General features: G+C 46.8%; 2 protein-coding genes across 2 annotated transcripts; both read right to left on the reverse strand.

The window, feature by feature from the left end:
* Positions 1–3,899: 3,899 nt before the first annotated feature.
* Positions 3,900–5,143, reverse strand: LOC123440532 (transcription factor PCL1-like). The gene has a single exon (XM_045117097.1). The coding sequence runs from the start codon at positions 5,046–5,048 to the stop codon at positions 4,362–4,364; it is 687 nt and encodes a 228-aa protein (XP_044973032.1). The 5' UTR covers positions 5,049–5,143; the 3' UTR covers positions 3,900–4,361.
* Positions 5,144–14,483: 9,340 nt separating this feature from the next.
* On the reverse strand, positions 14,484–29,505 carry LOC123444911 (pumilio homolog 1-like). Its single transcript, XM_045121797.1, has 10 exons — positions 29,117–29,505; positions 28,369–29,035; positions 25,904–27,444; positions 24,166–24,307; positions 23,923–24,030; positions 23,625–23,837; positions 23,265–23,375; positions 21,684–21,878; positions 15,106–15,280; positions 14,484–14,989 (listed from the first exon to the last, which is right to left on the reverse strand). Exons 2-10 carry the CDS (start codon positions 29,023–29,025, stop codon positions 14,949–14,951), a joined length of 3,183 nt encoding a protein of 1,060 aa, XP_044977732.1. The 5' UTR covers positions 29,026–29,035; positions 29,117–29,505; the 3' UTR covers positions 14,484–14,948.
* Positions 29,506–72,089: the final 42,584 nt, after the last annotated feature.

Genomic DNA, 72,089 nt, shown 5'->3' on the forward strand with positions numbered 1-72,089 from the left:
CACACGTGTACACTTACACACATGCAGCACACACACGTACACATGCAGCACACATACGTACACACACGTACACATGCAGCACACACGCGTACACGTACACAAAAAACACGTACATGTACGCACGTGTACACACAGCGTATGTGCAGCACACACACTAGTACACAGACCCACCTGTCATTGAGACAAAGTGAGGCTTTAGGGGGCTTGCTAAAAATTTACAAAGTGACCTTTGGCTTGGCAAATATGCAAAGTGTGGATGCAAATATAGCAAGATTTGTACAAAATTGATGGGGGGCACTTATACAAAGGCTATTGGAGATGATTTTTTGGCCAAAATTTATAAAATAGCAAGTGAATGCAAATATACAAAGGTTGTTGAAGATGCTCTAAGAGAGTATCTGGAAGCACGATGTTAATCAATCTGATGGTAGGCCACAACATGGTGTTAATTTAGTTCGGTTGAATTGATTTTGCTTACCTTGAGAAAAATAACACAACCAAACACACCACAGAAGTGAAGCAGGGTACATGTATATGTCACATTTATTTGCCTCGTGTATATGGATCCACTGCGCCCGATGCGGCCCCCTCGGAAGGTGGCCCCTACCACGCTCGCGGTTTGTCTGGCTCTACGCAAGCGAAGCACTCCGGTAGGGAGTGAGGCCACTAACATGATATCCCGGCTGGTGTGTCGCGCGCGGGGTAGCGTGCGAGTGGTCACACACGGGTGCGACTGAACACATGACGGTGGCCCTCGAGGCAAGTCGTCTTAGCATGAGGCTAACGCACAAATCGAGGGCCCAGAGATAGGAGTTGTCCGCACATGGCTTGCGAGAAACAGACGATGCAATTATATTTGGTAGGCCTTTTTTGAATATCATTAATGTTAAGATTAATTGTGTTAAAGAAAAGGTTAGAGTCGATTTTAGTGATGTATCTCATGAGTTTAATTTCTCTAAGTTTCTTAGACAACCACATGAGGTAGAATTATCTAGTAAATATGAAGTTATTGGTCTTGCTTCTATTGTCATTACTCCTACTAATTCACTAAAACAATATTTATTAGATCATGGATATGATGTGCATATAAAAGAAAGAAATAAAATAGATCGGATGTTCGTTAAACAAGCACCTATACTTGAACACAATTTGCATATTGAGATTCTAGGAGATCCTCCCCCACCTAAGGGTGGTCCCGTGTTTTAATTAAAAAAATTGTCTGAATAAATTGTCTGATACATTGAAAAATGCTTATCTTAATAAAAAGAAGATATATCCTGTTATTATTAGTCCTAACCTTTCAGAACATGAAGATAAGACATTACTCAAAACTCTGAAGAAACATCGAGCTGCTATGAGATATACTCTCGGAGATCTTAAGGGCATTAGTCCCACTTTATCCAGCATAAGATTAATATGAAGTCAGATGCTAAACCCGTCGTTGATCATCAACTCCATGCGAATCCTAAAATGAAGGAAGTGGTAATGACTGAAAATATTAAAGCTTGTGGAGGCATGTATAATTTATTCCATAGCTTATAGTAGATGGGGTAAGTCATGTTCATTCTGTTCCTAAGAAAGGAGGTATACCGTTGTTCCTCATGATAAAAATGAACTTATCCCACAAACAATTTTAACCGATTATAGGATGGCAATTGATTTCAGGAAATTAAACAAAGCTATTGGAAAAGATCATTACCCCTTTGTAACAGCTCAGACCGACGCTCCTCAAGATTTTCCTTTAATTTCGTTGTTGCCGTGTGATTTATCTGGTTGTCGTATTCATCATCGCATCATGCACACCATCCGCATTGCATCGGCACTCCGTTGCCGTCATTTTTAAAAACAGGCATTCGTTATTAGTTGCAGGTTCTGCCCGTTTTTGTCGTTGACCGTTTGAGGACCAACCACACATGCACGCGCCCGCGACATTGTTTAATATTGTTTTTAAAAGTGTGTATAAAACTTTCTTGGGTTTGGGTTAAAAGTTGGTGTGCGGTCTTATTATCGGGTAGGTAGACTGTTTGTCAAAATTCCATTATTTGAGATGCTGATCCGGGGTGGGGTCCGGGGTGAAAAAAGAAAAGAAAAAGATGGTCCGGGGTGGGGCCGCGTCCTATGTGACGGACTGACCGGGCGCGTCCGCAAGCCCTTATATCCTCTCCATATTTGAGATAGATATAAGGGTTCGCGGACAACCCGGGCGTATACGGATGATATGAGGGGTCCGATTGGGTCATTTTTTCTCTTTCTCTCCTGTTCGGTCATTGACCGGGCTCGTGCGCGGGTGTATGAGGGGTCATTTGAAGAGTCCAAATGTATATGCTCTTACTTACTTTACATTTACTTCTTCTAAGTAATTGCAGTTAACATCGGGGCAAAAGTTTAGTACTCCCTCCGTAAACTAATGTAAGAGCGTTTAGATCACTAAAGTAATGATCTAAACACTCTTATATTAGTTTACAGAGGAAGTACTACCTTCGTTACGGCTTTGAAGGCACGGTTAAATTTACATACGTTTTCATAATAGATAAAGTTTACGGAATTGCTTCACATACGACGTTTTACATCCGATAACTGTCCGACGCTCTCCATCGTAAAGCAGCAGCCCAACCCCGTGCAAAGCAAACGCAGTGGCAACAGCTGGCGAGGCCAGAAGAAACAAGGCCAGGCTCTGGACATGGCTCCGCTCGCGCCGGCGCAGCCACAGCAACACCGGCAGGAGGAAGCGCGAGAACTCGCTCGAGCTCCCGGGGGAAGACGCGTCCACAAGGACGACGAGCACGGCGCTGCGGCTGCCGACAGCCCCACCCAGAAAATGTGCGTCCTCAAGGAGCCCGACGCTCGAAGCCAACTCCCTGGACGAGGAGCACAGGATGTCGCCACCGCCCTGGCCGAAAGGGGCGAGCTTGGCACGCTTGTGCTTCCTGATGAACACCAGCCCGAACCTCCTGTCGCTGCCGTCGTCGCCGTTGCCGAGGTCCTCCGGCTCGGGCGACAGCCTCTGGCGGCGCTTCCGTCTGTACACGGCTCCGAAGGACCTCGACGGCTCACGCTGCAGCGTGCGCGGCTTGGGGCCCTCATCGTCGCTGATGCTGGCGGGGCGCTGCTCCCAGCCGAGCTAGTGGGAGTGGTTTGAGGAGATGGCGAGACCAGATCGGGAGACGGACCAGGACCCTCGCGTGCGGAACAGCACCAGCCACGTAGGATCAGACGAAGATCGCATTTCGTCGTACGTATAGCAACGCCGTAAAGTTTAAGGCGTATTGCATTTACTCCTAACAGCTAATTAGTACTCTGTTGTACTACTTCTGTATGCATGCATAGTGTGAATGTTATTTTTTTTACCCCATCTCACAGCCAATCAATAACCACCTAGGTTGCAGAGAATTTCCAAACACGTCTTCTAAACCGTGACGGAGGGAGCAATAAATGTACTTCGAGAGCAAAAGAAAACAAGGAAGGCCAGATGTTCTGCACTGGCTTCCTCCATGAATCTGGAAGACTACTAGTTTCAGATATATGGTTCTAAACTTCAAACCACAGAATCGACAGGGTACAGCCTTGTATTGTATGCTTGTTGATTCTGTAAAAGTACATGTATGCTTGTAAAGAGAAATCGATTTTGTCCAGCCTGGACAAAAATTGACATAATAGAAAAGCATCAGTTCCTCGTGAAAACAACAAATGGATCTCGAGATAAAATTGGTGCCAAGGTGGCAATTGTCAAGTACCCAACCATGCATCCAAATGTACTTCAGCAAAGCAAAATGTGGAGAACTCCAACAGCCATTCAGAACTAGTGTTATTCGAACTAGGCAGCTGAAGTTGCCTCGATGAACTGAAGAGAAGCTGGTGTAGTCATAAAGTTGCATCAACCACATTACTGAAAATAGGCATTGCAAAATTTCGCCATGTACTGATAAACTCTTGACTGTAGCAACAAGGAATCACACGTCTGTCCGACATAAAAGTTGCTTTATAAACAATCAAAGAACGAAGCAAAAGACATGCTACGCGTTACAATAATCTAGCAAAGAAATTGACAAAAGAGGTGCAATACAAGTGCAAACTAATCACTACTGTACGTAGCAAGCTTAGCCTGGCAGCTTTCTGTTCTGGGTTCAGTTGGTGTATGGAAATGGATTGCACCTGTGCCTGAAATGTTTGCCACCTGGGTTCCTTTGATGGCAGCACACGTATTGGAAAATTCCGTTTTTCAAACGACAGGGTGGATTCAAAAGTCTGAATCTCATACACTGTCCGTGTTTGCCATTTGTTTTCTTTGGAAGACAAAATTCAAAACGATTTCCAGTGCGGGGAAACCGCGGGGCGATGGCATTGATCGAGCTTACTGCTTTTTAATCGCATCCGAGCTTCTGGTAGGAAACATACGGATACCCGCAGTAGCCGCCCCGGTTGGCGGATTGTTGACGCGGCCGCTGGACGTCGAAACGGGGGAAGTAGGGCGGCGGCGGCGGCGATGGCGCGGCGGCGGCGGGGGTGGAGCGCTTGAGGTAGAGGCGGTACTTCTGGAGGTGGCTGGCGACGTTCTCCCGCGTGAGGCCGTCGACGTTCATGAGGCGCACGATGGCCTTGGGCACGGCGCCCTTCTCGCCGAGGTGCTCGACGGCCTCGACGAACCGGTGGTGCAGCTCCGGCGTCCAGACCATCCTCGCCTTCTTCCCAAAGCCGCCTCTCCGGCCCCCGGCGGCGGAGGCGGCGGCGGCGGCGGGGTCGTCGGTCTCGCCCTCCCCCTCCTCCTCCTCGTCCTCCTCGTCGTACTCGTCGAACCTGGGGGGCAGGTGGGAGGTGGGCGAGTCGTGGAGGAAGCCGGCGTCGACGGGGGCGTCGGCGGGGCCGATCCCGAAGGCCGCGGCGAGAGCCGGCGGGATGAGCGGCTGCGAGACGGGCGTCAGCTCGGCGGGCGAGGGCAGGCCGAGCTCCCACTCGGGCACGCGGTCCACCATGTGGCGCCGCGACGAGGAGGAGCCGGCGGAGGCCGCGCCGTCGTGGGGCTGGGGCCGGACGACGCGAGGGGATAACATGGCATATGCTGCTGCTCTTCTCTTCTCTTCTCTTTCCCGGCGGGGTCAGGTTCGGTGAGCCAGGACGGGGTGGGGCCACTGGGACTGGGGTGGCTGAAAAAGGAGGAAGGGATTGGATATTTTCTCTGGGATCGGATTTGTGGCCGACGTGGGCGATGCCCCGCTGATCCGTGGGCGCGGGCCGCGGGGAGCACGTAGGTGGAGGTGGAGCGAGTCCGTCGGCCCCGTGCATGCTTTCCACGACAAGTGGCGCGGGTGCTTCTCCCAGGCTAATTTTACACTGCCAAGATATGTATGCATGGACTCTCGCTTTTATACATACTACTCCCTTCATTCCTAAATATAAGTCTTTTTACAGATTCCATTAGTAGACTATATACGGATACGTAGATTCACTCATTTTGCTTCGTACGTAGACTTCTAGTGAAATCGTATAAAAGACTTATATTTAAGAACGGAGGGAGTACTTGTTGTGCTAGCTTTTTGGTCAAACAAAACTCCATGCACAAGCAGCTCATGCTTTTTTACATCTTTGAATATACTTATACATGCTGCAACAGTTCCAAACTTTTAAATCTAAAAATTGTGTATTGAATTCATTTTTCAATCGATTGCTTCAAAAGTTTAAACTCATATTGGCGCTCATATGATATTAAACTAATGAAAAGGGATTGACAATTTAACATTGCGAATATCATGTATAAAAAATCAATTGTTGGGCCCACACATGATAGCTATGTTGAGCCATAGAGGACACCATCGCATATGGACAGGAGCAACTATAGATATCCTCTTTTATAGGCAAAATTGACAAAAATGACCCCTGGGACGAAAGAACTCACGGATTGACCTCGCGGAGGAAATAATTCACCGTCCTGACCCTTTTGTGTGGCGCCCGACACCTAGGCGCCACACTGTACTGTGTGACGCCTAGGTGTTCGGCGTCACACCCCCGACCACGTGGCAGGGAGGGGGCCACCCCCCAGGCAGTGTGACGCCTAAGTCTCAGGCGTCACACATTGTAATGTGTGGCGCCTGACGCTTAGGCGCCACACATGGACTTATACAGCCACGGCCCAGCCCCCTCCCCACCCCTCTCCCCCAGTCTATTTCACATGTGTGGCGCCTAAGCCTAAGGCGCCACACCTCACATGTGTGGCGCCTAAGGCTTAGGCGCCACACATGTGAAAACCTGCTAGAATCTGAATTTAGACATCAAAACAGCATTTTTGACAGCAATAAAGATCTTTTGACAGCAATAAAGCAATTTAAACAGCAATAAAGCAATTTTGACAACAATCATATATGTGAAAGCCAAGGAATCATCAAGTGCAACAATCATATATGTGAAAGCCAAGGAATCATCAAGCGCAACAATCATAGGCAACAACTAAATGGTTCACAACAAGTGCAACAGCAACTAAATGGTTCACAACTCGAAATAGTTCACAACTAAAGTAAATAGTTCAGCTCGACAAGTGCAACACCAACTCCAAATCACTTGGGGCCTCGTCCCCTCTTGGATGCTAGCTTCTTCCTTCTCGCAACCACAAATTGCTCCGGGTCATCCGACTCATCGTCATCGTCATCCTCAACCTCATCGTCCATGCTTCTCATCCTTGACAAACGAGAGCCCCCGGCCACCGGATTCTTTCCTTTCGCATAATCATCCGGTGAGTAGCGCTGAAATTCCTTCCTGGGCTTCAACATGTAAGCGGAGCGTTGGAAAGCCTTCAACGTCATGTCGTCCGCAGCCTAATACATATGAAGGTTGAAAGTTCAAATTTGAAGGTTCAAGGCTGAAGGTTGAAAGTGCAAATTGTATGGCTATGTCATACCTGAGGAGTGTCAACATCATCCTCCTGAGTATTTCTTTGGGTATTAGCCGCCGAGGTAATGTCACCATCATCCATATGAGCGCCCGAAGAAGCTGAATCGTCAAGAGTATTTCTTTCGGATGAACCGGATCTCGAAGGTGAAACATATTCAGGGTCACGGCAACCTAAAATGTTGGATAGGCGCCGTAACTTCTTGCCCTGTTCATGTTAGATTCAAATATAAATGACATATATTAGGTAACCTATAATGTTGCATTCGTGGGCAAAATAATAATAATGACACAACACCTTTATGAATAGACGAAGTGCAGATTCTCCCTTTTTTTCTTCACGTGTGTTATCTAGAATATCTTCGGACTCGTCAGCTTGTTTCTTGACCTCTTTGCGCTATGATCACAAGACAATGACAACAAATAAGTGCAAGTGAATAGGTCCACTAGAATTCATAATTTACATAGGGGAGCACACTTACCACAAAGTTCAGGACAGGGGCGAAGGAAGTTTGGTACCCTTCGCGAATCAACTTGTTGTAACCGCCTTGGGCAAGTTCATCGTACTCAGTGGGTTCTTCCAATATGTCCTCCTCGTAAGCCGGCGGACAAATCTCGACATGAGTACTCTCCTGAAACCATCTTAGGTAGTTGCTGAACGCAAGAGCACAATGCTGGCGGTACTGGGTTCGTTGTATGCTCGAAGTTGCCTGCACACTTTGCTCGAACATAAGGACATAGCTCTTATGATGCTTCTACCAATCCTTGATTTTTTGCTGCCTCCTCCTATCCAACCTGCTTTGAACAAAACACATCAGTAGCTCTCTCAACACTAAGAACAAAACTAATCACTAATTATTTTTTGTTACCTGTGAAGCTGTGTGTCCGTGTCCACCCACTCCGGCAGGTGTGGCTGAAAGTAACCAAATTGACGCAGCACACGATGCGGGAGATGAAACTCAACCACCCAATTGCATATTAGGGGACAACGCATTAGCCAAAGATGTCTTTCCTGCACGCATAGTGGATTCAGCTCGAACGTGTGTGCATCACCAAAGTTTGTCCCGACACCATATGGCTCCCATTCAACCTACAACACAAGATGAATACCACAATTCATTTCACTCACAACATAGAAGCTGGAAGTCAACTCTGAAACCATCTTACCTGCTCGGGGGTAAGAGAATCCATCTCGTTGGTGTATTGCTTGTACAATAGGTTCACTTCGCTTGCCACCTCCGATACCAAGTCCCACTTGTAAGCCCATGTAGGTTGCCGTACAGGGTTGCCGTAGTCATCCCAGGTATTCCACTGTGAGCTTTTAGGGCGTCCAACAGGTAGGCGTTCCCAGCTCCATACTGAAAGTAGGAGCATACAACCACCAACTCCACCGTCCTTTGTCGTCCTGCGACAAGCATCGTCCAACTACAAGTAACAACAAACATGCATCAGTTTAGCAGAAAAAGATAACAGAGAGTACTTAGTACTAACAATTTATTACCTGCCGATACAAGTAAGCCAGTGCGGCCGAGCCCCAGCTGAACTTGTTGTCCAAAACAGTCAACGCCTTCAGCCACATCCATGGAGCATTCTTGCCTGTGCCGTCCGCAAAGATAGTCCTAGAGATGACGTACCACATGTAGACGCGAGCATACCTCTGGATCACCTCGTCATCTGCGTCCTCAGGACAATGAGCAAAGTTGGCGGCAATCCAAGTGAAAGTGGCGCCGGCAGGGACTCTATCTTTCTTCCCTCCATCTTCCACCTCCGGCTCCTGCGGCGACATACCAATAAGAGCCTCCATTTGATGCCGCCATCCCTCAGAATCAGTGCTCATACATAGTGGCTTCCCCTCGATCGGAAGAGCGGTGATCATGGAAACATCTTGAAGAGTAACCGTCATCTCTCCGGTCCGGAGGTGAAAACTATGTGTCTCCGGCCTCCAACGATCAATGAGTGTTGTGACTGCCGCAGCGTTCAGATTGGGAGTTGACCGACTCACAAGCTGCACGAATGGAAGGAGTCCCGTCATCTCGATGTACGGGGTGTACCGCTCATCGTAATGCATTACAGAGGATGCCCCATGAGACCGGATCTTCAAGGGCGTAAGCTCCTGCAAACATATAGGAGAAGAAGATATCAAGTGCTTATTACATTTTCAAAAAATTACTAATATACTAATCATTTTCTACTTACCATCTTCTTCTCCGACATGAAATAGGCCCGGTGTTCAACGTCATAAACATCATTGAGAAGCCACACCATCCTACAAATCACAAAAAATTACTCATATACTCATATTCAAATAAGACTCATATACTCATATGAACTACTACTAATACTAACTATTACTACTAACTACAAACCAAAACCTAATGCAATTCCTATACCTACTACTACTACTAACTACTACTACTACTAACTACTAACTAGTCATATACTCAACCAAATCCTAACTCATATACTAACTAGTCAAATCCTAACTCATATCCTAACTAGTCAAAACCTAATACAATTCCTATACCTACTACTACTACTAACTACTACTAATACTAAGTACTACTACTAACTACTACTACTACTCACTATTCATATACTCAACCAAAACCAAAACCTAATGCAATTCCTATACCTACTACTACTACTAACTACTACTACTACTAACTACTACTACTACTACTAACTACTAACTACTCATATACTCAATCAAATCCTAACTAGTCAAATCCTAAGAACCTACTCAAATCAATCTACTAAAATCAATCTACTCAACCAAAACATAATAAAATTGGATAGAAGGATGGGAAAGGGAAGGGATGGGGGAGGACATTACCTTGGGGGATCAATCCAAGGAAGAAATCCTCAGATCTGAAGGAGATGGGGGAGGGGATTAGGGAGGGGATGAGAGCTAGCCGCCGCCGCAATGGAAGTTTCTATTTGAATGAGGAAGGGGGTGGGGAGGGGGCTGGGCCGTGGCTGTATAAGCCCATGTGTGGCGCCTAAGCGTCAGGCGCCACACATTATAATGTGTGACGCCTGAGGCTTAGGCGTCACACTGCCGGGGGGGGTGGCCCCCTCCCTGCCACGTGGTCGAGGGCGTGGCGCCGAACACCTAGGCGTCACACAGTACAGTGTGGCGCCTAGATGTCGGGCGCCACACAAAAGGGTCAGGGCGGTGAATTGTTTCCCCCGCGGGGTCAATCCGTGAGTTCTTTCGCCCAGGGGTCATTTTTGTCAATTTTGCCTCTTTTATATTAGAAGAAAGGGGTTGTATGTACTCATGTATTCAACTATACATGTAGTACTCCCTTTGTTCCTAAATATAAAATCTTTTAATGATTTCATTATAAACTATATATAAATATGTATAGAAATATTTTAAACTATAGATTCACTAATTTTGTTTTGTATGTAGTCCATGATATAATCTGTAAGAGCATCTACGGTCGAACCCCTCAAACCCTCCTCAAATGTCCGGGCATGCGCTCGGTCACTACCCGGACATAAAAAATCGATCCAGACGGGCCTCTCAAACCGGCCTCAAACGTCTGGCCTAACCGGCACGCCCCATTTCCAATCCAAGTATGGGACGGATATGGGGAAGCCCTGGCACGCCCACGTGGCCCGCATCTACCCCACATATATTCGTCCCCATCTGCTTGTCGGACCAAACCCTAGCCACTTCACTCCACTCCCCTTCACTCCCATCCTCCACCCAAGCTCATATCCGGCATGGCTGGCAGCGGATCTGAGTCCTTCACCTCCAGATCCGTCGACCACGAGCTCGTCCCACACAGCCCCGAGGAGGAGATGGCCGTCCAGCTTGCGCTTCGCCGCTCCCGGGAGGCGGCCCACGACGGCAGCACTCGAACTAGCAACGCCGGGAATCCATTGCGTCCGCGCAATCAATGGTTCGATCCGACGTTGTTGCCTCACCGAAGACGGTGTGGTCCATCTGGCGTCCGAAAGTAATGGCAAAAGCGCAACCCCTTCATTGTCGCGCCGAGCACGAAGCATGGCCGACCTCGAACGATGTCATGGCGCGGCGTTCCCTCCGGGCGAGGCAGTGGGCACGGGATGCGGCGGAGGCCCTCGCGGCGGCGGATGTTGGAGAGGCGGAGTCCGTAAGGTGCAGCACTACGGTAGATGCAACCGCGTCATGGTGGACGTCGGTTCCTTCGAGGAAGGATCCGTCATCGACTGTCATCGTCCGGATTACGGGCTCCGTCGAGGAAGAGTAGAGCATGGGAGACGGCGGGAGCTCGACTGTGCCGTCTAGTATCCCATGTCCTACTCTACCTCATCACCGACCGGACCGACACTATGAGGGGCGCAGCAAGCCGTCGTACATGGGCACGGCGGAGCCGTACGTGCTCCGCTTAGTATTAGGTTTACGTTGAATGTAATAGTATGGATTTGAGGTTTTCAATTTGAGGTATCTAGATGTAGACTACATTATTTAAGACGATCATCGGACAGTGACCGCGGACGCATTCGGACACGTGCGCGGCCGTTTGAGGTGTCAGATTTGAGGGGTCCGGTTATAGATGCTTTAAAAGATCTTATACTTAAAAACGAAGGGAGTACTCTCTCCGGTCATTTTTAGTCTGCATATAAGTTTTGTCCGAAGCCAAAGTATCTTTACTTTGACCAAACTTGTAAAAAAAATTATCAACATTCATAATGCCAAATAAATATTGTTAGATTCTTTACGAAATGTAGTTTTATAGTATATATATTTAATATTATAGATATTGATATCTTTTAATATAAATTTGATTAAACTTTATAAAGTTTGACTTGACCAAAATCTAATACGCGAAGTAAAAATGAACGGAGGGAGTACTAAGAAACAGAATGCATGCATGCCAATTCGTTCATGGTGCTAACCCAAAAATCATGCAAGGAGCAGGTCCAAGCGATATACTCACATGACTGCATATATGGCTCTTCCCTAGTTCCCTTTGAATCATACAAAATGGATCCGAGGCATTAAATTTAGCAGAGAAGGGAACTCACGCATCCTTGAAGAATGTGTGACACGGTCAAACACGTGAGACCCAACCAAATTGCATATTATAGTGCATCACTCAATTCCTAACACTTGTGTGAAAGCTTGGAAGTACCATCGAGGTCCAGAGTCACTTCAGTTCGCTCTAGCCGCAAGTCGAGAGCGTGACCGAAGGGCGAAATGCTCACAATGCTCTATTCCTAGCAAACCAACTAGAGGTTGAGACCCGCAAAAAAAATTACTAAAGATTGAGATGTGTATTTTTATCTACGGGTTTATTTTTCGCCTGAGATTTGTCCATGAGGCATCAGACATATATCAAACCCTACCTCACTTAGTATATCATAACATAAGAACATTCCCCTAGAGTCATTAAGTGAATAAAAGAATTTTTGTTCTTTTAATATGAATAAAAGGTGTATGAGTACGATATTAAACTTATTACTTTTAGGTGTTATTATCCGATGTGAGAGCATCTCTAACAGACCCTGTATAATGCCCCGACCCGCAAAATAACCCTCAAAATACAGATTCACGTGAAAAAAGTTACCCGGTCACATCCCGCAAACGGGTCGGACACGTAAATATTTTTACGAGGCGCGGCAAAATTTCTACCCCAATCCGCAAAAACGTAGGTTCTCCCCCTCGCTCCGTCGGTGCCCTGTACATAGTGGGAGCGGTTGGCGGGTGAGACATTTCAGCCCGTGCTTTTTTCCCGCCCATCGCCGTCGGGTTGCCGCCTACGATTACGGCCATACCAGTCATCGGGACCACACCGGCGAACTGCCACACGCCCGGGATTTACCTCTACCCCTTCCTCCTGCATCGATCGGTCGAAAAGTTGCAGATCGACGACTGTTTGTCGTGCCTGCCGGATCTGGCATTTTCGGCCACCAGCGACTACTCCATGTCATGGATTGGTCGGGGAGCACCCCGCACATCCCCGACAAAAGTCAACGCCGCATGCAGGTATTGGTTCATCCTCTAGTCGTCGTCATCGGTTTGCCGACAAGAACTCGGTCAACCGTCATACGGGCTCGATGCTCGCGCAGCGGCTCGTCGGCTTGCCGATGCCGCTCATATAGTACGACGAATGCAAAAATATAGTGTTGCGGGTAACATCTAGCATGCGACAACACCTCGGATGGGTATTCTTTAAATGCAACAACGAAGAGGTATGTTCTTGTTTCCGTTCCGCTTTGTCAACTTATTTGGTTTAATTTCGGTAGCTTATTGAGATGTTCATGTGTATAGGAAGATGGATGCTCATTTTGATATTGGAAAGAAGAATACATCGATTTATTGATAGAAAAAAATTTGATAGATGTTTCGTGCACTCCTTAGTATAATTAAGGCTAATGTTGCGACTGCATGTGTAATTAGAAAAGAAATTAAAAAGGAAGCAACGTGTAATCCTTTAAAATCAAAGTTAAAGAATGAAGAATATAAGATCAAGAATCCGCAGATCAACAATGAATGTATGGAGAAGATGTTGGTCCAACTAGTGGGAGCAGTTATGAAAATTGGATATCTTATAAAATACCTTTTTGATTCTTGTTTTCTTTGATCTTGCTATTTTAGCAAAAAATTGGTGAATTATTATGCATTCAATGCATTTGAAGAAAATAAAAAACAATAAAATGTGTTTTCATGCTCGAAATTGAAATGCACATTACTGATACACGGGTCGGCGACGGACGACAACCGAGCAGGCCCCGCAAACCGGAATATCCTTTTTCACGGATCCGATTTGCAGGGTATGCTCGGCCCCGCTCATGCCGGTCCGCAAAACCTTTTTTCTTAAACTGTAAACGACTTTTATGGATCAACGATATACGGGGTCTGCTAGAGATGCTCTGATATTGCTCGGTCCGTGCAAAATCCGACACCTAGCCATATTTGACATGGTTGTTGTGATTAACTTACATAAATACTACTCCAATATGTTGCAATGCTTAAGGGCTCGTTTATACGTGATAGAAAAGCCTCGAGAGAACCTAGAGTATCGAATTTCACTTTTTGAAGAAACATGAGAAACATGTGAACCCAATTTCTAAAAAGCATGAAACAACCACTAACGCCACACTGTTGTTGCGGCTATAGCCAGGGAAAGCATGAAAAAAATACTTGAATCATACGCCCCCTCCATCACCCTAGAACTAAAATGGGTGGTCTCAAAGTTCTTAATATGAAGATGTGTTGTTAGATGAACCTCAACCTATGCTCGAGTGATAGCTCACTGGATTCTCAACAGAAAATCTTGGTGCCCCCAACCATGGATCCCGCATCTTAAACACCCCAGAATTCAATAACCCATCTATCCTCCCGAGGAGAATTTTGTCTTAGTTTTGAACTCCACTAAAAAAGTAACCGATTTTAACGATGCACGAATGACATCAAACTCATTCAATCCTGACGGATGAAACAGCCACCATCCAAGCAATGTGTGTTTCCCTTAGTATAAAATGTTTTTTGGTGGCATTGATTCATTTAAGAAACTACTACAAATAAAGAGGTGTTTGAACAATTTTAAAGGATCCCTTGGTTAATTTCTTACATATGGAAAAATAGGGCATTAGCACAGGCCTAATCTTTCTTCGATCATATTTTGCACTTCTATTCCTGTCATGCTTCCACATTTTCATGCAAAAGCCAGATCCTCAGAAAGGACCATAGAGGATTACAGAAAATGAACAATGGACAGAAGCTAACTTCATACTCCTCAGTTATACACACGGGACAGCGATAAAATTTTGTTCTAGACAGCTCTGATAGCTCTCTCTCAGGATTGCAAATTTGTACGCTCGCAAAATATCGACTCTCCTCCCCTTTTTACACCTAGACGACAACTTATACAGGACGCCTATCTTCTCCACGGCAGCATCAGGTGGGTAAACTCGCTCAGCCAAACCCTGACACGACTATAAGCTCAAACTACAAAATGTACAAAGTCTCAATACAACATGTTTATTTCTAACTTGGCTTGCAGAAGCCCAAAAGAAGGCGGCAGAAGGTAGATCTTGGTGGCCATGGTTAGCTGTACATGGTCATTCCTATGCCATTAGGAAGGATATTGCGACGACTGAAGTCCGATCCTCCTCTCTGGATTTTAAGTATATATATAAACACATGTTCAAAGAACAGTTCATCAGAAGAGAGTCCAAGACTAATTTATTTCAATGATGTATCAGGACAAAAAATTGAACTCTGCATCTTACCACCAGCAGCAACGAGTTTTTCCACTCGAGCAACAATGTGCTTTCCATATGTATATTTCTTCAGCGCATTTAAATGAACCTTTATTCGTGAAAGAATCAGCTCTCTCTGCTGATCATCACAGGTCTCTAGTACTTTCTGTACAACATAGTTACCAAACTGATCCTTCATCATGGCCTGCATGCAATCAAGGTAGAGATGTCAAAAAGTTGAGCAGCCCTTTACGAGAAGGCAATTTCTCACCTTAGTAAATAAAGTATATTTTGCAAAACCCAAAAGGTGCATGTACAGATAAAAGAACAATGCGTCATTTGCGGGTTGTACAAAAACAAAATGTGATCAATAACAATGAATGTACAACTATCCACCGAATGACAACCTCACTTTGCAGATTTTGCACGTTCTTGCGTATACACATGTGATTGTCCTGGATTTTTTAAGATTGTAAATGCACCTTCCGAATTCTTCAATATAAAAAGGGATCACTAGAGATCCGGAGCAAAAGCAAAATTAGAGCACCTACAACAGGACCCCCCACCGCGCCAAACGCCCAAACGGGCTGCCTGGTCACTGTCCGGACCAAAAACACCACCCAACAGGCCTCCCCATATCCAGCCCAAATCTGGGGCGGATATGGGAGACAGGGACGCGCGGGTCCGCGCCAATTCGGTCATATCCGCCTTCCCCTCTCCTTGCCCGAGCAGCACTCTCCTCTTCTTTGTTCACCCTCCCTCCGCACTGCCGCCACCGAACTTCCACCAGTAGTGGAAGGTGTGGAGAAGGCTGATGCAACTTCAAGCCGAGGAATGATTGTTTCTCCTAGAAATGCACTGCTGCTCTTAGGATGCTTACTTATGGTAAAGCAGCAGATGCAATTGATGCAGAAATCCGGATGAGGAGACCATGGACTTGAACACCACGGTGCGATTTGCACGCACTATGGTGAAGGTGTTCGGACCAGAGTACCTGAGAACCAATTGTTAACAACAACAACAACAACAACAACAACAACAACAACAACAACAACAACAACAAAGCCTTTAGTCCCAAACAAGTTGGGGTAGACTAAAGGTGAAACCCATAAGATCTCGTGACCAACTCATGGTTCTGCCACATGGCTAGTTCCACGCACCCCTGTCCATGGCTAGTTCTCTGGTGATACTCCAGTTCTCCAAATCTCTCTTTACGGACTCCTCCCATGTCAAGTTCGGTCTACCGCGACCTCTTCTGACATTATCAGCACGCTTTAGCCGTCCGCTATGCACTGGAGCTTCTGGAGGCCTGCGTTGAATATGCCCAAATCATCTCAGACAATGTTGGACAAGCTTCACATCAATCGGCGCTACCCCAACTCTATCTCGTATCTCATCATTCCAAACTCAGTCCTTCCTTGTGTGACCACACATCCATCTCAACATGCGCATCTCCACCACACCTAACTGTTACACATGTCACCTTTTAGTTGGCCAACACTCTGCGCCATACAACATTGCAGGTCGAACCGCCGTCCTATAGAACTTGTCTTTTAGCTTTTATGGCACTCTCTCATCACAAAGAGTGCCAGAAGCTTGGCGCCATTTCATCCACCCGGCTTTAATTCGATGGTTCACATCTTCATCGATATCCCCATCATTCTGCAGCATTGACCCCAAATATCGAAAGGTGTCCTTCTGAGGCACCACCTGCCCATCCAGGCTAACCTCCTCCTCGTGCCTAGTAGTACTGAAACCGCACTCCATGTACTCGGTTTTAGTTCTAGTAAGTCTAAAACCTTTCCATTTCAAGGTTTGTCTCCAAAGCTCTAACTTCCTGTTGACCCCCGTCCAACCATCATCGACTAGCACCACATCATCCGCAAAGAGCATACGCCATGGGATATCTCCTTATACATCCCTTGAGACCTCATCCATCACCATGGCAAAAAGATAAGGGCTCAAAGCCGACCCCTGGTGCAGTCCTATTTTAATCAGGAAGTCATCAATGTCGCCATCACTTGTTCAGTCCTATTTTAATCCGGAAGTCATCAATGTCGCCATCACTTGTTCAAACACTTGTCACAACATCATTGTAAATGTCCTTGATGAGGGTAATGTACTTTGTGTTAGGAAAGCAACTTATCTATATTGAAGGCAAGACTTAAGGTGCAAGGAAAGTAAACATAGACTAATAAGAACTCCTAGACTAATACTAATACTTCCTAACACCCCCCCTCAAGTGCAAAGCGTATGCAATAGCATTGCATTTGAAGAAGTGTAATACTAAAAAAAACAATGATAATCCAAATCCGCGTCTTGAGAGTGTCGTCGTAGCATGAAGAGTCTTCAAAACTTGTCGAGTCGCCGAAGGAGAGAACGAAGAGATGGCACATCAGAGGTAGACACCGCATCACTTGAAGATACAAGATAAGTATCAAGAGAAGATGGGTTGTCAAAAGAAGATGGCACATCAGAGGAAGACACCGAAGAGATGGCACATCAGAGGAAGACACCGCATCACTTGAAGATACAACATAAGTATCAAGAGAAGATGGGTTGTCAAAAGAAGATGGCACATCAAGAGAATAAAGCACCGTGCAGAAAATCATAGTCCACGACAACCGTCGGCGAAAGAAGCTCGGCGGATAAGGCATGATGGACATAGATCGACAATGCAAAAAGAAGTCCAGACAATCCTATAGAAAACAACAAGGGCAAGTAGGCCACAAAAGTTGCATAGAAAGGATCAGGACCGGAGAAAGGCTGACGGACTAAGGTATGATGGACTCGCATGGCATGAGAAAACACAAAATATCAACGGATTTGGTGGACGCAACGGAAAAAATTAACTGAAAAGCATATATGAAACTAGAAGCGGTAGCAGCGGAAGAGAACCATGACGGAAAACAGCAGACTAGCAGCAGCAGGCCAAGTGCCCACGTACAGATGGAATTACACGCACACAGAATCAGGAAACAGCACCAGCTAGCTGCAGTACGTAGAGCAGCCGAACGAGGAGCAACACGTGAGCAGCCACAGTAGGCTGGAGGTGCACGAGCTGTCTGGGCCAGCAGCAAGGAGGTTGAGCAGCGTGGAGGTGGATGGCAGGCACGGCTGCGATCTAGCAGATTGAAACCTTCAGCGAGCGCAGGGACGTGGATGCGGAGCGCGTCCGTGTCGAGTCCGAAGAGCGCGGCGAGGTAGGACGTCCAGGAGCGCCCCAGGCCGGCCGCCCCCACGACGGCCTCAAGCAGTATGTCGCCGAGCTCGACCCACAGATACGAGAAGGAGCCCCCGACAGATGGGATCTCGGTGGCGAGCTCCGTGTAGCAGAAGGACGAGAGCAGAGCGGAGAAGCCCGCGGCGGCGTAGGCGAGCGAGATGGCGGGGCCGGCGTCGAAGCGGGCCTCCTGGCCGGTGAGCACGAAGACGTCGGAGCCGACGACGGAGCCGAATCCGAGGAAGGCAAGGTCGACCCAGGAGAGGCAGCGGCGCAGCGGGTTCTCGCTCTCCGCTTGCAGCGTCCCCACGTCGACGGCCTCGGAGCTCTGGAACGAGGGCTCCGAGAAGAAATCGGCCTTGCTCCACCACCAGTACCGCCGGCCCCACCACGTAGCAGCAGGAACGGTTGTCCACGCCGAAGGAGCCTGCCTCAGTCTGGAGTTGCGGCAGCAGGGAAGGAGCCTGCCGCGATCTGGAGCAGGAAGACGGGATCCAATCGGGGCGATAGATTCAGCAGGGCGAGACGGGATCCAGCGATGGGAACGGGATCCAGCGGGGGGCAGAGACGAGATCCAGCGACAGGAACGGCGGCTGGAGCAGATCGAGGCGGATGGGATCCAGCGGGGGCTGGAGCGGGAACGGAAAAAAAATTGGATCGTGAGGACGAGTTGCGACGTCCGGAGACCTAAACCTAGGCTCTAATACCATGTTAGGAAAGCAACTTATCTATATTGAAGGCCCAAGGGGCATATATACTTAAGGTGCAAGGAAAGTAAACATAGACTAATAAGGACTCCTAGACTAATACTAATACTTCCTAACACTTTGCTGGGACTTTGTGTTTCTCCAAGGCCCACCACATGACATTTCGCAGTATCTTATCATAGGCCTTCTCCAAGTCAATGAACACCATATGCAGGTCTTTCTTTTGCTCCTTGTATCTCTGCATAAGTTGTCGTACCAAGAAAATGGTTTCCATGATCGACCTCCCAGGCATGAAACCAAACTGATTTTTGGTCATGTTTGTCATTCTTCTTAAGCGGTGCTCAATGACTATCTCCCATAGCTTCATTGTATGGCTCATCAGCTTAATTCCACGGTAATTAGTACAACTCTGAACATCCCCTTGTTCTTGAAGATTGGTACTAATATACTCCGCCTCCATTCTTCTGGCATCTTGTTTGCCCGAAATATGAGGTTGAAAAGCTTGGTTAGCCATACTGTCACTATGTCCCCGAGGCCTCTGGATGCCTCAATGGGGATACAGTTGAGGCCCATCACCTTGCCTCCTTTCATCCTTTTAAAAGCCACCTTGACCTCCGACTCCTGAATTCATCGCACAAAACGCCTGCTAGTATCATCGAAGGAGTCTTCCAGTTCAATGATAGAGCTCTCACTCTCCTAATTGAACAGCTTGTCAAAGTACTCCTGCCATCTATGCTTAATCTCCTCGTTCTTCACTAGGAGTTGATCTACTCCATCCTTGATGCATTTGATTTGGTCAACATCCCTCGTCTTCCTCGCTCGGATCTTGGCCATCTTATAGATGTCCCTTTCTCCTTCCCTCGTGTCTAACCGCTGGTAAAGGTCCTCATACGCCCGACACCTTGCTTCACTACTCACAGCTCGCTTAGCAGCCTTCTTTGCCATCGTGTACTTCTCTATGTTGTACGCACTCCTATCCAGGTATAGGCATCTAAAACAATCTTTCTTCTCCTTGATTGTCTTCTGGACATCATCGTTCCACCACCAGGTATCTTTAGCTTCGCTTCTACTACCCCTGGACACTCCAAACTCCTCTAAGGCCACCTTACGGATGCAAGTCACCATCTTCATCCACATGTTGTCTGCATCACCTCCTTCCTCCCAATGGCTCTCCTTAATGACCCTCTCCTTGAACGCCTGAGCTACCTCTCCCTTGAGCTTCCACCACTTCGTTCTAGCGACTTTGGCACGCTTGTCCCGCTAGACACGAATCCGAAAGCGGAAGTCAGCAACCACAAGCTTATGCTGAGGGACAACACTCTCTCCAGGTATCACCTTACAGTCTAGGCACGCACGCCTATCTTCTCTTCTCGAGAGGATGAAATCAATCTAGCTAGAGTGTTGACCACTACTAAAAGTCACTAGATGTGATTCTCTTCTTAAAGAGGGTGTTAGCTACGATCATGTCGTAGGTTAGCATAGAGCTTAAGACATCTTCTCCTTCTTGATTCCGGATGACATACCAAGGTCACGTCCAAGAAGCTACCATCATACTTGAAGCAGTGGTGTCGAAGGACTTGTGGATTTGGCATGCTTTCTTTGGCACGCCATGTTCGTGCAATTACATCACTCTGCTCCAAAGATCTCCTTTGCTCAAGAGACTCTTTGATGGGGAAGCTCCACCATGCAACTATACCGTAAACAGACACAGCTACACCATGGGGTACTACCTTGCCGATGGTATCTATCCCCATGGGGTACTACCTTGCCGATGGTATCTATCCCCATGGGGTACTACCTTGCCGATGGTATCTATCCTCAATGGGCGGCGTTTGTGAAGACCATATCTGATCCTTCAAGGCAACCAAACAATCCTGCTTTGCAACAATCTCTGAGAAGCTTTCAGATATAGCATATACAAAAGTATGTTAAACCCACTCAACATTTTACATGTGTTGAATGTCAAACCCACTCAGCATTTCACATGTCTCAATACATGTACGATTTATCTATGTTTATCCATTATATCATTCAACGCTGAGTGTGATTAAATAATATATAGGGAAGTCCATAGTTCTTCTCACAAAGGTTGACCATATTTAAACGAGGGATAGAGATATGTATACATCTTAAACTCATAAGTTTATATCACATAATTACTATGTGTTTTCTTTGTAAACGATCTCAGAGTTAATTCCAGCACTCCTGTTAGACTGTATAGGTCACCAGGTTTGGTTACAAAAAAGGGGTAGCACAATTTTAGTAGCACGGAAACACCTCAAAGTTTTGAACAGTAAAATATTTTCAACAAATCATGGTATTAATAAACAAACACCAAAAATACTTATGATCCAAACAAACCCTTTAGTAATATTCATTTTCTGACTTGGAGGTCACATTGTTAAATCATTAACACCATAGAGAATTGACATTGTACAATCCGCAATAGTAGTTCCATTTGAAAAAAGTTTTCATTGTGCCACTTTAATAACTTCACATGTACCAATTTATTATGGCTTTCTTGAAAAATCTGAATTTTCGTGATGATCCCTCATATAAAATCTTGAAAACTTCTGATCCCAATAAATTATTCCCGTAAGACTCCCATGCTGCTATCATAACCACATCACTGTACCAGGGTGTGACCAAAATAGTTAATCTGCGCGAAGTTAAAATACCTGGAGAGGCTCATTCTCGTCAGTAGTTCCAAGCATTTCATTTATGATAACTTCCCGCTCTGAAGGTCCTCCAAATGTTAGACACTTCTCGACAACATTTGAGGCAAATTTCTGTTGGCTCATCTGGATGATCTGTCCAGCTAGCTTTTCAATAATAAAAGACCGCTCATGAGGCTTCCCATGCTGCATAACATGCTGCACAAGAATAAATCAGACATCATCAATACACAATATCCGTTAAAACAATTACAAATGAAATACAGAATACAGGACTGGGCTAGTCTACCATAAAGGAGTGACCCATCATAAATTCAAGTGAGCTCTTAGGCTGGAGGAGTGACAAGGATTAGGTATATACTCTATCTAGAATAGACTACATACATCATATTTTCAATGTATATCAGTTGATTGAATTTGTCAGCTTATGTCATTAACTAAAGTTCCTGATCGACTCCTAAACATAAGATTTTATGTGCTTTATTACTTGCAACACTAACAGAAACAATGGTGAATTTTATTCTCCAAAATTAATGGTATGTCATCATATTTCAGTCCAACAAGGTGGATTACTGTATATGCACTTCCTTTGCTACATCACATCCTGAATATCACCGCTTCACTAGTTGTCAGAAGGTTTTAGATTAAAAATTAATGTTATTTTTTGACAAAAAAACAGTACGGAATCCTTACTGTGGCATTTCCATATATAAAGGATATTTACAAATATGAACGTGAATCTCAAAAGAAAAAGTGCACATAAATACTCGTTCATGAAAACAGTGACATGATCAGGCACAAATACATGTACAGTACTTTATATGTAAAATAGAGACATGGTCAGGCATGAACAGGTGTATCTCATGTAACATTATGCACAACTTGATCAAGAGCATGCTTTACTAGGAATGGTGGTAAAAAGGCTAATTATCAGGTGAACAGTCAAAATTGTCAGCAGATGCCAGGGTTAGGATGCCCAATTTTACTAGAGAATGTTTACGTCTAGATTAGTTGGGACATCACACCAGGTCTAATTGGTTTTACAAGTCATTTTGGGCAAAATTAGATGCAATATTCCTTAATGGCAGGCCTCAACTGCACTTTGCCATGAATTAGTACAATTACAATATCACAGGAAAAGGCTTTGATATCATAATCTTTATTTCCCCAATGGTTAATGGTTGAAATTCCATATCCTGGCATCAAAGCATACTATATATGATTTAACTATTGTTCAGAAATGGTATATCGTTCTAGTTTCATACAATGCTGGTGTAACTAAAACAAAGTTGCTTCGTTTGGGGCTGTCGCGGCGGTGTGGGATAGATGATATGTTTTGCTGTGATGTTGATTAGCTGATATCTGTGGCGGCCTGTGTGCACCAGTTTCTTCCTTTTCTTTTCATTTCCTGTAGGCTGTTGCGGCTGCCTTTGGTCTGTTTCTTCAATGTGATGCTGGTTACTCCAGTGAGACTATTCCTTTATAAAAGCAGGGCTGCAATCTATTCTCTAAAGAAACAAAGCTGCTGAAGAATGTCACACCACGGCCGATGTTGCAGCTAAAAAATTAGGAGATATAACAAACCTGGATAACATAATTTCCATACTGGTCTTGTGCCAGCATGCATACAGATTGCAATATTTCATCCATGACAATCTGCTGTGTGTTTGTATCAGTGCAATGCTCCAGTACTCTCTGAGTAAAGGAAATAAATTCATGAGTTTAACTATGATAAAAGAGTCATGCTGATCAGTATCATCACAAAGATCACCGAGTTGGAAATATAACCCAATGTGTCACTGACATGTGGCCCCTATACTCCCCATGTCATCTTCACATGAGATGGTATTTTCCATTTATACCTCTTTCTGATAATACTGATCTAACTTTCTGAATTCAAAATTCAGAGTAGAAAAACTGAATGTGCAGAATTCAAAGACCAACCTGTATGACTCTGCAGCCATAGGGGTGAGTGGACAGTGTAACGACTTGACCATAGAATGTCAAGATAATAAACTGAATGGAATCTTCTGGTATACACTCAATACATTTCTGGATAACATGGTTTCCATTTTGATCACGCACACATCGCATGATATGACCATCAAGCTCAGTAACCATTTTTGTCTTCTGGTCCAGATCAACAACCTCTATTGCCTTCAGTGATGTGCACATGAATATACTTGAGTCAGTAATCCTAGAAGAATTTATGAAACATGAAACTATATAAATTATGTAGTACCTTTTGGATAACTCGACAACCATACATCTGCATGCTAAGAGTTAGTACATGTCCAAATAGTTTATCAGCCAACTCCCTTCGCTGTGTGGAGCTCCCATGCTCAAAAAACTGAAGAAAAAAAATGCAGAGGCAAGTTCAGGCATCCGTAAGAAAATGTAGTTTAGAAAATGCTATGAAAATTTAAGAAATAAACTGAGTGTTCTCAATATCAGTTAGCAACATCAGTGTCTCAGTAATGAATACCTTCTGCACTACATAATTCCCAAATACATCGGTCATCAATGAGAGAGCGTGAGGCATGATCTCCTCAAAAACCATGCTTTTTTCCTCAATTGTCGCAGTTTCAAGTTTTTGCTGTATGAAACGACTTCCATATTGGTCAGCACTGCATCATCAAAGCAAACACTCCATGAGGATTTAGAATGCATCAATAACAAAAAAATAGTAACTACAGGATCATCATTACTGCAAAGGGTTGCTGAGCAAACAAGAAAATAACTTAGTTTAAGGGGGGAGAGTTCCCTCCCTTAACGGTAGTATTATTTAGGTAGAAATCGGACCTCCCTGTGGATCGAATGCGGGTGGGCGAGCTTACACCCGTAAGCTCTAGCCATCCGAGCCAGCACTCAGGTTCTAGCATTCAAGTGTTAAGAATAAGCTAGTAGACTGCTTTGACAGATGCTATTTAGGGATCATCTATTATAAGCCCGTGTAAAGAATGGTGCTAGAGAAAATACACTCCTGCCTTTATCCACAACGTGCTGCTCTACTTGTTGTACTACTACAGATTTGGTTATGTTTCAGATATTTGAGTGTTCAGAAAATTCACATCAAATCCATCTCATGCGGAGGACAGGGAGGTCCCAGCCCATGTTGGTACATCAAGCAGCTCCCTCTCCCACGTGTGTTTGGAACCAAGGGATCCACGCCAGAGAGGCGCAAGTGTCTATGCGCAACACGCCCTAGTACGAAGCTCCCAAAGTGGAGCTAAATCATGGGGAGCAAGCTTGACTGTGCAGTGAACCAGCTGTGGCCGCACCATGGTGAAGAGTGAGGAGAAGAGGTTAGAGGAAAGAGAAAGATAGGAACAATGTGAGGAGGGGTAAATCCATCATGTGGCATGGCCTACACACCAGACAGGGAAAAAGTCTCACTTTTTCTAAAGATGGCAAAATCTAAACTGGCAAAATCGAGTGGGCACACACTTCCACTCTTTTTTCCTTAACATGTTCAGTGCAGAGAATAAGCTGGTAGACTGCTTTGACAGAATGGCACACTATGCCCATGTAAAGAAAGGCCCTAGAGAAAATATGCCCCTGCCAAAGGTAATCCAGAATGTGCCGCTCTACTTGTTGAGTGTAGATTTTGCGATCTTTCAAATATTTGAGTGTTCAGAGATGAAAATGAAGAGAGCTGATACCAGGCTACCATCAATCCATCTCGTGATGAGGACAGCAAGGTCCCAGCCCAGGGCAGTACCATCAGGATGTTCCCTCTCCCCTGTTCAATTCGAAACAGTGGATCCACACCGGAGGGGCGCAATAGCCATAGCTGCATCTAGCAGCTAGCAGCAGAGTCTGCGAAACACCCTGGGACAAAGCTCCCGATGTAGAGCTACGTCATGGGAGCAAGCTCGAGTGTGCAGAAAGCTACGTCATGGGAGCAAGCTTGAGCGTGTAGGAAGCTACGTCATTGGAGCAAGCTCGAGTATGCAGTGAACAAGCTGTCGCCATGCCATGGTCAAGAGTGAGGAGAAAAGGTTAGAATTAGAGGGAGGGAAAGATAGGAACAAGGAGGGAGGGGCAAAACCACACTGTCACAAACGACGCTGGTATTCTTTAATGAGGGTAAGCTCTAGACTGCCAAAGTCGAGCGGAAAACATGAGGACCGGTTTGGTGGGGGAATATAATGTACTATTCCTATTATTTATGAATTCAAGCAAACAACGGTATTGTAAAGGTATGAAATGACCAAGTATACCTGAACTCCACCACATTCCCAGCAATCTCAGCAAGGTCAAAGCTTCTGGCCTTATTGCTTTTGAATTCATCCAAAAGTGAAGATGGGAAGTTCCCATTCATATAGCCACTTGGATCAGCGTTCCAACCACTCAAGCTTCTCGTGTTCGAAGGGAACCTCAGATTCCGCTCACCGAGCCTAATTGGACTGCCAGGACCTGATGGGGAAGCAACAGGACTTCCCAAAGGGCTTCCAGGGTATGCCATACCCATGCCGTAACCCATATTGCTATAATAACCATGATTTGAGGCTACCGATTTACCAAGTGGCATTCCATATTGCTTCTGCTGAAGCAAAGCTTCAACATAAGCTTTCTGAACTAGTGTTAAATCAGCATACGAACTACCCATGAAACCTCTTTCCATGTAAGGATCACTGTAGGTGGCTGCTTCCTGAGCTGTATATTGAGCTGCCTTCAAATACTGAACATAAAAAGGATCGGAGAGAGGAGACTGAAGACCAGTGGCTGTTTGATTATTGGATCTACCAAGGTTATGCAGATCAGATAGACTTAAGGCAGGTGGTGACGAAATATTGCTACCAAGATTTCTTGAATCTGACCCAAGTGAAGCTATAGCAGATGCTGCTGCACCACTTTCAAACAGAGGAGGCATGCTACCTGAACCAATACCATTCATCATCATAGAGTTGAAACCCGGATTGAGTGAATATCCACTGAGCCCATAGTTAAGAAATGCTGAATTTGTTCCATCAAGATTCTGATGTTGAGCAGGAGAACCACCTGGGCTTGCATTAGAAGATGGTGGTGACTTCTGATATGAACGAGCAGAAAGAGTAGAAGATCTTTTTATCTCCCCGTGCCCATCAAACCGTGTGTTTGTGGAACCTCTGAAATCTGCTAGATTAGGGGGACTATTCTTAATATCAGCAAATGAAGAATTTGGTGGTTGCGACATTGATGGTACACCCGCATATTCAGCATCTGCTTCCAACATCGCAGAATACTGCCTACTGCTGACTTGAGCAGCTTGCGGCCCAAGAGCAAAATTATGGTAGTCTCTTATCTCTCGCTGAAACTTTGTTTGACTAATGTTGCTGTTGTCGTTCAAAGTGCCACCTTTTGACAAGTTCATGCTAGATAGTGCAGTTAATATATCATCAGGCTCGAGTGCTTTTGATGATACTGTGTTGAATGATGACGACGAGCAACTCAGTCTCTTCTCATTAGAACTAATCCTAGCGCCAACAGGTGGAAGGCCAGGGCTAGGAACCCTAGGGATATAATGGGAATCTGGTGTCGCATTCCTTGAAGCTGATGAACCCAGAACAGAAGCAAAAGTTTGAGATGCAGATCCATTAATACTGGAAAGACCGCCGACACTTTGTGCATTTCCAACAGAACGATGTGCATCCATAGTATCATTATGTAAAGAGTATTGGTTCTCAGACGGATCAACTGATTCCTGGTTGTCAAGAAATGAATTGCGACTGGCTTCCCGGGAGGGGTGTTCTGAAGTAGGTGTTCTGCGGCCAAGGTTATCCTGAAATAACAGAAATTAAACTAAATCAGTTGTCCAGGGAGCAAAGAACTGCAGAGGAAAATGATAAATTAAGGTACTAAAAAAATAGAACATAAATAAGATGAAGGTGCTACTCATGTTCCAAGCATAAATTGCACTGCTGGAGTACTAAATACCAAGCAAAAAAAATATCTCTCTTAAACAGGAAATAGATCACAGTTATCTTGATGTAAAAATCAGTTGATGACTCCTTAACACCGAGAAATCACATTAGTTACAGCCTTGCACGTATGCACGTCTCAAAGATAACGCTCTAATGGGTACAGAATTGCACAAGACACTTGTTTAACTTTTGAGACATACTACAGCACAGAAACCAAATATCGCGTGTTTGTGCAAACCACAAAACCACAGTACTCTCTATTATGTGATTTCTGATTGTAATAACTGGTGAGGTCCACCCAGTCCATGCTTTCACAGGTGCCCAAACTCAGGCAGGAAAGATATCTAAAACTTCTAGCCAAACAACCATGCACCCGAAATTATCACCATTTTTATCCAGACAGTCAAACTTCTAACTGGATAGCGTGCTGGAAATGGCCAGGGCTTGCTTATTGAACCCAAGGGAGGGGATCTGAATCCCAGAAGTATCTACTCCCTCCGTACCTAAATATAAGTCTTTTAAGATATTTCACTAGGTGTCTACATACGGAGCAAAATGAGTGAATCTATACCCTAAAATATGTCTATATACATACGTATGTAGTTCATTAGTGAAACTCTTAGAAAGACTTATATTTAGGAACGGAGGGAGTAGTATACAATAGCAAGCTACATACTGCAGCAAAAACCATTAATTTTGATATCGTAACCCAACGGATAAACCTCAGGTATGAGAGTCTATGATAACAAATAGCAACCTTTGTGGTGCCAAGGGAGACTAACCTGAAGCATATCAGCAAAGCTGCGTTGCCGCCCTAGTGATAACCCAATGAGCCCATCACCTCCTCTATCCACCCACTCTGCAGCACCACCCACACCCTTGCTTCCATCCTCCTCCCGGTCGAAACCAGGACTCCGCGGGAACAGCGACATCCCGGCGGCGGCCATCCCCTGTCCAGCCTCCTCTTGCACTGCCTTCCTCCTGTCTCCAATACCTCCCACCACACCTACCCCTGCCTTCAGCCGCTGTGTTGACCGCCAATCCTCCTTTGTCAGGACCGGCGGTGGCAACCTCGGGTTGAGATTGGCGTGCGAGTAGTAGTAAGACAGGTAGGCTGGGTCAGCCCGGAGCTCCTCCTCCGACAGGAGTCCACCATGTCCGTTCAACTCCTCAGCATCAGGAACGGCGGCAGCAGTCCGGGCCGGCTCACCGCCACCGCGGAGCAAGCCGCCGATGGCGTTTAGCGAACCCTCTATGGTCGGCGGCGCCGACCCGCTTCGGAATATGCTGAGCCGTTCCTTCTCGCCGGCCTCCTCCCCTCGCCGAAGCGCTCCACCGCCACCGGCACGGAGCAAAGCCTCAAGCTCGTCCTCCGGCTCGTCCTCCTCCCTCGGGCCGCCCATCTCCTGACGCATCGCCAAAGGTCTCTCGCTGAGCATTCCTCCAATCCTGCAGAACACGAACCACCAAATCACACGCAAAGCAAGCAAACACCAAAACCGAAACGGAAAGCTCGTACAAAAGCCGCACCACCGATTGCCCGTCCCGGCGAAAGAGAGACACCCGGAACCCCACCGAAGAGCGAGAGCAACCACGGGTGAGTCAGAGTCAATCAGAAAACCTGCAGCTCTCGGGTCCCCCGGGCCAGAACACCACCGAATCGAGCGCCGCGAGCCCGATCGGGACAGTGGCGGCCATTTCCAACGGGGGAGCTTTTGGGGATTCGGGAGATCGGGCGAGGGAGGGACTACTGCCGAGCTTCCGGGCTCAGATTGGGCTCCGATCGGCCGGCGATTTCGCCATTTTGGGGAACCAAACCCGGGGCTTCGAGCTGCTTGCTTGGAGAAGGGGAGCGGGGGTGGGGGGAGAGAGAGAGAGAGAGCACACAGTAAAGGAGCTGCAGCAGCAGTCAGGAACGGAGCCCGAGGAAGGAGACGGCGGACTGATAAGCACGAACCCCAGCCGTCCGATCGGGTGAATCGGCGGACGAGATCTCCCCCGCCTCAAGAACCCTCTAGGGTTTTATGACTTTTATTGCGGGCTCTGGCGCAGGAGTTATTTCCCTCTGATCCGCGGGCCCGGGGCCTGTACTGGACTCACTTGCATTTAGTTGAGGTACTAGGGTGTAAATAGTAAGGAGTAGGAGTACAATTTTTTCACTGCGGGCCGAGGTTTATTTCTGGGAGAACCGGGGGGTCGTGCTTAATTTTCTCTTTAATTAATTATAGGATTTAGGGTCGAGGAATGGGCCCACGAGGTAGAGGAAGCACGACGTGGGCCCCTGGCACGTGGCGGCGTCGGCTCCTGGATCCACTCGTGCAAAAATGTTAGTATTATGGACGGGGCGGATTGGAGCTGTTGGCTCCGACGTCAGGTCCTGACAGTGACCAGCATAGACAATAACTTTGGAGATAAATAATGCCGACGTGCTTTCATTCCTGGATCTAATTTCGGATAAGCCCTTGGCTTCGAGTATTAAGAGGAATTCAAACGCATCAATCTAAACGCTATTTTTGTTCTTTTTTGTGATCGATCGCTGGTTCGACTTATGTTGATTTAAGTCAAGGGTGTGTCCAACATTTGCGACCCATATTTACCGGTATGGCCAACTAATCGTCTTTTTTAACAAATATGCACACGTTTTGCATTATTTGACAAACACCCGTATAGAATTCGTAATCAAATAAAGCATGGTTTTTAAGCAAATAATATAGTTTTACAATGCGTATAAAAATTAAATTGTATCAAATACATATGAAAAATACATCTATTGGTTGCCAACATGAGCCCATATATGCTCGACCAAATCATTTTACAGCTGCATGTGAGTTTTTCGATGACCCATTTCATAATGAAATTGAATGAATTGTTCAAACGTTAACGCTCCTTCATGCTTAGTCACAACCTTTTCACCCTGAAATTGAAACCCTTGATCGTAGATACATTCTAGACGCTCATCTTCTACGATCATATTGTGCAAAATCACACAAGTTGTCATCACCTCCCACGGCTTCTTCGTGCTCCAAGTCCTAGTTGGGTACCGAACGATGTCCCGTCGAGATTGCAAAACACCGAAGGCACGCTCGACGTCCTTCCTAGCACTCTTGCTCTTGGTCAAATCTTTTCCTGGGTCAAAGATTGTCTTCACAATAGTGGTCCACTGAGGATAGATACCATCATTCGGGTAGTATCCTTTGTCGTAGTTGTGGTCGTTGATGATAACATTCACCGGTGGGTTGTTGCCTTCCGCAAACCTTGCAAACACGAGCGAGTGTTGAAGCACATTGATATCATTATGTGATCCGTCCATGTTGGAAAAAGAGTGTCAGATCGAGAGATCTTGTGAGGCCATGGCCTCAAGTACGACAGTGCAAGCCCTTACATGGCCTTTATACTGTCCTTGCCAAGCGGTAGGGCACTTCTTCCACTCCAAATATATGCAGTCTATATTGCCAGACATCCCTCGGAAGCCCCTGCTCGCACTCATCGCCAACAAAGCGGGCTATATCTTGAGGAGTCGGCTCTCTCAAGTACTTAGGGTCAAACACAGCAATCAAAGCCTTGCAAAACATGTACATGGATTCTAGGCATGTAGACTCGCTAATATGGACGTACTCATCAATGAGATCACAGGGTACCCCGTATGCAAGCATCTGTATGGCTGTAGTGCATTTTTTATAAAATGAGAAGCCAATATTTCCAAGGCAGTCTTCTTTGCACTCAAAATAGTTATTGTATCCGACCACCCCCTCTCTAATACGGTTAAAAACATGTCTAGTCATACGGAAACACCATCGGAATTTCTGATGTTTGAATAGCGAATTGGTTGTGTCAAAGTAGTCCTTTCAAAGAAGGAAATGACCGCTCTCTCGGTTATGATTCAACGCCGGAAGGTGTCCCGGGATTGAGCCACGGAACAACGGTCGCTGGCTATTAAGGTGGTGATGGACCAACACGGCATCCAAGATCTCCTCCTCATCATCGGACGAGGAAACGTCAGAGAGCAAAGGAAATTGTAGAAAAATAACTCATTGGCGGAGTCCATTTTGTACCTTGGCAAATTGTCGAACAGCTTGTGGGCGTCGCCAAAGGAGCTTGCCCGTGAAGAGACGCACGCCTCCCTTGGACCAGGTGGCTGGCCTAGAGAAGTCCCGGCGGCGGTGATAATGGTGGCGGCGAGGCGGCGATGTTGGGGGAGGTGTGTTGGGACCGGCAAATGGGGCTACGGTGATGACGCGGTGGAGGTGAGCGAGGGTTTGCTATCGATATGGGTGGGAGAGGATGACCAATGTGCCACCGACAAGCGGGCCATGGGGAGGAGTAGGCAGGCGTCGTGCGCATCCGTCTCGTTTCCGCGCCGACGCAAATCAGGCTAAAAAATTAGCCTAAAATGGGTCGGCAAGCGGACGAAAAGCGGACGCGCGTTCGTTTGGGCCGACTTTTGTGTCTGGCGCGACCCAAACGGACGCGCGTGGACGAAATGGTTCTTCTAAGGGATCAACACATGGATGCAAACAGACCCAGATTTTATCCATTTTTTATTCATTCGGGTCAATCAAATGGATTGGCGTGTCCATCTTTAGCTTGGATCGGTCGATGTGTCTAACACGACACACGCTATTTGGTCAATAAATATAATCGGAAACATAAATAAGTAAACCTATAATTATATAATGGTCGGTCCGGCCAAAGTTTGCTTAAATATAATTGAACATACATTTTAAAATATGCATCTCTACCACCTAGCTGCCCTAGCATGTAGCCCTAGGCATCGCCTTCAATGTTAGAGTCGATGAAGTCAAAGAAGCGTGGTGGCGGCTCGCCCCACGGGAGGGCCTACTACACCGCGCTGACGATTGTGTTACGAGCTCCTTCTCCTCCTCCTTCCATCACTCATTCTCCTCGCGCTCCGCCCGCAACTATCGCTCCCTGTTGGCCCTCTCCTTCGCTAGCACGCTGCATGCACTTCTTATCATACGTTGCCTACTGCTCCGGCGTGGCTATCATCGAGATGGTTGGTGCACGCACCCACTCACGTGGGACACTAGTCAACGCATGCCTCTCCCCGGCGGCGGGCTCTTCCGATGCGGCCTCTATGGGCTCCTCCTTGGGCATCACCAGTGTTGGTCGGGCAGCAGCGGTGGTGGCAGAGGGTAGATGGAGTCCCCCATTGCCGACAGCTAGAGCGCCTCCTCCATGTTAGGCCAGCGTGTGTCCTCCTTGCATTGGGACTCCTCGAGGGCGCGATGGAGCGCCTCCTCGGGTGTGGCCTGGTAGGCCGCTACTGCTCTTTCAAATTTAGTAGATCCAAAGGGACCCCCTTGACATAATGGTTCGTGTATACTTTTTTACAGAAACCCGCATAGTTTTAGTCTTATAAAGTGAATTGAATCTATTCGATTTATGAAGTAACAAGAAAAAAAGATCACTCGAGGATTCAATATCTTATTCCACGAAGGAAGTATCATGAAAATCCTTGATTTAGTTTCGAGTAATAAGCCCTCACAACCCTAGCACAATGACACAATTATTAGGGGCGCGCTCTACCACTGAGCTAATAGCCTGTCGCGTGGGCCTCCCTTTGGGAGGCCTACTACGCCAAAAGCGAGAAAAACTCCATCCCTTCTCTTTTGACATTCCCATGCCGCCACACCACGGGGGGGCATGGGGACGTCAAAAATGGGATCCTATCGCTATCAACTAATTTGTTACGACCGAGGACAATAAGCTCATGAGTTTGGTCTTACTTCACCCCAAACAAAAGAAGACTTCCATATCCAAGTTTAGCTCGGACGTAGTTGCCTTCTTTTTGGGCATGAAGAAGTGTCAAACCAAAATACCTAATAAGCATAAGCATTAGCTCTCGCTAAAAAGGAGGTGATCTAGCCACACCTTCGAGTACAACTACCTTGTTACGACTTCACTCCATTCGCAAGCCTATCCTTAGGCAACCCCTCCTTACGGTTAAGGGTAATGACTTCAAACAAGCCCCTGCTCCTCCTCTGATGCCACTAATGGGGGCGACGGTGCATAGCCGACGTTGATTTAGACGGCGTCGCGACGGCACACGTCGGGCTCCTCTTGAACCACACATCCCAATTGGGGGAGTCCCCCTCAAAGGCCGGGTCACGGCATTGTGCCGGTGTTAGCTTGGCACGCCACACACAAATCTCCTCCACACGCGCCCTCACGGTCCTCGGCACCGTTGGTACCGAGACGTGGTTGGGATCGAGATGCCAACCATGGGAAAGGTTCACGTTGGGTCATGGCGGCGGAATGTGGTACTTCCAATGATACTGTGATGCCCCCATTTTGATCGTACGCTAATCATACACGCAAGTATGCACAATCAAGATTAGGGACTCACTCGAAGATGTCACAACACAATTCTAGTCACAAATTAAAGTCATACAAGTTTCATATTACAAGCCAAGGGCCTCGGGGGTTCGAATACATAAGCTCGAATACACACGAGTCGGTGGAAGCAAATAATATGTGAATACATACAAAAGTAACCAAGTTCTACCTTAAGAAGCTAGCACAAACATAACATGGATCGAAAAGTCAAGGCCTCCTGCCTAGTAGCATCCTAATTACTCCTAGTCGCCAGCGGCCTCCACATAGCAGTAGGCTCTGTCGAGGTAGTAGTAGTCGTCAGCGGGATCAACTGGATCATGGGCTCCATCGTCTCGTCGCGGAAATCATATCAAGAGGAAAAGGGGGAGCAAAGCAATGGCGAGTACTCATCCAAACTACTCGCAAGACTAATATCAGAACTATGCGGAGTATGCATCAATATAAAAGGAATGGGGCTATATCTTTGGACTCACTGCAGAAATGCCAGAATAGAGAGAAGGCCTAGTTCTATCGAAGGCTTGCATCTTTAGTATCTTGCAGCATTAGAAGAGTGTAGATCAGTGATACATCTCCAACGTATCTATAACTTTTTATGGTTCCTATTGGGGAACGTTGCATGGGAAACAAAAAATTTCCTACGCACACGCGATTCCTATCATGGTGATGTTCATCTACGAGGGGAGATTTAGATCTACATGCCCTTGTAGATCGCACAACGGTAAGCGTTAAGAAACGCGGACGATGTAGTGGAACAACTTGCGTGATTCAAATCACCGTAGTCATACACTCCATCCCACGATCTCATCACGATCTGTCCCGCGATATCATCATGATCCTTCCCGATCTAGTAATATAGTAAACGCATCTGCAAACACAAACATTAGTTTAAAGACAACCCTATGGCTCCTGCCGGTTGCCGTACCATCGACATGCAAGTCAATATTAACTATTACAACATGATCATCTCATACATCCAATATATCACATCACATCGTTGGCCATATCACATCACAAGCATACCCTGCAAAAACAAGTTAGACGTCCTCTAATTGTTGTTGCATGTTTTACGTGGTTGCCATGGGTATCTAGTAGGATCGCATCTTACTTACGCAAACACCACAACGGAGATGTATGAATTGCTATTTAACCTCTCTCCAAGGACCTCCTCGGTCAAATCCGATTGAACTAAAGTTGGAGAAACCGACACTCGCCAGTCATCTTTGAGCAACGGGTTGCTCGTAGCGATGAAACCAATCTCTCGTAAGCGTACGAGTAATGTCGGTCCGAGCCGCTTCGATCCAACAATACCGCGGAATCAAGAAAAGACTAAGGAGGGCAGCAAATCGCACATCACCGCCCACAAAAACTTTTGTGTTCTACTCAAGATAACATCTACGCATGAACCTAGCTCATGATGCCACTGTTGGGGAACGTCGCATGGGAAACAAAAAAAATCCTACGCACACGCAATTCCTATCATGGTGATGTTCATCTACGAGAGGAGATTCAGATCTACATACCATTTTAGACCGCACAGCGGTAAGCGTTAAGAAACGCGAACGATGTAGTGGAACAACTTGCGTGATTCAAATCACCGTAGTCGTACATTCCATCCCACGATCTCATCATGATCCGTCCCGCGAACTTCATCGCGATCCATCCCGCGATCTCATCATGATCCTTCCCGATCTAGTGCCGAACGGACGGCACCTCCGCGTTCAGCACACGTACAGCGCGACGATGATCTCGACCTTCTTGATCCGGCAAGAGAGACGGAGAGGTAGATGAGTTCTCCGGCAGCATGATGGCACTCCGGAGGTTGGTGGTGATCTATCCCAGCAGGGCTCGGCCCGAGCTCCGCATAAATACGATCTAGAGGAAAAACCGTGGAGGTATGTGGTCGGGCTGCCGTGGCAAAGTTGTGTCAAATCAGCCCTAATACCCCAGTATATATAGGAGGGAGGGGAGGGACCTTGCCTTGAGTCTCAAGGGAGCCCCAAGGGGTCGGCCGAACCAAGGGGAGAAGTCCTCCTCCTCCAATCCTAGTCCAACTAGGATTGGAAAGTGGAGTCCTTCTCCACCTTCCCACTTCCTTTTTTTCTTTTCTCTTTGGTTTTTTCCTTGGTAGCGCCTTGGGCCTCTCTTGGCTGTCCCACCAGCCCACTAAGGGCTGGTGTGTCACCCCTAAGGCCTTAGGACACTCCCGGGTGGGTTCCCCCCTCCCGGTAAATTCCCGGAACCCATTCGTCACTCCCGGTACGATGCCGGCAATGCCCGAAAACCTTCCGGTAACCAAATGAGACAAACCTATATATCAATCTTCATTTCTGGACCATTCCGAAAACTCTCGCGACGTCCGTGATCCCATCCGGGACTCCGAACAACATTCGGTAACCAACCATATAACTCAAATACGCATAAAACATCGTCGAACCTTAAGTTTGCAGACCCTGCGGGTTCGAGAACTATGTAGACATGACCCGAGAGACTCCTCGGTCAATATCCAATAGCGGGACCTGGATGCCCATATTGGATCCTACATATTCTTCGAAGATCTTATCGGTTGAACCTCAGTGTCAAGGATTCATATAATCCCGTATGTCATTCCCTTTGTCCTTCGGTATGTTACTTGCCCGAGATTCGATCGTCGGTATCCGCATACCTATTTCAATCTCGTTTACCAATAAGTCTCTTTACTCGTTCCGTAATACAAGATCAAGTGACTTACACTAAGTCACATTGCTTGCAAGGCTTGTGTGTGATGTTGTATTACCGAGTGGGCCCCGAGATACCTCTGCGTCACACGGAGTGACAAATCCCAGTCTTGATCCATACTAACTCAACGAACACCTTCGGAGATACCTGTAGAGCATCTTTATAGTCACCCACTTACGTTGTGACGTTTGATACATACAAGGCATTCCTCTAGTGCCAGTGAGTTATATGATCTCATGGTCATAGGAATAAATACTTGACACGCAAAAAACAGTAGCAATAAAATGACACGATCAACATGCTACGTTCATTAGTTTGGGTCTAGTCCATCACATGATTCTCCTAATGATGTGATCCCATTATCAAGTAACAACACTTGCCTATGGTCAGGAAACCTTGCCCATCTTTGATCAACGAGCTAGTCAACTAGAGGCTTACTAGGGACAGTGTTTTGTCTATGTATCCACACAAGTATTGTGTTTCCAATCAATACAATTATAGCATGGATAATAAACGATTATCATGAACAAAGAAATATAATAATAACTAATTTATTATTGCCTCTAGGGCATATTTCCAACAGTCTCCCACTTGCACTAGAGTCAATAATCTAGTCCACATCACTATGTGATTCTAACGAATCCAACACCCTTACAGTTATGGGGTTTGATCACGTCTTGCTTGTGAGAGAGGTTTTAGTCGACGGTTCTGAACCCTTTCAGATCCGAGTGAGTTTACTAATCTTTATGTCATCTTATAGATGCTGCTGTTATGTGCTATTCGGAAATATTCCAAATATCTACTCTACCATACGAATCAGTTTCACTACTCATAGTTATTCGGATTAGTGTCAAAGCTTGCATCGACGTAACCCTTTACGACAAACTCTTTAACCACCTCCATAATCAAGAAAAATTCCTTAGTCCATTAGTTACTAAGGATAACTTTGACCGCTGATCAGTGATTCAATCCTGGACCACTTTGTGTACCTCTTAACAGACTTGTAGCAAGGCACACATCACGTGCGGTACTCAGCATGGCATACTTTAGAGTCTATGGCTAAGGTATAGAAGACGACCTTTGCCTATTCTCTTTATTCTGTCGGGGTCGGGTTTTGGGTCTTACTCAAATTCACACCTTACAACACAACCAAGAACTCCTTCTTTGCTGATCTATTTTGAACTCCTTCAAGAACTTGTCAAGGCATGCATCTTGTTGAAACTTCTATTAAGCGTTTCGATCTATCTCCATAGATCTTGATGCTCAACGTTCAAGTAGCGCAATCTAGGTATTCCTTTGAAAAACTCCTTTCAAACAACCTTTTATGCTTTACAGAAATTCTACATTACTTCTGATCCACAATATGTCAACCACATATACTTATCAGAAATTCTATAGTGCTCCCACTCACTTCTTTGGAAATACAAGTTTCTCACAAACCTTGTATAAACCCAAAAGCTTCGATCAACTCATCAAAGCATATATTCCAACACCGAGATGCTTGCACCAGTCCATAGAAGGATCGTTGGAGCTTGCATACTTGTTAGCATCCTTAGGATCAACAAAACTTTCCGGTTGTATCACATACAACCTTTCCGTCGAGGAAAACAATGTTTTGACATCCTATGTGCAATATTTCATAAATAATGCAGCAATTGCTGACATAATTCCAACAGACCTTTAGCATCGCTATGAGTGAGACAGTCTCATCATACTCAACTCTTTGAACTTGTCGGAAAACATCCTTGCGACAAGTCGAGCTTTTCTTAATGGTGACGTTTCACCATCATCGTCTGTCTTCCTTATAAAGATCCATCTTTACTTAATCGTCCTACGACCATCAAGTAGTTCTTCCAAAGTCTACACTTCGTTCTCACACATGGATTCTCTCTCGGATTTCATGGCCTCCAGCCATTTGTGGGAATCCGGGCCCACCATTGCTTCTCCATAACTCGTAGGTTCATTGTTGTTCAACAACATGACCTCCAAGAGAGGGTTACCGTACCACTCTGTATTAGTATGCGACCTTGTCAACCTACGAAGTTTGTAGTAACTTGATCCAATGCTTAATGATCACCATCATCAGCTTCCACTTCAATTGGTGTAGGCGCCACTGGAACAACTTCCTGCGCCCTACTACACACTGGTTGAAGTGATGGTTCAATAACCTAATCAAGTTCTACCACCTTCCCACTCAATTCTTTAGAGAGAAACCTTTCCTCGAGAAAGGACCCGTTTTCTAGAAACAAACACTTTTGCTTCCGGATCTGAGATAGGAGATGCTCCCAACTGTTTTGGATATCCTATGAAGATGCATTCATCCGCTTTGGGTTCGAGCTTATCAGACTGAAACTTTTTCATATAAGCGTCACAACCCTAAACTTTCAAGAAACGACAGCTTAGATTTCTCTAAACCTCAGGCTATACTGTGTCATCTCAACGGAATTACGCGGTGCCCTATTTAAAGTGAATGCGGTTGTCTCTAATGCATAACCCATAAATGATAGTGGTAATTCGATAAGAGACATCATCGTATGCACCATATCAAATAGGTCGTGGCTATGACACCATCACACCATGGTGTTCTTGGTGGCATGAATTGCAAAACAACTTCCACATTGTCTTAACTGTGTACCAAAACTCGCAACTCATATATTCATCTCTATGATCATATCGTAGACAGTTTATCCTCTTGTTACAACGAACTTCACTCTGAAATAGAATTGAACTTTTTCAATATTTCAGACTTGTCATTCATTAAGTAAATACTCCTGTATCTACTCAAATCGTCATTGAAGTAAGAACATAATGATATCCACTACGTGCCTCAGCATCCATTGGACTGCATACATCAAAATGTATTACTTCCAACAAGTTACTACCTTGTTTCATCTCAATGAAAACAAGGCCTTGCTCACGTGGTATGATTTGCATGTCACAAGTGATTCAAAATCAAGTGAGTATAAAGATCCATCAGCATGGAGCCTCTTCATGCAATTTATACCAACATGACTCAAGCAGCAGTGCCACAAGTAAGTGGTACTATCATCATTACCTTGTATCTTTTGGCACCAATATCATGAACATGTGTAACACTACGATCGAGATTCAATAAACCATTGAAGGTGATTATTCAAGCAAATGTAGTAACCATTATTCTCTTTAAATGAATAATCGTATTGCAATAAACATGATCCAATCATGTTCATGCTTAACGCAAGCACCAAATAACAATTGTCGTGGGTATAAGCCTGACAATAGATGTGTAGGGTACGAATGAGATGGGCAGAGTCCTAGCTACGGCGAGGTTGTATGAGTTCAGGCCCCTCAGCGGTGGAGGTAACAGCCATACGTCTCAGTGCTCTCGGAGCTTGTTACCGAGTGTGATATGGAGTACAAAGATTTGCTAACCCCTTGACCAGTGGGGGAGGGCGGCTTATATAGAGTGCGCTGCCCTCCACAACGGTTCTGACTCAGGGGTGGAGTAGTGGCGATTGAATGCATATGTTACAGGTAACGTATGCTCTAAATGCTAGTAAATGCACCCAGAAACGTACAACAGTTTCCCTCCAGAGAAGTTACGACGTACTGAGTGTATCCAGTCGGTAGGCCGGGTGCTCTCCGGATGTTAGTCTCCGACTGGATGATTCTGGACCTGTTACCGACTGGATGATGGGGGCACCTTAATTCAGTCGGGGCATACTTAAGGTCCTGTCCCTTGTGTGGGGTAGTCCTTGGGTAGGACATGTAGGGCAGGCCTATGACCCTACCCTAGGACTATGACCCCATCATTAGTCCCCGAATGGATTAGGGTTGAAACGTCGAAGCAGTGCTCGAGGTTCAGATCCGACTGGACTAGGTTCAGCTTGGGCGTTGCTTGCCTCTATCCATTTTATCTCTCCTGACCAACGTTCCGAGTGGAGGTGTTTTGCGAAACAGACTGTCGGGAACCAAGTGCTTTCGTGGCATCTTTTGATGCGACCGGTCAACTAACAGCGGCGGATTTTTCGGGATCTCAAATTTCGGGTTCCGCGCGCTCAGCGGGGACGACGTCAGCGCGCTCGAGTAGCGCCTGACTCCTCGATTCCCGCGCCTTCAATTCCTCCACTGATATCGCCGCGGCCGGTTGGGCGGATAAGATTTCGGGCCCGCTCGCCAGCGACCCAGTCGGTGTTCTATTTAAATCTGGGCGACGAGACTCCTCGGTTACGCTCGCTGAATCCTTTGCTCTTGCCTGCTCCGTCTTCCTCGCCACCTCCTGCACTCATACACCCCTCTCTTCCCCTCCTTCTCGAGAGCTCGCCGTCGCCTCCATGACCAAAGGTCAGACCAGCAAGATGGAGGCGAGGAAGAAGAAGAACAAGGCGGCGGCTGCTCAGCGGCGGCAACGGCCGTTGCCGGCGGGGTGGATCCAGGGAGACTTTCTCCCCTCCACGGTGACGGAGGGGGACCTGCTGGAGCTGGTAGAGCACGGCCTGCTCGTGCATAAGTCCTGGAGGCTGCCGGCGGACGACGAGGTCGAGCCGGCGCCACGGGAGGGGGAGCGCGTCTTGCTCCTCAGCCATGTTCACAGAGGTTTCTCTCTGCCCCCGCATCCCTTCTTCAAAGGCATAATGAATCACTTTGGTGCTCAACTCCATCACTTCCCTCCGAATGCCATCGCCCATCTTTCTGCCTTCATTGTTTTGTGCGAGTGCTTTATCGGTTGTCCCCCCTCATTGGGGTTTATTCAAACACATCTTCTCCGCCCGCTCCCAAACCATAAAACGTCTTAGTCAGTCGGACGACAAGACGCATCTCCTCCAGCTCTGTGGGGGTTTAGGGTTCCAGAAGAAGAGTCAGAGCAGCTACCCTGCTCTCCAGTTGAGCGAGTCGGTTAGGAACTGGCAGTCGACGTGGTTCTACTGCCAGGACATAGCCTGTCCGAATGCGTCGACTGGGCTGCCTCCGTTTAGTCTAGACCGTCCTGCTCCGCCCAAGCAACTCGCGCTCTCGAAAGCCGAGAAGAACGATATCCAACCTTTGGTCAAGGCGCTCGTGGATGTTGTCAGGAGGGGGGTCACTGGTATTGACCTGCTGGAAGTCTTCATCGGTCGGTGAATCCAACCTCTGCAGGCCCGCGACCACGCTATGTGGCACTACACAGGGCCCGAGGATTCCACTCGGACCAACGTGGAGGGCATACTCGAGGAGAAGGTGACCTCGTGGGTGCTCCAAATCACGGGTCCGTGTGAGAACCCCAAAGGAGCCCGCCGAGTGACGCCTTACAGCGCGGACAACCCTCCACCGAATCAGGTGAGTAGCATTAGCCGAGTGCATTGAACTGTCTTGATTCCAGTCGTTTATTTATATCTCCGTGTGATGCTTAACGTTTCCGACTGAACCTCATGCAGGAGTGGACCAACTGGTCCTCCCCCGTCTCGAACGGGAATCCGGAGGAGGAGGAGGAAGAAGGCAGCCAGGAGGGGAGCGTGGAGAGCGCCGAATACGTCTCCAACAGCGGGGAGTCGGAGGAGGAAGACAGCGAGGAAGAGGAAGAGGATGAAGAGCCAGACTCGCCACCTCCATGGCCAGAGCATCGGAGTAAGCGTCGGCATGAGCATGCCGTCCCTTCAGCTCCTCCTGCGTCGTCGAGTGCTCCGCCTGCTGCCCCGGCGGTACTGAGTGTTCGAGGCACCAAGAGGGCCAGGGACGCAGCCGCTGAACTTGCAGGCCAGTCCTCCAGGGCGCCCAAGCCGAGTGGGCCCAAACCTCGGAAGGCTCTAGCGCGGATGAGGATGGCCATCCCCGTCACCTCCACGTAAGTGAATCTAACTTTCAACTCTTTCTGTTGACCGAGTGAACTCCTGCTTTACAAGTCGAATGGACTTCACTCGACAGGGTTGCCACTTCTGCGACCTCGCCGGCCCACCAAGGGGACGACCCCATGGACACGGACAACGTCGTTTCGTCCCAGCCAGGTATGTTGTGGGAGAGTCGGGTATTTTATTCCTGTAGACTGTGCCATCCTTTTCTTTTTCTGAGGCGCCGTGTTATTCGGCTTGTCAGGGGCGACTTGTCCGGACGGGGACGACCAGGGGAGAGCCGACCCGGCCGTGGAGCCTGTCGTGGAGCCTGTCCCTGAGGCTGCTCCTCCTGCTGCTGCCCCTGCCGCCGACGCTCCACCGACCGAAGTGCCTCCACCGACTGAACCGGTGCCGGTGGGTGAGGAACCGACTGGGGCGAACCTTGGGATGCCCCAGGAACTTCCCACGATTCACGGTTCGTCAAATGCTGAATTCAGCATTCGGTGTGTCCCAGAGGAGCGGGTGGGAGCGGCCAAGGGGGCCATGGTCCAGGCGGAGCTGATGGCCGGAGAGGCCAAGAGGGCTTATGACTCCCTTGCGGCTTTGTACCAGCGGAGCTTGGAGCTGCGCGATGACATCCGAGTAAGTAGTCTAGTAAGTACTTACTTTTCTTCTGTAACCCACTGGGTGTTGTCTGTTGTTTGCAATGGGTTCACTCCGAGTGAACCCAGTGGGTGTAGTCCCCGAGACTTCTGTCGAGTGCTTGCACCGACAATTGTCTTTATACATTTGGTCTTTAGTTTGGTTGTGTCTGTAGACAAGATTTCTGAGTGCGAGTACTTATTGCAGTCGGAGCATTCTTGCGGTAAGAGTCCCCGAGAGTAAGTTGCACGCAGGTCGAGTAGTATTGGCCTCGGAGGCGTAGGTGAAAACGTGCACCTCAATAGGGCGGGCCTGTTTGAGGTGCATGCCAGTGGGGTCACTCTCAGTGAACCCACTGGGTGTAGTCCCCGAGACCGCTGTCGACTGCTTGCGTCGGCAGGGGTCTGAAGAACTTAGCCTGTGAACTGATAAACTTGCTGATTACCCTTTGTTTCTTGGTGCAGAAAACTTGTGAAATGGGAACTGTTTATGAAGCCTTGAGAGCGGAGAGGAACCGGTATGCTGGTGAACTGGAAGCTGCAATGCTCACCATGACCGGCATGAAGGACGCGCTGGAAGTTCGAGAGAAGTCCTTGGAGGAGGCGCTGGAGGCAAACAGGGTGTTGACGGCGGAGGTGGAGAGGACGGGGAAACAGAGGACTGAGCTGCACAAACAGATGGGCATCCTGAACAAACGATGCATAGCCCAAGACAGGTATGTCACCGACTGGGCTGCGCAGATGATGACTCGTCTGGCTGGTAAGTCTTATGCTTTGTCGAGTGGTTGGACCGTGTGACGAACACTCAGTTTTTACTGTCTGTTTGCTCGTTTGGTGCAGACTTTGGCGGTGACGCTGAAGCTGAAGCGGCGGCTGTGGAGCGGTCCATGAAGGACAATGTGCCACTCTGCGAGGACGCCAACCGGGATCTGCTCCGGGCGCATATCTGCGTAGGCAAAGTGGGTCCTTTCATCAGCCGACTGAAAGAAGTCATCGGTCGCATTGACAAGGAGCTTTGGCCGAAAGACGAGTCGCGGCAGGAGATGGAGACTCTGTTGGGGCGACTGGAGGAGATTCCGGGCCGAGTGCAATCGTGGAAGAAATCGGCAGCGCGTTGCGGTGCTGACGTTGCGATGTCCTTGGTCCGAGTCCATTGCAAGGAGGTGCGGGAAGATAAGCTGAAGACATTGAAGGTCGCCAATACGAAGAAGCTTCGATTCGAAGACTTCATGGAGACGTTCCTTCAGACTGCTACCCGCATCGCTGATGGAATCGACTTGGACACTTTTGTGGAGCCCTCCAGTCCTGGCGCCGGCCCAGCTGATGCGTGATCAAACTTTATCCTCGGTATGCCGAGTGTTTACCTGTAAGATACTCTGGCCACTTCTGTTGGCCGTCATACTTTTAAATCAGTGCGGGTAATCTTGATCCGTACTGAGTCAGCTATCGTTTTTAGACTTATGTTGTCGGAATGAAAACATTTAGTCTTTTGTTGGAATGCTGTTTCGAGTGCAACACTTAGTGCGTACTCGGAGAAGATTAAGACTTAGGTGATTCTTGGTCACGTCTAAGTCCCCGAGTGCGACTTGTAGTGCACACTCGGAGGAGATTAAGACTTAGGCGATTCAGGATCGCAGCTAAGTCCCCGAGTGTGACGTATAGTGCACACTCGGAGGAGGTTAATACTTAGGCGATTCAGGATCGCAGCTAAGTCCCCGAGTGCGACGTATAGTGCACACTCGGAGGGAGTTATTACTTAGGTGATTCGTGATCACAGCTAAGTCCCCGAGTGCGACGTATAATGCACACTCGAAGGAAGTTATTACTTAGGTGATGCATGATCACAGCTAAGTCCCCAAGTGCGACGTATAGTGCACACTCGGAGGAAGTTAGTACTTAGGCGATTCAGGATCGCAGCTAAGTCCCCGAGTGCGACGTATAGTGCACACTCGAATGAGTTATTACTTAGGTGATTCGTGATCACAGCTAAGTCCCCGAGTGCGACGTATAGTGCACACTCGGAGGAAGTGAGTACTTAGGCGATGCAGGATCGCGGCTAAGTCCCCGAGTGTGACGTATAGTGCACACTCGGAGGAAGTGAGTACTTAGGCGATGCAGGATCGCGGCTAAGTCCCCGAGTGCGACGTATAGTGCACACTCGGAGGAGGTTAATACTTAGGCGATTCAGGATCGCAGCTAAGTTCTCGAGTGCTACGTATAGTGCACACTCGAATGAGTTATTACTTAGGTGATTCATGATCAAAGCTAAGTCCCCGAGTGCGACGTATAGTGCACACTCGGAGGAAGTGAGTACTTAGGCGATGCAGGATCGCGGCTAAGTCCCCGAGTGCGACGTATAGTGCACACTCGGAGGAGGTTAATACTTAGGCGATTCAGGATCGCAGCTACGTCTCCGAGTGTGACGTATAGTGCACACTCGGAGGAAGTGAGTACTTAGGCGATGCAGGATCGCGGCTAAGTCCCCGAGTGCGACGTATAGTGCACACTCGGAGGAGGTTGTTACTTAGGCGATTCAGGATCGCAGCTAAGTCCCCGAGTGCGACGTATAGTGCACACCCGGAGGAAGTTATTACTTAGGTGATTCGTGATCACAGCTAAGTCCCCGAGTGCGACGTATAGTGCACACTCGGAGGAAGTTATTACTTAGGCGATCCAGGATCGCAGCTAAGTCCTCGAGTGCGACGTATAGTGCACACTCGGAGGGAGTTATTACTTAGGTGATTCGTGATCACAGCTAAGTCCCCGAGTGTGACGTATAGTGCACACTCGAAGGAAGTTATTACTTAGGTGATTCTTGATCACAGCTAAGTCCCCGAGTGTGACGTATAGTTCACACTCGGAGGAAGTTATTACTTAGGTGATTCTTGATCACAGCTAAGTCTCCGAGCGCGACGTATAGTGCACACTCGGAGGAGGTTAATACTTAGGCGATTCAGGATCGCAGCTAAGTCCCCGAGTGCGACGTATAGTGCACACTCGGAGGGAGTTATTACTTAGGTGATTCGTGATCACAACTAAGTCCCCGAGTGCGACGTATAGTGCACACTCGAAGGAAGTTATTACTTAGGTGATGCATGATCACAGCTAACTCCCCGAGTGCAACGTATAGTGCACACTCGGAGGAAGTTAGTACTTAGGCGATTCAGGATCGCAGCTAAGTCCCCGAGTGCGACATATAGTGCACACTCGAATGAGTTATTACTTAGGTGATTCGTGATCACAGCTAAGTCCCCGAGTGCGACGTATAGTGCACACTCGGAGGAAGTGAGTACTTAGGCGATGCAGGATCGCGGCTAAGTCCCCGAGTGTGACGTATAGTGCGCACTCGGAGGAAGTGAGTACTTAGGCGATGCAGGATCGCGGCTAAGTCCCCGAGTGCAACGTATAGTGCACACTCGGAGGAGGTTAATACTTAGGTGATTCAGGATCGCAGCTAAGTTCCCGAGTGCGACGTATAGTGCACACTCGAATGAGTTATTACTTAGGTGATTCGTGATCACAGCTAAGTCCCCGAGTGCGACGTATAGTGCACACTCGGAGGAAGTGAGTACTTAGGCGATGCAGGATCGCGGCTAAGTCCCCGAGTGCGACGTATAGTGCACACTCGGAGGAGGTTAATACTTAGGCGATTCAGGATCGCAGCTAAGTCCCCGAATGTGACGTATAGTGCACACTCGGAGGAAGTGAGTACTTAGGCGATGCAGGATCGCGACTAAGTCCCCGAGTGCGACGTATAGTGCACACTCGAAGGAGGTTGTTACTTAGGCGATTCAGTATCGCAGCTAAGTCCCCGAGTGCGACGTATAGTGCACACTCGGAGGAAGTTATTACTTAGGCGATTCAGGATCGCAGCTAAGTCCCCGAGTGCGACGTATAGTGCACACTCGGAGGGAGTTATTACTTAGGTGATTCGTGATCACAGCTAAGTCCCCGAGTGTGACGTATAGTGCACACTCGAAGGAGGTTATTACTTAGGTGATTCTTGATCACAGCTAAGTCCCCGAGTGTGACATATAGTGCACACTCGGAGGAAGTTAGTACTTAGGCGATTCAGGATCGCAGCTAAGTCCCCGAGTGCGACGTATAGTGCACACTCGGAGGAAGTTATTACTTAGGTGATTCAGGATCGCAGCTAAGTCCCCGAGTGCGACGTATAGTGCACACTCGGAGGAAGTTATTACTTAGGTGATTCAGGATCGCAGCTAAGTCCCCGAGTGCGACGTATAGTGCACACTCATAGGAAGTTATTACTTAGGCGATTCAAGATCGCAACTAAGTTCCCGAGTGCGACATATAGTGCACACTCGGAGGAAGGTAGTACTTAGGCGATTCAGGATCGCGGCTAAGTCTCCGAGTGCGACGTGAAGTGCACACTCGGAGGAAGTTATTACTTAGGTGATTCGTGATCACAGCTAAGTCCCCGAGTGCGACGTATAGTGCACACTCGGAGGAAGTTATTACTTGGGCGATTCAGGATCGCAGCTAAGTCCCCGAGTGCGACGTATAGTGCACACTCGGAGGGAGTTATTACTTAGGTGATTCGTGATCACAGCTAAGTCCCCGAGTGTGACGTATAGTGCACACTCGAAGGAGGTTATTACTTAGGTGATTCTTGATCACAGCTAAGTCCCCGAGTGTGACGTATAGTGCATACTCGGAGGAAGTTAGTACTTAGGCGATTCAGGATCGCAGCTAAGTCCCCGAGTGCGATGTATAGTGCACACTCGGAGGAAGTTATTACTTAGGCGATTCAGGATCGCAGCTAAGTCCCCGAGTGCGACGTATAGTGCACACTCATAGGAAGTTATTACTTAGGCGATTCAGGATCGCAGCTAAGTTTCCGAGTGCGACGTATAGTGCACACTCGGAGGAAGGTAGTACTTAGGCGATTCAGGATCGCGGCTAAGTCTCCGAGTGCGACGTGAAGTGCACACTCGGAGGAAGGTAGTACTTAGGCGATTCGGGATCACAGCTATGTTTTTTTTTTGTGTGTGACCGTAGTCTGCAACCGCGGAAGAACTCTGAATCTGCAAAAAACTGAATCTGCTGTATATTATTTCGTCAAAACTTGTTTGTTACACTGCTTCAGTCGACGATCACGTATAAAAACGCTTGAGGAGATCTCCGTTCCATGCACGCGGCTCGTCTGTCTCCCTCTGAATGTTGTATAGTCTGTATGCTCCATTGTTCAGCACCTTGGAGACGATGAAAGGCCCCTCCCAGGCCGGAGCCAACTTGTGGGGTCTTTGCTGATCCACTCTGAGCACTAAATCGCCTGCTTGGAACGTGCGGCTCCTGACATGACGTGCATGAAAGCGTCGCAGATCTTGTTGGTAAATTGTTGAACGAGTGAGTGCCATCTCGCGTTCCTCCTCCAGAAGATCGACTCCATCTTGCCTTGCTTGTTCCGCTTCGGCTTCGGAGAAGAGTTCGACTCGCGGGGCATTGTGAAGCAGGTCACTCGGAAGGACCGCTTCTGCTCCATAGACGAGGAAGAACGGCGATCACCCCGTTGATCGGTTTGGAGTGGTGCGGAGGCCCCAAAGTACTGAACGTAACTCGGTGACCCATGCACCAGCAGCATGTCCTACCTCTCGCAAGAGTCGAGGTTTCAAACCTTGAAGGATAAGTCCATTCGCACGCTTAGCTTGTCCATTGGATTGCGGATGTGCTACGGAAGCAAAATCCACTCGGATACCCTGACTCGCACAGAAACCTTTGAATCTGTCCGAGTCGAAGTTTGTCCCATTGTCCGTGATTATGCTATGAGGCACTCCGAATCTGGAGATGATGTCCCTGACAAACTTAACGGCTGTGGAGGCGTCAAGTTTCTTGATGGGCTTGGCTTCTATCCATTTTGTAAACTTGTTGACTGCCACCAACAGATGTGTGTAGCCTCCTTGGCCTGTCTTGAATGGTCCGACTGTGTCTAATCCCCAAACTGCAAATGGCCACACAAGTGGGATTGTCTTTAGTGCAGATGTTGGCTTGTGGGACTTGTTGGAGTAGAACTGACAACCTTCACATCGGTCGACCATAGCTTTGGCCATCTCGTTAGCCTGCAGCCAGAAGAATCCAGCTCTGAACGCCTTGGCGACGATTGCTCTCGAAGAAGCGTGATGGCCGCAGGTTCCCGAGTGGATATCCTCTAGGATCAATTGTCCTTCCTCTGGGGAAATGCAACGTTGGAGGACGCCTGAAACACTCTCCTTGTACAATTGACCGTCAATGATAGTGAATGCCTTCGACCTGCGAACTATTTGCCGGGCTTGGACTTCATCTTCTGGAAGTTCTTGTCTCAGGATATATGCCATGATCGGCACAGTCCAATCGGGAATGACTACCATAATCTCTGTGACCAGATCAACCACAGCAGGCACATCGACTTCAGTCGGATCTGTTGCGCTCTTGGGTTGTACTGGTTCTTCCGTGAAGGGATCTTCTTTAACTGAAGGAAGATGGAGGTGATCAAGGGAGACATCACTCGGGACTGCTCTCCGAGTGGATCCGAGTTTCGCCAACTCGTCAGCTGCTTGGTTCTTCAGTCTTGGAACATGATGAAGTTCTAGACCTTCAAACTTCTTCTCCAGCTTCCTGACTGCATTGCAGTATGTTGTCATGGTGGGGTTCCTTACGTCCCACTCTTTCATCACCTGGTTGACCACCAAGTCCGAGTCGCCGTAGACCATCAGGCGACGGACGTCGAGTGAGATGGCCATGCGCAATCCGTAGAGAAGAGCTTCATACTCTGCCTAGTTGTTAGAGGAATCAAAGTGTATCTGAAGCACGTACTTGAGCTTGTCACCCTTTGGCGATATGATCACAACACCAGCGTCGGATCCATTCAACATCTTAGACCCATCGAAGAACATTGTCCAATGAGCCGAGTAGATGTGAGTCGGTTGCTGTTGTTCTACCCATTCTGCTATAAAGTCAGCCAGGGCTTGAGACTTAATAGCTTTCTTGGCCTCGAACTTGATGTCGCAGTACAGCATCTCCATCGCCCACTTTGCCACTCGGCCCGATGCGTCCCGATTGTGGAGAATTTCCGACAACGGAGCATCAGAAACGACAGATACCGAGTGGTCTTGGAAATAATAAGCCACCTTCTTTGCAGTCATATAGATCCCATAAATAAGCTTTTGATAATGGGGATACCTCTGCTTGGAAGGGGTCAGGACTTCGGAAACGTAGTACACTGGCCGCTGAACTTTGTATGCTTTGCCTTCTTCTTCTCGCTCGACTGTAAGAACAGTACTGACGACTTGATTTGTAGCCGCGATATATAGAAGAAGGGGCTCTTTACTGAGCAGAGCAGTAAGAACCGGCTGGGTGGAAAGTAGGACTTTGAGGTCGTCGAATGCGACTTGGGCTTCGTCTGTCCACTCGAAGGTCTCTGACTTCTTCATGAGTCGGTACAGAGGAAGTGCTTTTTCGCCGAGTCGACTGATGAACCTGCTCAAAGCCGCTAGGCAACCTGTGAGCCGTTGAACATCGTGTATTCTGACCGGCCTATCCATTCGGACGATGGTCCCGATCTTTTCGGGGTTAACATCGATCCCTCGTTCGGAAACGAAGAAACCGAGTAACTTTCCGCTGGGAACACCGAATGAACATTTGGCTGGGTTTAGCTTGATATCGTACCTACGAAGGTTGGCAAATGTTTCTGCCAAGTCAGTCAGCAGGTCGGAACCTTTGCGTGACTTGACTATGATATCATCCATGTATGCCTCCACATTGCGACCGATCTGGCCGAGGAGACATTTTTGGATCATGCGCATAAAGGTAGCTCCTGCATTCTTCAGACCGAAAGGCATAGTGATGTAGCAGAAGCACCCAAACGGGGTGATGAAGGTTGTTTTCAATTCATCGGGACCATACAGACGGATCTGATGATAACCCGAGTAGGCATCAAGGAATGACAAACGCTCGCATCCCGCAGTCGAATCGACAATTTGATCTATGCGGGGGAGCGGAAAATGGTCTTTCGGGCAGACCTTATTGAGGTGCTTGAAGTCAATGCACATTCGGAGTGACTTGTCCTTCTTCGGCACCATGACGACATTGGCGAGCCACTCGGAGTGGTGAACCTCGCGAATGAAGTTGGCAGCCAGCAGCTTGGCCACCTCTTCTCCAATTACCTTCCTCTTGTGCGCGGCGGACCGACGCAGGCGCTCTCAGACGGGCCGAGCGACAGGATCTACATGCAGTCGGTGCTCAGCCAACTCCCTGGGTACACCCGGCATGTCAGAAGGTTTCCATGCGAAGATGTCCCAGTTCTCACGGAGGAATTGGGTGAGCTCGGCTTCCTATTTAGGATCGAGGGTGGTGGAGATGTTCGTCGGGGCGGCAGACTCGTCCGTCGGGTGGATGCTGACCTTCTTAGTCTCTCCCGCCGACTGGAACGCGGATTCAGAAGCTGGCTTCTTTGAGCGCATTAAGTCGGCAGGCTCGACTGTCTTCTTGTACTCTTCGAGCTCGAGTACAGCCATCTGCTGGTCGGCGATCCTTGATCCTTCTTGCAGACACTCCTCGGCTCGCTGACGGTTGCCGGTGATGGTGATAACGCCTTTTGGACCTGGCATCTTCAACTTCAAGTACACATAGCACGGGAGTGCCATGAAACTCACGTACGCCAGGCGGCCCAGAATTGCATGGTAAGCGCTCTGGAAATCCACCACCTCGAATGTGAGCTTCTCTTTGCGAAAGTTTTTGTCGGAGCCGAAAGTGACGTCCAACGCGATATGGCCGAGTGACTTGGCCTTCCGCCCGGGGATGACTCCGTGGAACTGCATATTGCTCTCGTTGAGTCTGGACATTGGAATGCCCATTCCCTTGAGGGTGTCGGTGTACATGATGTTCAGTCCGCTACCGCCGTCCATGAGGACTTTGCGCAGTCGGACTCCTTCCACCACCGGGTCGACGACCAGAGCCTGTCTTCCTGGAGTGGGGACATGCGTTGGATGGTCCGGCTGATCAAAGGTGATCGCAGTCTGAGACCATCTAAGGAACTTGGGAGCAGTCGGAACGGCCATGTTGACCTCTCTGTTCACTAGCTTCAGTCGACTCTTGCTTTCGACGTCAGCAAAAATCATGAGGGTTGCATGGACTTGGGGGAACGGATCCTCCTTATCCTCCTCATCTTGTTCAGGATTCTTCTCACTCGATTGTCCTTCACTGAACCCCTGGATCAGGAGACGACACTTCCGAGTGGTATGCTTCGCGTATATGGGATTGCCTTCTTCGTCCATCTTCGTGTGAATTGGACAAGGCTGATCCAGGATGGGATTGTTGAACGACTTCTTCTTGGGGGCAGACTGCGCTTTCCCTTTGCCCTTGAACTTGGCGCTGGTCACAACTGCAGCTTCTGCCTGCGGAGTGGGTGGAACTTTCTGTTTCTGCTTCCGAGTGTTACCTCCGTCGGCATCGCCGACTGTCTTGTGTTTGCCGCTCCGGATGCGGTCTTCTTCCTCGGCATTTGCATAACGAGCTGCTATCTCCATCATCTTGCTCATGGAGATGTCGCCTGTCCGGCCGAACTTTAGGTACAACTCTCTGTACCGTACACCTGCCTTGAATGCGCAGACTGCTTGATGCTCGGTGACGTTCTCCACTGTGTGATAGAGAGTTGTCCATCGCTGGATGAAGTCGCGCAAGGGCTCATTCGGCTTCTGGACACAGTGCTGAAGCTCCACAAGACCTGCAGGGCGTTTGCACGTCCCTTCGAAGGTCCTGATGAACACTCGGGCCAGATCTGCCCAACTGTAAATGCTTGAGGGGGCTAACTGGTTCAGCCAAGCTCGCGCCGAGCCGTCGAGCATCAGAGGGAGGTGCTTCATAGGGACATGGTCGTCTCCTCCTCCGATCTGGACTGCCACTCGGTAATCGTCTAGCCATGTTTCAGGCTTGGATTCCCCCGTAAATTTACCGATTCCCGCTGCCAATCGGAAGTTGGGCGGGATGTCAGCCGAGCGGATGGCTCGACTAAAACACTCAGGGCCGGACACGATGGCCCTGCTACCACTCGGACGATCCAGATCATGGCCATCGCGGTGGGCTCGACCCCTGTCGACTCTTCGCTGGGCGATTCGCCCTCTTGCGTCGGGCCTCGGGTCGTAAGTGTCGCCGACTGAACGCCGATCATCATGATGTCGGGACCCATAGGGCCCACCCCGCAGAGGGGTGCGCGAACGGCGGTGATCTTCACGGACCATGGAACGACTGCCTCCCCTGTGGCGCTGATAGGAGCCGGGGCTGTGAACCGACCGATGCGTGTTTGCATGGACGGAACTATTGTGGATCCGATTGTGCGACTGGGAGACTGCCGAATTCTGCTGCTGCGCCGTGTGCAATAGAGCATGGATCTGCTGGATTCCTCTTCCTGCCTCTGAATCAGTCGGCTGGAGGGAATCGGCGATCTTGGCTGCTGCAGCCAAGTTGAGGAGAGGTGTGCGGAACAACTCTATGTTGCTCTGCCGGGTGTGCCGACTGGCAGAACGGCGAGGCGGATGGCGTGCACCGGATGCTTCACCGACTTCGCGCTCGTTCCAGCCGGCCTGATGGGGATCTTCATGGGTGTTGGACATGTGAACTTCTGCTGCAGGCCCGCGACCCACGTACTCGGAAGGGAGCTCAGTCGGAACCGAGCCCGACCACTGGGGACGCGGGGCAACCACAACAGACTCCAGAACCGCCACTTGAGAGGACGCGAACTGACGCGCTCGGGCATGCTGCACCCAACGTTGTAGACGCGGACTGCGAGATCGCTTGCTGCGGCGCGTGACGAAGGTGCAAGCTGGCAATGGAGCCGATTGTTGGAGAAGAAGAACGCCGCGAGCGCCGGCACAGAAGTGCGTGGCCCCGCGACGGGGAAGCGCCTCGACGTCGAGAGGTGCCTCCCGAAGCCACGCCGAATCGTCGATGACGAAGGAGAGAGCGCCGAAGAGGATCTAGTGACCCATGCTTGAGTCTCCACCGGACGACATGATGAAAGGAAGTAGTCGCAAACTCGCCGGAAGTCGCTTAGACGCCTGCCCCACGGTGGGCGCCAACTGTCGTGGGTATAAGCCTGACAGTAGATGTGTAGGGTACGAATGAGATGGGCAGAGTCCTAGCTATGGCGAGGTTGTATGAGTTCAGGCCCCTCAGCGGTGGAGGTAACAGCCCTACGTCTCAGTGCTCTCGGAGCTTGTTACCGAGTGTGATATGGAGTACAAAGATTTGCTAACCCCTTGACCAGTGGGGGAGGGCGGCTTATATAGAGTGCGCTGCCCTCCACAACGGTTCTGACTCAGGGGTGGAGTAGTGGCGATTGAATGCATACGTTACAGGTAACGTATGCTCTAAATGCTAGTAAATGCACCCGGAAACGTACAACAGTTTCCCTCCAGAGAAGTTACGACGTACCGAGTGTATCCAGTCGGTAGGCCCGGTGCTCTCCGAATGTTAGTCTCCGACTGGATGATTCTGGGCCTGTTACCGACTGGATGATGGGGGCACCTTAATTCAGTCGGGGCATACTTAAGGTCCTGTCCCTTGTGTGGGGTAGTCCTTGGGTAGGACATGTAGGGCAGGCCTATGACCCTACCCTAGGACTATGACCCCATCAACAATTATTTAGGTTTAACACCAACCCCGATGGTAGAGGGAGCGTGTGACGTTTGATCATATCAACCTTGGAAACACCTCCAACACGTATCGTCACCTCGCCTTTAGCTCGCCTCCGTTTATTCCTTAGCTTTCATTTCGTGTTACTAATCACTTAGCAACCGAACCAGTATCCAATACCCTCGCGCTACTAGGAGTACATGTATATCAAATATACTTCTGTCGACTTTGCCAGCCTTCTTATCTACCAAGCATCTAGGGTAGCTCTGCCTCTGTGACCGTTCCCCTCAAAACAGAAGCACTTAGTCTCGAGTTTGGGTTTAATCTTGGGTCTCTTCATTAGTGCAGCAACTGTTTTGCCGTTTCACGAAGTATTCCTTTTAACCCTTGCCTTTCTTGAAACTTAGTGGTTTTACTAACCATCACCTATTGATGCTCCTTCTTGATTTCTACGTTCGAAGTGTCAAACATCGTGAATCGCTCAAGGATCATTGTATCTATCCTTGATATGTTATAGTTCATCACGAAGCTCTCACAGCTTGGTGGCAGTGACTTTGGAGAACCATCACTATCTCATCTGGAAGATAAACTCCCACTTGATTCAAGCGATTGTCGTACTCAGCCAATCTGAGCACATGCTCAACGATTGAGCTTTTCTCCTTTACCTTGTGGACAAAGAATCTTGTCGGAGGTCTCATACCTCTTAACAAGGGCATGAGCATGAAATCACAATTTCATCTCTTTAGAACATCTCTTATGTTCCGTGACGTTTCAAAACGTCTTCGGCGCCTTGCTTCTAAGCCATTAAGTATTTTGCACTGAACTATCACGTAGTCATCAGATACGTGTATGTCCGATGTTCACAACATCCATAGACGATGCTCGAGGTGCAGCACACCGAGTGGTGCATTAAGGACATAAGCCTTTTGCGCAGCAACGAGGACAATCCTCAGTTTTACAGACTCAGTCCGCAAAGTTGCTACTATCAACTTTCAACTAAATTTTCTCTAGGAACATATAAAAAAACTGTAGAGCTATAGCGCAAGCTACATCTTAATTCGCAAAGACCATTAGACTATGTTCATGATAATTAGTTCAATTAATCATATTACTTAAGAACTCCCACTCAAAAAGTACATCTCTCTAGTCATTTGAGTGGTACATGATCGAAATCCACTATCACAAGTCCGATCATCACGTGAGTCGAGAATAGTTTTAGTGGTAAGCATCTCTATGCTAATCATATCAACTATATGATTCATGCTCGACCTTTCAGTCTCTTGTGTTCCGAGGCCATGTCTGCACATGCTAGGCTCGTCAAGTTTAACCCGAGTGTTCCGCGTGTGCAACTGTTTTGCACCCGTTGTATGTGAATGTTGAGTCTATCACACCCGATCATCACGTGGTGTCTCAAAACGATGAACTGTAGCAACGGTGCACAGTCAGGGAGAACACAATTTCGTCTTGAAATTTTAGTGAGAGATCACCTCATAATGCTACCATCGTTCTAAGCAAAATAAGGTGCATAAAAGGATTAATATCACATGCAATTCATAAGTGACATGATATGGCCATCATCATGTGCTTCTTGATCTCCATCACCAAAGCACCGGCATGATCTTCTTGTCACTGGCGCCACACCATGATCTCCATCATCATGATCTCCATCAACGTGTCGCCATCGGGGTTGTCGTGCTAGTTATGCTATTACTACTAAAGCTACTTCCTAGCAATATAGTAAACGCATCTGCAAACACAAACGTTAGTTTAAAGACAACCCTATGGCTCCTGCTGGTTGTCGTACCATCGACGTGCAAGTCGATATTAACTATTACAACATGATCATCTCATACATCCAATATATCCCATCACGTCGTTGGCCATATCACATCACAAGCATACCCTGCAAAAACAAGTTAGTCGTCCTCTAATTGTTGTTGCATGTTTTACGTGGTTGCCATGGGTATCCAGTAGGATCGCATCTTACTTACGCAAACACCAAATGGAGATGTATGAATTGCTATTTAACCTCTCTCCAAGGACCTCCTCGGTCAAATCCGATTCAACTAAAGTTGGAGAAACCGACACTCGCCACTCATCTTTGAGCAATGTTGATGTGCAACTATTCCTGACTTGATGCCTCCACGGCAACGGAGCCAGAAAAGAGCTGCTTCGAGTTGACCAACAATTAGAAATTGTGTTGCAATAGCCCACCAGCGCGTGGGATCGCGGCAGTTTTCGAGGATAGAGTATTCAACCCAAATTTGTTGGTTCGCACGACGGGAAGTGAAAGAATATTCTCAAGTATTAGCAGTTGAATTTGTCAGATTCAACCACACCTGAAAGATTAGTTTCTGCAAGCAAAGTATTAGTAACAAAGTAGTATGATAACAACGGTGCCAGAAACGATCTGTTGATGGCAGACTATTCCGAACTGTTGTATCAATGGCGCTAGTAAGTTGCCCGTGGATGGGAAATATTCTTTCCCGGCAACGGTGCCAGAAAAAGTATTGTAGCAGGTAGCAGCAGTGTAATGAGTAACGGCAGTGGCAATGAACAGTAGTAGTGGCAGCAGTAGCAAGTAGCAGTAGTAGCAACAGTAGTGACAGCAACAACAGGACAAAGCGAGTAAGAGTAGCAACAAGTAACAGTAGCAGCAACAGTAGTAACAGGAGCAGAGCAAAGCAAGTAACAACAACAGTGTGACAAACTCGTAGGCAATGGATCAACGATTCGTTGGATGACATTCATCATGCAACAGTTATAACACGGAGAGATATGTGGCTAGCTCCCGTTCGTCAATGTGATGTAGGCATGCATTCCGTGTGTAGTCATACGTGCTTAGGGAAAAGAACTTGCATGACATCTATTGTCCATCCCTCCGTGGCGGCGGGGTCCAAAAGGATACTACGGGATATTAAGGTTCTCCTTTTAATAAAGAACCGGACCAACACATTAGCACTTGGTGAACACGTGAACTCCTCAAACTATGGTCATCACCGGGAGTGGTTCCGGTTATTGTCACTCCGGGGTTGCCGGATCATAACACATAGTAGGTAACTACAAATTGCAAGATCGGATCTAAGACACACATATATTGGTGACAACATAATAATTTTAGATCTGAAATCATGACACTCGGGCCCTAGTGACAAGCATTAAGCATGGCAAAGTAGTAGCAACGTCAATCTCAGAACATAGTGGATACTAGGGATCAATCCCCATCAAAACTAACTCGATTACATGATAGATCTCATCTACTCAATACCGCCGAGCGAGCCTACGAATAGATTACTCACGAACGATTAAGAGCTTCATGGAATTGGAGAGGGAAGAAGGTTGATGATGATGATGGCGACGATCTCCTTGATCCGGAGCCCAAAACAGACTCCAGATCTACCCTCCAGATGAAGAACGGGATGTGGCGGCGCCTCTGGATCGAAAACGCGATGAAATCTTCTCTCTTGATTTTTTTCGGGACGAAAGGGAATAAATAGCGCTGGAGTTGGGGGCGGCAGAGCCACGTGGGCCCCACAAGCTTGATTGTCGCGGCCAGGGGGGAGGCCGCAGCGTCAGGGCTTGTGGCCCACTGGCCCGTCCCCTCCGGTGGATCTTTGCGCAGGTATTTTTCATATTTTACAGAAATATTCTCCGTAAATTTTCAGGACGTTCCGAGAACTTTCATTTCTGCACAAAAACAACACCATGGCAATTCTGCGGAAAACAGCGTCAGTCCGGGTTAGTTCCACTCAAATCATGCAAATTAGAGTCCAAAACAAGGGCAAAAGAGTTTCGAAAAGTAGATACGATGGAGACGTATCAACTCACCAAAGCTTAAAACCTTGCTTGTCCTCAAGCAACTCAGTTGACAAACTGAAAGAGAAAGAAAAACTTTGACAAACTTTGTTTGATCTTGTTGTTGCAACTATGTCTAACTCATAACCAGAATTTCAGCAAGATCACAAGTTAATCACATAAGCAAGTGACACATAGGTCTCACGGTAAACTAATATCAATGGCATAATCAGCTAGCGAGCAAATAATAATGAGTTTCAGATACCAACAATTCAATCAAAACAAGCATGAAGCAATATGAATAGGTGGTATCTCGCTAGCTCTTTCTGAGACCGCAAAACATAAATGCAGAGCAATTTCAAAGATCAAGGGGTGACTAAACATTGTAATTCATAGCAACGAAGATCCAGTCATAGTCATACTCAATAGCAATCAAAATCAGAGCATAAAAATGACAGAGGTGCTCTCTAATTGGTGCTTATATAAGAAGAGGATGACTCAACAGGAAAATGAATAGACAGGCCCTTCGCAGAGGGAAGCATTGATTTGCAGAGGTGCCAGAGCTCAAGCTTTGAAAACAGAGATAATAATTTTGGGTGGCATGCTTTCATTGTCAATGCAATGACCAAGAGTTCCCAATATCTTCCATGCTACTCATGCTATAGGCGGTTCCCAAACAGAAAAGTAAAGTTTTAACTCCCCACCACCAATCAATCACAATCCACGGCTAGCCAAATCCTCGGGTACCGTCCATACTAACATCAATCCGGGGGGAGTCTTGTTTTACAGTTATGTTTTCGATTTAAGCGTGGAACTGGGCATTCGAATTACCGGCCCCTTTCTCGTGAATGATAGTGAATAAACACATGTCGAGGATAACACGCCTAACATGGAAGATACTAATAGCCCCCTGTCACCACATGAGCGGTCCGGGCATGCAAAAGAGATTATTTCTTGAAGGTTTAGAGAATCACACATGCAAATTTACTTGGAACGGCAGGTAGATACCGCAAATAGTTAGGTATGGTGGACTCTCATGGAAAAACTTTTGGGTTTATGGAAGTGGATGCACAAGCAGTATTCCGCTTAGTACAAGTGAAGGCTAGCAAAAGACTGGGAAGCGACCAACTAGATGGCGACAACAGTCATCAAGATGCAATGAGTTTGACTAACATGGAGTGCAAGCATGAACAAGATATAAATCACCATGAACATGAACATCATAGAGGCTATGTTGATTTTGTTTCAACTACATGCATGAACATGCGCCAAGTCAAGCCACTTGAATCATTCAAAGGAGAATACCATCCTATCATACTACATCATAGTCATCTCAAAATCTATGTTGGCATTCAAGACAAACCATTATAAGCTCTAGCTAATTAAGCATGGCATCAGAAACTATGATCTCTAAGTTGTCATTGCAAACATGGTTCCCTCTCAACAAAGTTGAATCTGGGATGACAAGCTAGTCCTATTTACAAAAACAAAATAGATCGAGTTCATACCAGCTTTTGCAGTCTCAATCACTTCATCATATATCGTCATTATTGCCTTTCACTTGCACGATCGAACGGTGTGAACAATAATAAGAGTGCTCGTGCATTGGACTAAGCTGAATTCTGCAAGCAAACACAAAGGAGAAGACAAAGTAATATGGCTCTTTGAAAGCTAAACAGGTATGCATACAAGAGCCACTAAACATTGTAACCAATATCTTCTACCTTGACCCAAAGAAAAAGAAAACTATTTACACGGGAAAACTCCCAACAAGCAAAAGAAGAAAGGAAAATCTTTTGGGGTTTTCTGAAAAGGACACAAAACAAGAAAACAAGAAAACGAAAATAAACTAGCATGGATAATACAGTGGCAAAGTGTAAACACCGACTAACAAAGTGAAAGCATAAGCAAGAATGTAAAGTTGGTGCAAACACGTACTCCCCCAAGCTTAGGCTTTTGGCCTAGCTTGGTCTACTCCCAAGGCGGGAAATAACCAGCTCCGGGATACTCCGGAGTGGACTATGGATGCCACTGCTGTGTGAGCTCCTCTGGCTCCCACTGATAAACTGGCGTCTGGTACTCGACTGGCGGCTCGGGCACGGGCACCTGTGGTTGGGCCAAGCCCCAATACGCGTAGATGTCCGAGGCCATAATAATGTACCTGCCTGCATAAAGGTTGAACAAAGAAGGAGCAGGCAAAGTAATAGTCTCTCGAGTACCCTGACTAAATACCAGGTTATAAATCATCCGTCTACTAGCATCTCTATCCAGAAAATCATGGCGAACCATGCCGTCATAATCCAGATATTTCTCAGGAAGAAGCATTTCTTCTTCCTCGTGAAGTCTAATAGGTATCTCAAAGTGTCTAGCAAGACGAGTAGCATAGATACCTCCATAGACGACACCTTTTGAACGGTTTGTGTTCAACCGCTGAGCTACTATAGCACCTAGGCTATAAGTCTTATCGTTATAAAGGCCTTCGCGCAAAACCGCAAGGTCTGGAGAGCTAAGTGATCGAGCCTCCCCACGGCCAATCAAACATTTTCCCACAAATAATGAAAAGTACCGAAGCACAGGAAAATGTATGCTAGCAATTCTAGCGCGAGACACTCCTCTCTCCTCTCCAACAGCAATAGTACCTATGAAATCCTCCAAGTTCCGTGGACGAGGATCATGAATATCCCCAACATAAGGTAATTTGCATGCATTGCAAAAATCCTGTAGTGTCATGCACTGGGGGATATCGTATAACATGAACTCAACCATAGGAGGATTCTTCCTCGGATAAAAGTTGAAGCTTTGAACGAAAATATTGGTGAGGAGGAGGTATTGTGGGCACTTATCTTCAACGAACGCGGTAAGACATGCGTTCTTGATGACCCACAAGTATAGGGTATCAATCGTAGTCCTTTCGATAAGTAAGAGTGTCGAACCCAACGAGGAGAAGAAGGCTCTGATAAACGGTTTTCAGCAAGGTAATAACTGCAAGCACTGAAATTAGCGGTAACAAGTGATGGTGTAGTGAGGTGAAACGTAGCAAGCGAAAAGTAACAAGTAACAAGTAGTAGCAATGGTGCAGCAAGTGGCCCAATCCCTTTTGTAGCAAGGGACAAGCCTGAACAAAGTCTTATAGGAGGAAAAATGCTCCCGAGGACACACGGGAATTTCTGTCATGCTAGTTTCATCATGTTCATATGATTCGTGTTCGTTACTTTGATAGTTTGATATGTGGGTGGACCGGCGCTTGGGTACTGCCCTTACTTTGACAAGCATCCCACTTATGATTAACCCCTCTCACAAGCATCCGCAACTACGAAAGAAGAATTAAGACAACGTCTAACCATAGCATTAAACGAGTGGATCCAAATCAGCCCCTTACGAAGCAACTTACAGACTGGGGTTTAAGCTTCTGTCACTCCAGCAACCCATCATCTACTTACTACTCCCAAATGCCTTCCTCTAGGCCCAAATATGGTGAAGTGGTATGTAGTTGACGTTCACATAACACCACTAGAGGAAAAGACAACATACAACATATCAAAATACCGAACGAATACCAAACTCACATGACTATTATTAGCATGACTTGTCCCATGTCCTCAGGAACAAAAGTAACTACTCACAAAGCATAATCATATTCATGATCAGAGGTGTAATGAATAGCATCAAGGATCTGAACATAAACTCTTCCACCAAGTAATCCAACTAGCATCAACTACAAAGAGTAATCAACACTACTAGTAACCTTACAAGTACCAATCGGAGTCGTGAGACGGAGATTGGTTACAAGAGATGAACTAGGGATTGGAGAGGAGATAGTGTTGATGAAGATGTTGATGAAGATGCCTCCCCTCCGACGAGAGGAGTGTTGGTGATGACGATGGCGACGATTTCCCCCTCCGGGAGGGAAGTTTCCCCGGCAGGATCGTCCTGCCGGAGCTCTAGATTGGATCTGCTCAACTTCTGCCTCGTGGCGGCGGCGAAACCACGAAAAAGCTCCCGATTGATTTTTTCTAGAATGAAACCCTTCATATAGCAAAAGAGGGGGCCAGTGGGTCGTCAGGGAGCCCACAAGCTTGCTAGCCGCCACCAGGGGGTGGCGGCTACCAGGCTTGTGGTGCCCTGGTAGCTCCCCTCTGGTACTTCTTTTGCCTAGTATTTTTGATATAATCCCAAAAAAATCCACGTAACTTTTCAGGGCATTTGGAGATGTGCAGAATAGTGGACTAAGATTTGCTCCTTTTCCAGTCCAGAATTCCAGCTGCCTGAATTCTCCCTCTTCAAATAAACCTTGCAAAATAAGAGAGAAAAGGCATAAATATGGTACCACAAAGTAATATAACAGCCCATAAAGCAATAAATATCAACATGAAAGCATGATGCAAAATGGACGTATCAGTTCTCCACCACGTAATAAAAGTATTCATAAAGCCCAACAACACGCAAAAATTCATAACTTGGCCACTCGCACGCTCGAACTTCTGTGACTCGAGGAACCACGTACTTGGGGTGGTTCTTCTCATCCTCCTTGGGGTTACGGCTTGAAGAGCCTCTCAAGAACCTCCTCATCTTTTCCCTTTTCTAACTCTGAAAAATTCTGAATTTTTTTGAGACTTCGAAAGAAAAGTGAGTAAGGATTAACCCAACTCGTAGCAACTACTCCTACTAGTGCCTAGAGACCGTAGCACGCGGTAAAACTACTTGGGACCAGCTAAAATCAACATTTCAAGCTCAAGAACAGGGTCACCAAGGTAGCAAGAATACACGAAGGATAAAGCACTAGAGTAGAAACTAATTGGACCAATGGAGGAGTCACTTACCAAGGAGTAATTTCCCCAAAACGGTTCGGAGAATGGTGCTTTGAGCAAGGAGATCTAAAATCACAGCCAAATGAGCAAGAACACGGGTTTGAGCTGCGAAACGATTTTTTTTCTGGAGGTAGAAAAAGAGGATGGGAGCTGGAATGAGTGCAGGGGGTCCCTGTGGGCCCCCCAAGCTTGGTCCCCGCGGCCAGGGGGGAGGCCGCGGCATCAGGGCTGGCCCCGAGGCCAGCTCTCAGTCCCGGTATTTTTCAAATATTCCAGAAAAAATCATACTAGATTTTCAGGACCATCGGAGAACTTTTATTTTCGGGGTACTTTTCTCCGGGACGCTAAAACAGAAAACAGGAAAAACTAAACTAAATCTATCATTTTTATTCTAAGCAACAGGAAGTGAAAGCTTAAAACAGAGGTATGTGACTCTTTGATTAATCCATTTCATGGACATCGAAAGAAATCCGTCGATGGGGTTGATCAAATCCTCATGACAAAACCTTTTCAAATCGCAAAAGGAAAACGGAGAGTTTCGAATAGCCACTAAGTCACCTCAATGGGGATATGAATCTCCCCAACAAGCAAATCATACTTCATCTTGACACGAGGAATAGGGCATTCAAAGCTCCCAATAAGAATCGATGAAGTTTTTTCGATAGCATTGATGCAATGTACTTGATATCGTTTCTTCGGTAAGTGCACTGTATGCTCATTACCGTTGACATGGAAAGTGACATTGCCTTTGTTGCAATCTATAACAGCCCCTGCAGTGTTTAAAAAGGGTGTTCCGATGATGACAGCCATGGCATCGTCCTCGAGAATATCCAAGATAACAAAGTCTGTTAAGATAGTGGTGTTAGCAACCACAACAGGCACATCCTCGTAAATGCCGACAGGGAAAGCAGTTGATTTGTGGGCCATTTGCAGAGAAATTTCAGTGGGTGTCAACTTATCCAGTTCAAGTCTACGATAAAGAGAGAGAGGCATAACACTAACACCAGCTCGAAGGTCACATGAGGCAGTTCTTACGTAGTTTCCTTTAATGGAGCAAGGTATAGTGGGCACTCCGGGCTCACCAAGTTTCTTAGGAGTTCCACCGTTGGCAAGCATGCTGGAGATCTCAAGATCTGGTATCTTCCATTTATTGGTCACGATATCTGATACGTCTCCAACGTATCTATAATTTTTGATGGTTTCATGCTATTATCTTGTCAAACTTTGGATGTTTTATATGCCTTTTATATCTTTTTTGGGACTAACCTATTAATTCAGTGCCAAGTGCGAGTTCCTGTTCTTTCCGTGTTTTTGACCCTTTTCAGGCGGAGTCCAAACGGAATAATTCTTTCGCGATGATTTTTTATGGAAAATATCAAAAATACCGGAAGAAAATAATACCGGAGAGGGGTCCCGAGGAAGCCACAAGCCCTGTCGGTGCCTCCCCAGGCCGCACCAACCAAGCTTATGGGCGCCTCAGGGGCCCACTTGACGCAACTCCACCGCCATCTGGTCCTATAAATCCAGAAACCTCCAGAAAGAAACCTAGATCGGGAGTTCCGCCACCGCAAGCCTCTGTAGCCACCAAAAACCAATCTGGATCCCGTTCTGGCACCCTGCCGGAGGGGGAATCTATCTCCGGTGGCCATCTTCATCATCCCAGCGATCTCCATGACGAGGAGGGAGTAGTTCTTCCTCGGGGCTGAGGGTATGTACCAGTAGCTATGTGTTTGATCTCTCTCTCTCTCGTGTTCTTGAGATGTCTTGATCTCGATGTACCGTGGGCTTTGCTACTATAGTTGGATCTTATGATGTTCTTCCCCCTCTCCCTTCTTGTAATGAATTGAGTTTCCCCTTTGAAGTTATCTTATCGGATTGAGTCTTTGAGAACACTTGATGTATGTCTTGCACGTGTCTATCCGCGGTGAATAACTTGCGGGTTTGTGACATTTGGAACCTATGCATATGGGTTGGCACATGTTTGATTCATGTGAGTACTCGATGTATGTTTTGGTGATCAACTTGCGGGTTCGTGACATTGGGAACCTATGCATAGGGGTTGGCACACGTTTTGACTCTCTGGTAGAAACTTTGGGGCACTCTTTGAAGTTCTATGTGTTGGTTGAATAGATGATTCTGAGATTATGTGATGCATATCATATAATCATGCCCACGGATACCTGAGGTGACAATGGAGTATCTAGGTGACATTAGGGTCTTGGTTGATATGTATCTTAAGGTGCTATTCTAGTACGAACTCTATGATGGATCGAACGGGAAGAATAGCTTCGTGTTATTTTACTACAGACTCTTGAATAGATCGATCTGAAAGAATAACTTTGTGGTGGTTTCGTACCCGACAATAATCTCTTTGTTTGTTCTCCGTTATTAGTGACTTTGGAGTGACTCTTTGTTGCATGTTGAGGGCTAGTTATATGATCCAATTATGTTATTATTGTTGAGAGAACTTCACTAGTGAAAGTATGAACCCTAGGCCTTGTTTCCACGCATTGCAATACCGTTCGGGCTCACTTTTGTTACTAGTTACCTTGCTATTTTTGTAATTTCAGATTACAAAAACCTATATCTACCATCCATATTGCACTTGTATCACCATCTCTTCGCCGAACTAGTGCACCTATACAACTTACCATTGTATTGGGTGTGTTGGGGACACAAGAGACTCTTTGTTATTTGGTTGCAGGGTTCCTTGAGAGAGACCATCTTCATCCTACACCTCCCACGAATTGATAAACCTTAGGTCACCCACTTGAGGGAAAATTGCTACTATCCTACAAACCTCTGCACTTGGAGGCCCAACAACGTCTACAAGGAGAAGGTTACATAGTAGACATCAATATCTTTCTTGGACTTGGCATATGGAGACATTTTGAGCATATCAATTAACCGCATCTTCAGAAAGATGGGTCTTATCATTTCAATAAAGCGCTCAAAATCCTCATCATCCTTTTTCTTGGATGGCTTAGGAGGAAAGGGCATGGGTCTCTGAACCCATGGCTCCCTTTCTTTACCATGCTTCCTAGCAGTGAAGTCATTCTTATCGTATCTCTTAGGTTGTGGGTTATCAGTATTAACCGTAGGTTCAATCTCCACATCCTCATCATTGCTAGGTTGAGCATTATTATGAACATCGCTATCCATATTGTCACCAGGTTCATGTTCATCACCATATTGTGTTTGTGCATCAGACGCAGAAATATCATTTGGTTCTTCAGGTGTGACAGTATTTGGTGAACTGACATGTAGGTTTCTATCATCCTTCTTCTTCTTAGGATGACTTAGTGTATCAGCATTAGTTCCTTGAGAATCTTGATCAGTTCTCTTAGGATGACCTTCAGGATACAAAGGTTCCTGAGTCATTTTGCCTCCTCTAGTAATGACTGTGACAGAGTTGTCATTTAATTCATTGAGCAAGTCATTATGAGCTTTAAGTACTTGTTCTACCTGAGTAGTAATCATAGAGGCATGTTTACTCAGAAGCTTCAGATCATTGACATTTCTGTCTACACAAGCACTTAAATGACTAAGCATACGAGTACTTTGTTCCAAATGTCTGCTAACATAATTATTGAAACTCTGTTGTTTGGCAACAAAGTTGTCAAATTCATCAAAGCATAGGCTACCAGGTTTGTCAAAAGGAATATCACTCTCAACGAATCTACGTAGAGAGTTCACCTCTACTACTTGTATCAGGTTATCGAGACCATGGATCTCTTCGATAGGTGGTAGATTTTTGACATCTTCAGATCTAATGCCTTTCTCTTGCATAGACTTCTTGACTTCTTGCATATCTTCAGGACTGAGGAATAGAATACCTCTTTTCTTAGGAGTTGGCTTAGGAGGTGGTTCGGGGATAGTCCAAGCATTATCATTGATCAAGATGTTGTTCAATAGAATCTCAGCTTGTTCTACAGTTCGTTCCCTAAAAACACAACCGACACAACTATCTAGGTGGTCTCTAGAAGCATCGGTAAGTCCGTTATAGAAGATATCAAGTATCCCGTTCTTCTTAAGAGGGTAATCAGGCAAAGCATTCTGTAGCTGGATGAGCCTCCCCCAAGCTTGTGGGAGACTCTCTTCTTTGAGTTGAGCAAAGTTGTATATTTCCTGCAAGGCAGCTTGCTTCTTATGGGCAGGGAAATATTTCTCACACAAGTAATAGACCATATCCTGGGGACTACTCACACATCCAGGAGCAAGAGAAGTGAACCAGGCTTTAGCGTCATCCTTTAGAGAGAAAGGAAACAACTTAAGGATATAATAGTAGCGGATCTTCTCCTCACTAGTGAAAAGGGTGGCTATATCGTGTAGTTTGGTAAGATGGGCTACGACCGTCTCAGACTCATAACCGTGGAAAGGATCAGATTCGACTAGAGAGATTATCTCAGGGTCGACACAGAATTCATAATCCTCATCGGTGATAAAGATAGGTGAAGTGGCAAACTTCGGGTCGTATTTCATCCTAGCTTTCAGAGATTTTTCCTTCCCCTTGAGAAGTAATTTCTGTTGGGTAACGTCGCATGGGAAACAAAAAATTTCCTACGCGCACGAAGACCTATCATGGTGATGTCCTTCTACGAGAGGGGATATTCGATCTACGTACCCTTGTAGATCGCACAGCAGAAGCGTTAGTGAACGCGGTTGATGTAGTGGAACGTCCTCACGTCCCTCGATCCGCCCCGCGAACCGTCCCGCGATCAGTCCCACGATCTAGTGCCGAACGGACGGCACCTCCGCGTTCAGCACACGTACAGCTCGACGATGATCTCGGCCTTCTTGATCCAGCAAGAGAGACGGAGAGGTAGATGAGTTCTCCGACAGCGTGACGGTGCTCCGGAGGTTGGTGGTGATCTAATCTCAGTAGGGCTCCGCCCGAGCTCCGCAGAAACGCGATCTAGAGGTAAAACCGTGGAGATATGTGGTCGGGCTGCCGTGGCAAAGTTGTCTCAAATCAGCCCTAAAACCTCCGTATATATAGGGGGAAGAGGGGGAGCCTTGCCTTGGGGTCTAAGGACACCCAAGGGGGTCGGCCGAGCCAAGGGGGGGAGTCCTCCCCTTCCAAACCGAATCCAACTAGGTTTGGAAGGAGGAGTCCTTCCCCTTTTTCCCACCTCCTCTTTTTTTTCTCTTTGATTTTCTTCCTATGGCGCATAGGGCCTTCTTGGGCTGTCCCACCAGCCCACTAAGGGCTGATGCGCCACCCCCAAGGCCCATGGGCTTCCCCGGGGTGGGTTGCCCCCCTCGGTGAACACCCGAAACCCATTCGTCATTCCCGGTACATTCCCGGTAACTCCGAAAACCTTCCGGTAATCAAATGAGGTCATCCTATATATCAATCTTCATTTCCGGACCATTCCGGAAACCCTCGTGACGTCCGTGATCTCATCCGGGACTCCGAACAACATTCGGTAACCAACTATATAACTCAAATACGCATAAAACAACGTCGAACCTTAAGTGTGCAGACCCTGCGGGTTCGAGAACTATGTAGACATGACCCGATTGACTCCTCGGTCAATATACAATAGCAGGACCTGGATGCACATATTGGATCCCACATATTCTATGAAGATCTTATCGTTTGAACCTCAGTGCCAAGGATTCATATAATTCCGTATGTCATTCCCTTTGTCCTTCGGTATGTTACTTGCCCGAGATTCGATCGTCAGTATCCGCATACCTATTTCAATCTCGTTTACCGGCAAGTCTCTTTACTCGTTCCGTAATACAAGATCCTGCAACTTACACTAAGTCACATTGCTTGCAAGGCTTGTGTGTGATGTTGTATTACCGAGTGGGCCCCGAGATACCTCACCGTCACACGGAGTGACAAATCCCAGTCTCGATCCATACTAACTCAACGAACACCTTCGGAGATACCTGTAGAGCATCTTTATAGTCACCTAGTTACGTTGCAACGTTTGATACACACAAAGCATTCCTCCGGTGTCAGTGAGTTATATGATCTCATAGTCATAGGAACAAATACTTGACACGCAGAAAACAGTAGCAACAAAATGACACGATCAACATGCTACGTCTATTAGTTTGGGTCTAGTCCATCACATGATTCTCCTAATGATGTGATCCCGTTATCAAGTGACAACACTTGCCTATGGTCAGGAAACCTTGACCATCTCTGATCAACGAGCTAGTCAACTAGAGGCTTACTAGGGACAGTGTTTTGTCTATGTATCCACACATGCACTGTGTTTCCAATCAATACAATTATAGCATGGATAATAAACGATTATCATGAACAAAGAAATATAATAATAACTAATTTATTATTGCCTCTAGGGCATATTTCCAACAGTGTCTCACTTGCACTAGAGTCAATAATCTAGTGCACATCACCATGTGATTCCAACGAATCCAACACACATATAGTCATGGGGTCTTATCACGTCTTGCTCGTGAGAGCGGTTTTAGTCAACGGTTCTGAAACTTTCAGACCCGTGTGTTCTTTACAAATCTTTATGTCATCTTATAGATGCTGCTACTATGTGCTATTCGGAAATACTCCAAATATCTACTCTACTATACGAATCCGTTTTACTACTGATAGTTATTCGGATTAGTGTCAAAGCTTGCATCGACGTAACCCTTTACGACGAACTCTTTAACCACCTCCATAATCGAGAAAAATTCCTTAGTCCATCAGTTACTAAGGATAAATTTTGACCGCTGCTAGTGATTCAATCATGGATCACTCTCTATACCTCTCAACAGACTTTGAGTCAAGGCACACATCAGGTGCGGTACCCAGCATGGCATACTTCAGATTCTACGGCCAAGGCATAGAAGACGACCTTCGTCTATTCTCTTTATTCTGCCGGGGTCGGGTTTTGAGTCTTACTCAAATTCACACCTCACAACGCAACCAAGAACTCTTTCTTTGCCGATCTATTTTGAACTCCTTCAAAAACTTGTGAAGGCATGCATCTTGTTGAAACTTCCATTAAGCGCTTTCGATCTATCTCCATAGATCTTTGATGCTCAGCGTTCAAGTAGCGCAATCCAGGTACTCCTTTGAAAACTCCTTTCAAACAACCTTGTATGCTTTACAGAAATTCTACATTACTTCTGATCCACAATATGTCAACCAAATATACTTATAAGAAATTATATAGTGCTCCCACTCATTTGTTTGGAAATACAAGTTTCTCATAAACCTTGTACAAACCCAAAACCTTTGATCATCTCATCAAAGTGTATATTCCAACTCCGAGATGCTTGCACCAGTCCATTGAAGGATCGCTGGAGCTTGCATACTTGCTAGTATCTTTAGGATCGACAAAACCTCCTGGTTGTATCACATACAATGTTTGCTCAAGGAAACCATCGAGGAAACAATGTTTTGACATCCTATGTGCAATATTTCATAAATAATGCAGCAACTACTAACATCATTCTAACAGATTTTCAGCATCGCTACGAGTGAGAAAGTCTCATCATAGTCAACTGTTTGATCCTGTCGGAAACATCTTTGCGACAAGTCGAGCTTTTCTTAATAGTGACTTATCACCATCATCGTCTGTCTTCCTTTTAAAGATCCATCTTTACTCAATAGTCCTATTACCATCAAGTAGTTCTTCCAAAGTCTATGCTTTGTTTTCATACATGGATCCTCTCTCGGATTTCATGGCTTCCAGCCATTTGTCGGAATCCGGGCCCACCATTGCTTTCTCCATATCTCGTAGGTTCACTGTTTCTCAACAACATGACCTCCAAGACAGGGTTACCGTACCACCCTGAAGTAGTACGTGACCTTGTCAACCTACGAGGTTTGTAGTAACTTGATCTGATGCTCGATGATCACCATCATCAGCTTTCACTTCAATTGGTGTAGGTGCCACAGGAACAACTTCCTGCGCCCTGCTACACACTGGTTGAAGTGATGGTTCAATAACCTCATCAAGTTCCACAACCCTCCCACTCAATTCTTTCGAGAGAAACCTTTCCTCGAGAAAGGATCCGTTTCTAGAAACAAACACTTTGCTTTCGGATCTGAGATAGGAGATGTACCCAACTGTTTTGGATATCCTATGAAGATGCATTTATCCGCTTTGGGTTCGAGCTTATTCGACTGAAACTTTTTCACACAAGTGTCGAAGCCCCAAACTGTCAAGAAACGACAGTTTAGATTTCTCTAAACCTCAGTCTATACTGTGTCATCTTAACGGAAATACGGGGTGCCCTACTTTAAAGTGAACGCGGTTGTCTCTAATGCATAACCCATAAACGATAGTGGTAATTCGATAAGAGACATCATAGCATGCACCATACTAAATAGTGTGTGGCTATGACGTTCAGACACATCATCACACTATGATGTTCCATGTGGCATGAACTGCGAAACAATTTCCACATTGTCTTAACTACGTACCAAAACTCGTAACTCAGATATTCATTTCTATGATCATATCGTAGACAGTTTATCCTCTTGTTACGACGAACTTCACTCCGAAACAGAATTGAACTTTTCAATATTTCAGACTTTTTATTCATTAAGTAAATACTCTTGTATCCACTCAAATCGTCATTGAAGTAAGAACATAATGATATCCACTGCGTGCCTCAACACCCATTGGACTGCATACATCGAAATGTATTACTTCCAACAAGTTACTATCTTATTTCGTCTCAATGAAAACAAGGCCTTGCTCATGTGGTATGATTTGCATGTCACTAGTGATTCAAAATGAGGTGAGTATAAAGATCCATCAGCATGGAGCCTCTTCATGCAATT

The sequence above is a fragment of the Hordeum vulgare genome, chromosome 3H, assembly GCF_904849725.1.
Source record: "Hordeum vulgare subsp. vulgare chromosome 3H, MorexV3_pseudomolecules_assembly, whole genome shotgun sequence".
NCBI classification, from domain to species: Eukaryota; Viridiplantae; Streptophyta; class Magnoliopsida; order Poales; family Poaceae; genus Hordeum; species Hordeum vulgare.

Coding starts and splice junctions, on each gene's coding strand:
- LOC123440532 (XM_045117097.1), bottom strand. CDS start 5,048: ATGTTATCCCCTCGCGTCGTCCGGCCCCAGCCCCACGACGGCGCGGCC.
- LOC123444911 (XM_045121797.1), bottom strand. CDS start 29,025: ATGCTCAGCGAGAGACCTTTGGCGATGCGTCAGGAGATGGGCGGCCCG. Junction 27,445..28,368: donor GCTTTGCTGATATGCTTCAG/GTTAGTCTCCCT, acceptor CTGTTATTTCAG/GATAACCTTGGCCGCAGAAC. Junction 24,031..24,165: donor GGAATTATGTAGTGCAGAAG/GTATTCATTACT, acceptor TTTTTTCTTCAG/TTTTTTGAGCATGGGAGCTC.